At 35.1% G+C, this 72089-nt stretch overlaps 4 protein-coding genes across 4 annotated transcripts in view; 3 read left to right on the plus strand and 1 right to left on the minus strand.

Annotated features, from left to right (window-relative positions):
- Positions 1–5113: 5113 nt before the first annotated feature.
- On the minus strand, positions 5114–7986 carry LOC136068697 (uncharacterized). The gene is made up of 3 exons (XM_065776188.1): positions 7828–7986; positions 7413–7571; positions 5114–5740 (listed from the first exon to the last, which is right to left on the minus strand). Exons 1-3 carry the CDS (start codon positions 7984–7986, stop codon positions 5114–5116), a joined length of 945 nt encoding a protein of 314 aa, XP_065632260.1.
- Positions 7987–9908: 1922 nt separating this feature from the next.
- On the plus strand, positions 9909–52363 carry LOC112000093 (probable aminotransferase TAT2). The gene is made up of 10 exons (XM_065776191.1): positions 9909–10050; positions 15065–15098; positions 15738–15833; positions 40401–40740; positions 40869–41087; positions 41688–41733; positions 48271–48284; positions 51090–51245; positions 51345–51438; positions 52164–52363. The coding sequence occupies exons 1-10, from the start codon at positions 9909–9911 to the stop codon at positions 52361–52363; spliced, it is 1341 nt and encodes a 446-aa protein (XP_065632263.1).
- A 6507-nt stretch (positions 52364–58870) lies between these two features.
- Positions 58871–62319, plus strand: LOC112000092 (receptor protein kinase TMK1). Its single transcript, XM_024032196.2, has 2 exons — positions 58871–61398; positions 61595–62319. Exons 1-2 carry the CDS (start codon positions 59040–59042, stop codon positions 62122–62124), a joined length of 2889 nt encoding a protein of 962 aa, XP_023887964.2. The 5' UTR covers positions 58871–59039; the 3' UTR covers positions 62125–62319.
- Positions 62320–71461: 9142 nt separating this feature from the next.
- The window catches only part of LOC112000091 (U-box domain-containing protein 21), a 1590-nt gene continuing 962 nt past the window's right edge, over positions 71462–72089 (plus strand). Inside the window, exon 1 of the mRNA XM_024032195.2 lies at positions 71462–72089. This exon is cut by the window's right edge and continues 962 nt beyond it. Coding sequence (XP_023887963.1) covers positions 71574–72089 — 516 coding nt within the window. The 5' untranslated portion in view covers positions 71462–71573.

A 72089-nucleotide genomic window follows, 5' to 3' on the forward strand; every position in this document is an offset into this window, starting at 1 on the left:
TTCAGCGTCGAAAGTAATGTCATTTCATTTCTCTCACCTGTCTATTCACAACTTTGAAACGTTATATGTGTGCGGCTTAAGATTTGTTTGTTAGCATATTTGCAGTATTGCCTCGTGAAAAAAAGTGTTTGATAGATGCTTAGGACTTGTTTTTTTAGTCTTGTTTAAATAACAGTTTTTATTATTTAAATAATATAATATGTATTTTTATAATACTTTTTTATTCATATATATTTTTACAATACTTAAATAACATTACCAAATGGCCCCTTAAGGGTTTAGGGATTAGGAAGTTTTTTTAGAAATTTTTTATAGTAAAAAAAAATTAATTGTTTAGGGTCATGTTAATGGGTGCCCTTAGGGCAATTGTTAATAAACCACAATAGAAAAATTTTGACAACACTTTTATGAGAAATATAAAAAATTGTCAATAGCATTTATTGTTTTGTCACTTTCCCAATAAAATGATTCTAAAAATAATTTATAAACCAATGTCCTTACAGCATTAGTTAACATTTCTCATTTATATTTCCTATAAAGTGATATCAAAATTTTCCTAAATTGATTTATTAACAATTGCTAAGGGCACCTATTAACATGACTATAAGAGTAATGTAACCCAAACACCCACATTTCACCAGTGTTTTAAATAACAGTTTGAACAGCTGAAGGAAAAAAGAAAAAATTGAAGAATTAGTAGATAGCTTCAAGGGTACTTCAGTACTCTAGTGCATTAAAGCCTACACGATGTGGACACGTGGCAAAAATTCAATAATAATCATGCTATATAGAAATAGTGTTTCAGAAACACTATTTCAACTCTACATATCAGACATCCAAACCTTTAAAGTTTGGATATCTTTAAGGTAAAAATTTTAAATAGTATTCATTTGTATCGAAATCATGTCTAAAAAACACAATTTCAATTCATATAAAAGTTTGGATATCGAACATCCACCTTTAACGTACAAATTCAATATTATTCATATAATTTAGAAATTGCATCTTAGAGTTCTACTTATTGGTTTGGATATCTTTAAGGCAAAAATTTAATAGAATTCATACTATATATAAATCTATCTTAAAACCTTATTTTAGTTCTACATATCAGTTTGAATATCAAACATCCAAACCTTTAACGTTTAGGTAATTTAATAGAATTCGTGCTATATAGAAATCTCTAAGGTAAAAATTTAATAGAATTCATGCAATATAGAAATTGTGTCTTAAAAATACTATTATGTTCTACATATTAGTTAATTGGATATCAGGGTTTGGATATCAGACATCCAAACCTCTAAGGCAAAAATTCAATGGAGTTCATGTTATATAGAAAATTGTGTTTTAGAAAGAATATTTTAGTTTTAGATATCATACATCCAAACCTTTAAGGTTTGAATATCTCTAACGCAAAAATTCAATAATAATCATGCCATAAAAAAATTGTGTATTAGAAAGACTGTTTCAGTTCTACATATCAGTTTGGATATCAAGCATCCAAACCTTTAAGATTTGGATATTTCTAAATAAAAAATTCAATATAATTCATGTTATAAAGAAACCGCGTCTTAGAAACACCATTTCAATTCTACATATCAATTTGGATATCAGTGGACATCTTTAAGGAAAAAATCAAATAGTATTCATTTTATAAAGAAATTGTGTCCTTGAAGCACAATTTCATTTCACATATGAATTTGGATATCAAACATAAGGAAAAAATTCAAACTTATTCATTTTATTTAAAAATTGTATCTTAAAAATATATTTTCAGTTCTACATATCAATTTGGATATCAATCATCAAACTCTAAAGAAAAAATTCAATAGAATACTTACTATATAGAAATCGTGTTTTAAAAACACTATTTTATTTTACATATTAGTTTGGATCTCTTTGACAAAAATTTAATAGTATTCATGCTATACAAAAATCATGTCTTAGAAAGACTACTTCAGTTTTACATATCAGTTTAGATATTAGACATCCAAAATTTTAAGGTTTGAATATCTTTAAGGCAAAAATTCAATAGAATTCATGCATACGTAAGCGGTATTATTGAACCAAACAAAGCAACAAGCAATAAAACCAATAACAGCTAAAGCACCTAAACTGTAGGACAAGTAAGCCTCTCCAAACCATACAAGCACATGGCGCATCCATGCAAAAGGTTTGGTTAAGATATACCAAATTCCACCCAGTATACAAATGGAACCCAACCATATATGCCCTCCAATTATATCTTCCAAATTGTCCACACTAACAATCCATCCCTCTCCTTCTCAAAAAAAAAAAAAAAAAAAAAACCAATCCATCCCTCTTCTCCAAAAGGGAATATTGTTAATAAATAACCAAATATGACGCTTGGGCTAAGGGTTAAGTTGGTAATTTTTCTTACATCTCCCCCTCCTGGGACCCAGGTATCATATACACCTCCAAAATAAATAGTTTTGAATACTAGAAGAAAAACATCTATACCCAACAAAATTAAGTGAATACCCAAAATTGTAGTCATTTTATTTCTATCTTTCCATGCTAGAAACACTATTTCAGTTTTACATATCAATTTGGATATCAAACATCGTGTTATACATAAATCTAAATCGTGTTTTAAAAAGATTATTTCAGTTCTACTTATTAATTTGAGTATCTGGTATCCACGTCTCTAAAGCGAAAATTCATGCTATATTCACTTATGACAATTATTACTGTGCAACAGGCAACAGCTGCCATTTCAGTTAGTTTTTCTGTTTCTACTTCTTTTTGGCACCATTGCTCCTCTATTTTCTAGAATATAAAAACAAGACTTGTACAAATCTTTTCTTTAACTCACCATTCTTTCCCTGTTTTGATAAAGCTAACCAAATCTACCTTTGTTGGAATTGTCATGCCACCGCAGAAAACTTGTTGGACTGTCGGAATTGTAAAATATATGTTTGAAATTTGGCAAGGGGTGAGTCAATCGTTATTAATATACAAATTATTTGGTCTGACTTCTAGAAATCTCGCCAAGATTCAAGAGATTTTTCAATTCTAGCAAATAACATTTGATCTTGACGTATACGGTCCAATGTGGAGACGGCAAGATTAAGAAAAACTAGAGTTTATGTTTATTCAATTAAAAATTCACGAGTACCTACTCTCACTCACTTTAACTGGTTTATATTTATTTTGGCTTCTTAATTTGCCCGTCATTTCATTAAATAATGATACTTTTTCTACGATTGTGTTACGTACATTTGTTCTTTTCTTAATTCAAGCATGCATTACTTAAGCTTCTTTTTTTTATTTGTGGATTTTTTTTATTACACTAGTACGTCATAACTAAAACTAGGGGTGACAATTCATGTTCGTGTGTCTGGTTTGTGCTGTGTCAACTTATAAGTATTCGACTATATGAGTTAATCCTAACCTGACATGTTTATTAAACGTATTAAAATTCCTCAACTCTATCACAACACATTTATTAAACGGGTTAGTCGTAATGATCTATTTATCAGATTTTATCAAAACAGAAAAAAGAACAAATTTTAGTATTAACCAAATTGATATGAATTATGAAAAACCAAACAAATAAATATTTTTAATATAAAATTAAGAACTAATGAGTAATTGCATCACAAATAATCATTCAAAATTAAAGCATATCTTAATATTACAAATAATCAATCATAATATGTTAAAGAAAATAAACCACGACAACTAATTAGTTTATATACATAAGGTTTGAAGGGTATATTGGTAAAATGCCATTTAATTAAATTGGTCGTCAAATGAGTTCTATGTGATGGACACTAACCCAACCTGTTTATTAAATGAGTTAGTTGTGTAAACCCGAATATGACACAAACCCATTAAGTTTCAACCCATAACTTACTAATTTCGCGTTATGTCGTGTCGGGTTTGCAGGTCATGTCCAATTTTGTCACCTTTAACTAAAATTACATATGACAGTTAATTGTGCGGAGTTAGTGATAAACACACATGTAGCTTAAGTAAAGATAATAATTGTTGATGATACATAAAGATTATAATTGATTTCGTTTGCCTACATCCGTAATTTAATGACCTTGTAATTAATTATATTCAATCTTCCGTAGCTTTCCATGTTAGGGGAGTTCTTTGATGTCCAACCACGTGTAAACACATAGTGTGCGTTTGGATACCTCTTATTTTTCTAAAAATTGAAAACTAAAAACTGAAAACACTGTAGCAAAATAAATTTTAAATGTGTGAATAATGTCATGAGACCCATTTTTAATAAAAGTTTTGTTGAAAAAAGAGATTTGTGGATCCCGTAAATAGTGCACGAGACCCACTGCCAGACTTGAAATGCGTTTCTCCCAAAAAAAAAAAAAAAAGAAGAAGAAGCCAAATGCAAATGCGCATAAGAGAAATGCAATCCAAACGTGCCTGTAGTCATAGAGAAAAAAAGAAGATGAAGACTTATTTTTCTAATAATTTCATTTAAATACTATTGTACATTCGTAATCACTTGGTTTTTTGTGTAAAAAGTCATTCATGTATCAAAAAACATCAAAAAAACACTAAAGACAAACAACTTACCTTTCCCTTTTTTTTTTCTTTTTTTTTTTTATAGGAATACTGAGAATGATGATATTAAAACACTTGAGTTGTTACATCGTGGGTAAGGCTTGCTCTAAAAAGCAAGGCTCTCTTCAATCTATGCAATAAAATCAACAATGCCAAGAGCATGTTTTGCTAGTACGTGAGCTGGCCTGTTCCCTTGTCTTTTAAGGTGAGAAAATTCCACCCTACGGAAGCTCTTGCTGAGGTCCATAATACCTTGTACAATTGCCGAGACCACAGATGGTGGAACATATGTTCCATTTAGAGCTTGGACCATGATTAAAGAGTCACTCTCCACCACAATGTCTCGTATGTCAATATCTTGTGCAAACAGCAACCCAGCCTAAATAGCCTTAGATTCGGTCTCAATGGCACCTAAAGGGGCATTCAAATTCCTGCACATCGCAACCTCCACCCTACCTAACTCATCTCTAACAATCACACCAACACCTGCCTTCTTTTTTGCACCATCAACATTTATTTTGAACAAAGACCATGGTGTTCGGGACCATGCCATAGTTCTCTACATGATAGGCTCCGAGTTTGTTTGTGCTACAATGGCAGCACCATATTCCTCTATGTAGGTTGCCGCCCATCTCACCAACATGTTACCTGGTTTTCTTTGGGCTCCCAGTCTAACTTCATTTTTATTATGCCACATTACACATGCTAAGGTGACCACCCGAGCCACCATGTCCACATCTACTTGGTCCACCATAAGCATCTTCCATATTATATCATAAAAGGAAGTCAAAGAGAAAGCCCCACCTAGCAACACAACTTTTGAACAAGCCCACACCTCATATGCCCTTGGACAAGTGATGAAAGCATGCCCCGTTGTTTCAACTTCCATCCTACATCCATCACAGAGGCTGTCCTGCACTACCTTACACTTCAGAAGGTTTATCTTGGTGGGTAGAATGTCGCAGCAAGCTTGCCATGCAAAGTGTCTAGTCTTGTGTGGGAGGGGAAGGGCCCATAACCTGTTCCAAAATTGCCGACCTAGACCCATATTTGAGCTAGCGCCTCTATTGGGTTGTAATAAGAGTCTTGTTGCTACTGCATATGCACTGCGAATGCTGAACTTTTCATTTGGTGACTTGGCCCACACTAGCTTATCTTCCGGAAGACAGGAACTCAAGGGTATACTCTATATGATGTCAACCTCATACAGAAGAAATAAGGCAGCCAAGACATTTGATTTCCACCTGACATTTTCTTGGTCTATGAGCTCCCCCACTAGTGTGTCTGGGTGCAAAAATAAACTAGGAGAAGCCACTTTGTGAGTTGGGGCTGAAGGCAGCCACTTGTCCCCTTATATCCGAATATTTCTATCATTTCTGACCCTCCATTTGATCCCTTCCAAAACCACGGACTGAGCAGCCATGATGCTTCACCATGTATATGACGGGTTGTTTCCCATAGATGCCTCAATAAACTCACAAATGGGAAAGTATTTGACCTTGAGTACTTTATAGACCAAGGAAGTGTGATCCGTTTGTATCCTCCACCCTTGCTTGGCTAGGAGGGCCAAGTTAAATTGTTTCAGCTTCTTAAAACCTATGCCTCCATTGAATTTTGGTTTGCACATTTTCTTCTAACTTAGCCAAGCAATCTTCTTTTCATTCGCTTTTTGACCCCACCAGAAATTTCTTATCATGCTGGTTAGATCGTCACAAAGGGCATCTGGAATTTTGAAGTAGCTTATTATGTAAGTGGGGATTGGTTGTGCCACTGCTTTAATCAAGACTTCTTTGCCTGCCTTGGATATCATCTTCTCCTTCAAACCTACTAGCTTCTTACTCAGTTTTTCCTTTATGTCATTGAAAGAGCTACGCCTGTTCCTACCCACCAAAGAAGGTAAGCCTAAGTATTTCTCATGTTGTTTAATCGCTTGTGCTCCAAATCGACCTTTAATGTCTTCCTTGATAGTGGTAGGGGTGTTGCTGCTAAAAAAGAGGGAGGTTTTTGCTCTATTCAGTTGTTGACCTGAAACTTTCTCATACACTTGTAGGACCTTTTGAAGTGCATAACATTCGACCAAGGAAGCTTTACAAAATATGAGACTATCATCTGCAAAAAATAGGTGAGATAACTTGGGACCCCCTCAGCACACCGAAAGCCCTTTCATGTTGCCTCAAGCCACTGAAAATTTTATAAGAGTTGAAAGCCTCTCTGCACATAACAAGAAAATATATGGTGATAAAGGGTCTCCTTGACGGATGCCCCTTGAAGGAATAATATGGCCCCTAGGGCTACCATTGATTTTGATAGAATACGTGACAGTCCTCACACATCTCATAACCAGCCCCCTCCATCTCTCATCAAAGCCCAACTTCTCCATCATTTTCTCCAAACGCCCCCATTCTACCTTATCGTATGCCTTACTCATATCCAATTTAAGCGTCATCTCCCTTACTTTTCCTGTCTTCTTATTGCTAAGGTGATGCATAGTTTCAAAAACAACGAGTACATTGTCAGCGATTAACCTGACGTGCACGAATGCACTTTAAGTTTCACTGATGATAGAAGAGAGGATTTTTTTCAACCTGTTTGCAATAACTTTTGATACAATCTTATAAACGACATTGCATAGGCTTATAAGCCTGTAATCAGTCACTCTTTTAGGTTCCTTGACCTTAGGAATTGACACAATATGAGTTTTATTAAAGTTGGGTGGAGAGATACCTTGGTTTAAGAAATCCAGTACCGTTTTAGAGACCACACTCACAGGTAGGCCAAAAATGCTAGAAAAAAAAGGGTGGCATCCCATCCAGGCTTGGTGCTTTAAGCGGATGCATTTGCTTTAGAGTAGCCTTCACCTGTTTCTCACTGTATTCTCTGTTAAGCTGTTGATTCATGGCAGGGGTTACCTTACTTTGGATGGCAGCGAGCAGCTCTGTGAATTCCTTGGGGTTGTTTTTCTGGAAAAGGTTTTGGTAGTATCCCACTACAATTTCCTCAACCTTCCTCTCCTCTTCCTGCCACACATCCTATTCATCTAACACACCTGTAATGAGATTCTTCTTTTGCCGAGAGGAAGCCTTTGAATGAAAAAAAAAATGTATTCCTATCCCCAGCTTAGAACCAATTTAGCCTTGACTGTTGTCTCCACATTTCATCTTCCTTGTTAAGCCAATTGTTCAATTCGGACCTAATACTTCTCAGGACTTGGTTAATCTCAGTTAATGAAGGTTGAAACTCTAACCATTGTACTTTCTTTTAAAGCTCAGCCACCTTTTTACCCACATGTCCAAAAACCTTTTTATTCCAATAATCCAGACTAAACCTGCACTGATCCAGGCAATTCTGTAAAGTATTGTCTTCCGCTGAACTCAACCCATTTTGCCATGCATCATTCACCACTTGCTCACATCTTTGGTCTTTCAACCACATCGATTCAAACTGGAACAGTTTCTTCTATCTTCTACCCCTCGGATTTGGGACCACATGTAACACTAGGGGTGCATGATTTGACACCGATGATGATGAGTGGTATAACTTTGCCAATGGAAACAACCTGACCCACTCGGGGGTTGTTAGCGCTCTATCCAACCTCTCACGTATCCGCACACCATTTGCCCTCTTGTAGTTCTAGGTAAACTTAGGACCATTGTACCCTAAATCACGAAGACCATAGGAATTTATAGTTTCATTGAAATTCACCATCTGTTGTCTTTGTCTGTCGCTGCTTCCCTCCTTCTCCGATGCACCAGTAATCTCATTGAAATCTCCAATTGTCAACCAAGATAGAGCAGAAACTCCCTTGAGATATTTACTTTTTGCCCAAGACTCAGGGTGTTTAGCTGTGTCTAGGTTCCCATAGAAGCCAGTGAAGTGCCACCACTAGGGCTGTCCACGGGTCGAGTCAGCCCGGGTTTGGGCCCAACCCGCACTCGACCCGATTGGGTCGGGTCACGAAAAAACTGACCCGCAATCAACCGAAAAATGGGTTAAACCCGCCGGGTCGGATCGTCGGTTGGAACGGATCGGATTGTCGGTTTGGCGGGTTGAACCTCTTATTGGGCTTTTCCATAAATTTTATTGGATTTAATTTTTTTGGGCCTTTCTGGCCGAAATTATTGGGCTTTTCAAGGGATTAATAATTTTTGAATCTTAACAAATCAAATTGGGCCTGTTTTTTACTAAATTTAGGACCCTATAGTGACGTTTTAAGGACCTATAGTGACGTTTTGTAACTCGATTTTCATAAAGTCGAGTTACATGCAATTTTTTTTCTTTTTTTTATATATAACTCGACTTTATGAAAATCGAGTTACAAAACGTCACTATAGGTCCTTAAAACATCACTATAGGGTCCTTAAAAACGCCACTATAGGGCCTAAATCAATTTTCAGAAACTCAATTTTCAAAAGAGGGGCATTTCGCTAATTAGTTTGAGAAAGAGGGCAAAATGCTGGATTTTTTTTTCAGAAATGGGCAAAAAGCAATTTTGTCAATCTTTCTTGTCTCAAAGATCGACAAAATATTTTACTGGTCAAGAAAATTATGAAAACTAAGAATATTGAATACATAATTCAAAAACTGCATTGTTGAAATTAAGTTGACAAAGCCTAAAACTCCTCGGAAAATATTTCATAATTCATTCTAAATAGATATTCTACTCTGGATTACTTTTAGGGGGCTAATTTATTTTTTTTGTGGGCCAAACTCTTAAAAGCTTTTAATTTTGATAAAAATACACGACTCCCTTAGCCAATATATAGCTACTTCCCTACTTGCTAAAACTGATCAAGGGTTGCGTTGGACACAATTTTCTTAAGATAAATTTCATCCCTTACTCATCAATGGTGCTTTGAGACTAATAGATGTCTACCTTCTATGATACAATGATCAACAACACACAAAAAAAGTGCTACAATCTTTGTGTACAACAAATTGAACTATAACATTTTTCCTCTATTTGACTTATGCACACATATATTATGGAAAACTCTCACATTAAAAAATACCAACGTTTATGAATGAGGGACTCTTTTATTTATATTGTCATCTGAACAAACATTTTGTTTCGTAAAAAATAAAAATAGGGTTGTAACTCTTATTTATTACTTGTACATCCTACATGAACCCATAACCTCGCGAGTGTGTATGTCAATATTGGGCAAGTGACCACATGACATTACATGGCCAACTAAACACCTGCTAGCTAGAACTCATTTTTCCAACAGTATTATCTACCACTTGTTCTCAAAAATGTCAATATCCATTGCTTAGATACATTGAATAATTTGAATCACTCTTCCCATATCATACCCTAAATCCAAGTCCTAAGTCCTTACCCAAACGTATATACCATGGAAAACGAATGCAAGAAATGGGGTTTCCAGGGTAATGAGGAGCTGAACGCCGTATCAGCAATGACCATCCGAGGAGTTCTGACCAAGTTATGGGAAAACCTAGATGGAAATAATGGAAAGCCCATCATTAATATTGGACATGGTTAGGGTTGTCCACGGGTCGAGTCAGCCCGGGTTTGGGCCCAACCCACACTCGACCCGATTGGGTCGGGTCACTGAAAAACTGACCCGCAATCAACCAAAATATGGGTTAGACCCGCCGGGTCGGATCATTGGTTGGAGCAGGTCGGATTCAATGGTTTGGTGAGTTGGACCTTTTATTGGGCCTTTCCGTAAATTTTATTGTATTTAATTTTTTTGGGCCATTTTGGCCGAAATTATTGGGCTTTTCAAGGAATTAATAGTTTTTGAATCTTGACATATCAGATTGGGCCTTTTTTTTACTAAATTTCTTTTAAAATGGGCCCTCATCTCTACTTGAATTTGTCCAAAACTCCAAATTCATACTTCCCAGATATTGAGTATGAATTCAAAGTAAAACCTAGGTACTTGTTAAACATCAATAGATTGTAAAACCTAGGCATTAATCAAACAAATAAAAACACATTATAACAAATATTTTCCAAATTGCCTAAGCCTTAAGGCCTGGGCAGTACCATTTTGTTTCCACATTCATCAATCTGTCAAGGTGAACACACATACCTACCAACCATGCCATAGAGGCAGCAGAGAAGGCAGTTACTACACAAGGCAGTAAACTACCAAAGCAGTAGGCAATATTCCCAACAGTATATATAATTATTTACAATTATGAAATACTATAAGTATTTCCAAAAAAATAGCTTTCCTAAGGCAGTAAAGAACTGCTCTATTATCTATAGTTAACAAGTCCATAACTTATAGAAAGGAAAGCCTACACAGATGCTAAGTTTTCCTTCCTCTAAGCAAGACAAGAGCTCATGTATAATTAGAAAAGCTACACATCTGTCCAAAAAAGCTTCAAAATATATCCAAAAAAACTGCCTCCCATACAAAAGGCGACCTTCCATCCTCCTACAATACAAGGGGAAAAATATTTATCAATAATATATAAAAACAAAGAACAAGAGCTATAGAATAACCAAAAGGGAAGTAATCAATATGAACAAAAATTATAAGGGCAGAAACATACCCAATTAGTGATCATTCATCAATATTAATTGTGGTACGAGTACCACCTTTGTTTGAGCAAGAACTAGAACTTGCTATTGTCGTTGCTTGATTTAAAACTAGAAAAGAAAAAAATTGAGACAATAGATTAAATTTTGCTCAAGTATATGACACATTTAATAACACTTAGTAGACAAGAAGATTGGAAGTTAAACACATTACCTAATTCATGAAATTCATCCTCCAAGGCCTCCATCTCGTCCTTTGACTTGTGAAAAGAAATTGGGACATGGGCTTGCAACCAGTCAACACATCCCTAGCCATTTTGGACAACACTTGGTACCTATCTGAATTGGCTTTCCACCACCCCAAAATCTCAAATTTCACATCCCTTCTACTCTCACAATTTTCAGCCAAATATTTTTCAATCTCATTGCTACACCTTATAGACTTCTCAGCCTCTAAAAACCGATCATATCATGAATTAACCATCGCATATGGATCACTACAACCAATTCTATCACCTTCCGTGCATGTCCTCCCATTCTCACTTGGTAGTACCACATTTGGTGAATCAACCCTAGAGTAATCATCATACAACCTATCCGTGAACTTCCTCACCAAATCAACCATCTCATCAGCCACTTCATCCCCATAAATTTCAGAAAAAGAAAACTTCAAAAACCTCATTTTCTTCCTTGGATCAAGAACCATAGCCACATACAAAAGCTTGTTAATTTTATCCCCTTTCCCCCAGTACTTTTCAAATTTAGCTTCCATTTTAGTTGCCATGTTTTTCAAGAGATGATTTTGAGATTTAATTAAATGAGCAATATTCTCTTGAATCACAAACATCTCATCAAAGAAGGTATTTGAAGTCACATACAAAGAACCGGAGAACTTTTTTGTTGCATTGTAAAAAAGTTTCAAGAAACCCACAAATGTCCTACAATTTTGAAAATCAACCTCACAAGGAGATCCCATACCACCACTATTTTCCTTGTTCAAAAAGTATGAAGAATAGCTATCATCCTCAAAGTCCATTCTTATGAACACTTTCTCAAATTTTTCAGCAGTATCTAACATGAGATAGGTAGAGTTCCACCTAGTAGGTACATCAAGACTTAGTAAACACTTGGATTCAATACCTAATCTCTCCATAATACTCCTAAAAGTTTGATTTCTATTTGGTGAGGACTTCACATACCTCACCGCTTCACACACCTTAGCAATGGACGCATCAATTTCTTTCAAACCATCTCCCACAATCAAATTTAGGATATGTGCACAACACCTCATGTGCAAGAACTCACGTTCTAAAATAGTCCCCTTCCAATCTTTAGTTACTGTTTGTAAAAATTTAATGGTAGTACCATTAGAGGAAGCATTATCCATTGTCAAGGTGAATATGCTATCAACACCCCACTCACGCAAACACATCTCAATCTTTCTACCTATAGTCTCCCCCCTATGGTCTTCCACTTGACAAAAATTCAAAATTCTCTTATGTAAGTTCCAATCATCATCAATAAAATGACCTGTGAGGGACATATAATTCAAATTTTGAATATTAGTCCATGTGTCTGTAGTGAGGCACACCCTACGACCTTTCAAGGCTTCCCTTAGTTTCTCTCTCTCAACACCATAAATGTCAATCACATCCCTAGCCACAATTTGACGAGATGAGTTATCCCTAACTTGCAACTTAGGTTGTAAGGTTATTGAATATCTTTAAAACCCATACCCTTCAACAAACCTAAAAGGCAACTCGTCTACTATAATCATTTCAGCAAGCGCCTTCCTAGAAGCCTCAATAGTAAAGGCTGTTGGTACAAGCTGAAACGCTTCCTCCCCATTCATTTTGGGTTCAAATGCTAAGGTTTGTTGCCCTTTAAGTGAAGCTCTATTAGGGGTTCTTAACACAGTTTGGTGTATGATTCAATAAATTAGTAGTACCATGACCCTTACTATTAGCACGGTAAGTTTTTTTGGGAATAATGGCAAACAGCCTTAAATTGACCCTCACTAATTTTTATTTTTTCAAAATGATCCCAAGCAATAGATTTTTTCCTATTATTACCACAATTAGCAGCTATCTCACTCACCTTGGTTTTATCATTAGGTTTAGGTGGAAGTGCCTCAGCATTAGTTGGAGTGGCAACAGGTTCAGCTTGGGCAGCGGGTGTTGTTTAGGAAGGGGGGGCATCACTAGAGGGTTCTATAACCTAAAGACATCAAATTTAAGCATTAGCAAACAACCATAAAAAAACAAATCCTAAGAAAGATCATTGTAGTTGACCCCTTAAAGGGCAAAGTCACATACACTGGAGCTTTGTAGAATAAGAAATATCATTATGCATAAGAATTGACTTCACAAGTACTGATTTCATTTAACACTCAGTGTTCTGTATCAAGGTAAATTACATGGCACTTTATGATTTAAGGAAAATTACATAGCACTTCATGATTTAAGGTAAATTGCATGGCACTTCATGATTTCATTTAAATTACAAGTATGTATGTTTAAGAGTCAAGACAGAACTAAGAACTGATATAACTATAAGCATTTGAAAGAAATTGTCCTTGTTCAAAACATGGAGGCCCAAAACATTTTCCCAAACCTTTTTATTTTATTTTATTTTATAAAACCAGATTATAGACACAACTTCAGTTGAAGTAATCTCTCATTGTCTTTAGTTTGTTCTCTCTCTCTCTCCCCCTTTTTTTTTTAAAGATTGCTTAGTTACACAAAGCCAATGGTTTTTGAACAAACTTCCTCAACATCACAATGTTCTTACAAGGAAAGGAGGTGCTTGAGCTCAAATTCACTGCCTATTTGTTGTAATGTCTCACTTTTCACAAATGTTGATGCAGATATACAATAAAAGTAACAGTGCACTAATCACAATCCGTCACCTCAAATATTTTTTTACTTCAAAAAGTTACAAACTTTGTTTGGTGTCTGTATTATTCGTTAAATCCTCACCACTCTTTATACAATAAGGCAATCAAATAATCTTAAAAGCATAAAAAAATGATCAGAAGAATCTAAATAACTAATAAAAAAGTGAAAGAACAGATTTTTAAGGTTGTTGGTACGACTCGAACTAGTTAGCGAGGAAAGCGAAACCATGATTGTCGAGCTTGAAGGTAGAGAGGTGGTGGACGGTGCCCTTAGTGTGACAGACCAGCGATAACACTTCGATCCTCTACTCAATAGGGATACGTGTGAAGATGAGAACCAGCAAGGTTTGGTGTTTGGTCCGTTGGAGACGTGAAAGTCTTAGAGACTTGGAGTGAAGTCAAGTGTTTCAAAATATAAAAGAGATTTTGAATCAGCCCTTGAGACTAGAGAGTAGAGAAAAGTAGAACAAAGAGAAGAATCAGATTGATTTATAAGAGAGAGAGAGATGAGGGTTAAGGGCCTCTTGAAGCTGAGGGAGGGTAACTGGCCATGGCTTGGGGGAGTGGAAAATTGATTATGATTTGAGGGTTAGTCCTTCTGAACCTCTGAAGAGAGATTTTATGTGATTTTCTTTGATTTTCTTTTGTGTGTAACTATGTAGGAACGATTTTGTTGATCTTCAGAAGGATTAAGACCGTTAATCATGCTCAAATCGCACAGCCATGGTTCATCCCACCATTGTAACTGTGTAGATATAGTGTTTAGTCCAATCACTCTTAGGCTTTGCGTGTCTTAGCAACAGGCTGTTGATTTGAGACTTTGCATGTAAAACTAAAAAAACTCAATGCTTTAAGTCCATTCAGTCTTCTCTTTTTAGTCTTCACGGGTTCCTGAATCCTTGAATTACCTTCTTTTTTTTTTTTTTAATACTCGGTGATATTATTTTTCCTTAAACTACTACCCAACCGAATAATTAGGTTTTGAAAGAAGCAGACCCAAATCTAACTCACTTATAGGTTTCGGTGGATCGACTTGTTGTGATCGGTCAATTGACCCAGTCAGTTTGGGCGGGTCAGAGAACTGTTGGACAGCCTTAGACATGGTGATCCATCTAAATTTCCATGCTTTAGGACAGGGACGGAGGCATTAATGACCAGGAGGCAATGGCTACGCCCTAATTTTTTTTATTTTAAATATTAATATACATATATATATATATATATTTATACATATGCATTAATTTTAGGAATTTTTGTTCTATAAATTACATTCTTGCCCTTAACAATATCATTGATTCTTTTAGAGTAACTTACATTACAAACTTATCTACAATATTTTATAAACGGTTGAGGTACAAATTCTTATTGGTTCGCATCTGGTCTTATCACTTACATCACTTTTTACTTACCAATAATCACGTACTATATCTGCAATATACCTCTAGCACTTTCCTCATTTTAAAGCCATTAAAAAAAATTTATAGATCTAGAACCTAAAACAACATATACTAGCCGAAAAACATTTGTGCAACAACAAAAATCACCAATAGCAAAGCTAAAAAAAATTAAGTCCAATTAACCAATTTTACTCAAACAGACAATTGACCCTTTGAAATGTTTTAAACAGAATAATTTTGTCTTTACCCAGCAAATGCACACATCAAAAACTCAAAAAAAAAAAAAAAAAAACCCCTGCGTCTAGGAAGCCGCAGAATTAGAGGTCAGAGTCGCCCCCCTTAACTCAAAGTCCTAGCTCTGTTCCTGCTTCATGATTACTCCTATAGTCGAAAATGCCATTGTCAATGCCATACGATCTGCTGAATTCAGCTGTTATTTTACCACTGCAGTTGGCCTGCTACCGGCAAGAAGGTACGTATGAATTGTGACACTACTACACTTTTCTAGCTATAGTCTTGACCGGTACCTTCTGTTAAGATAGGACTATAAAGATGGAAGGGCTAGATTTAACAACACTCTCCTGTAAATGAGGAAGAATATTGGGTTTAGACTTAGTTCTTGTTGTTGTTGTTGTTGTTGTTGTTGTTTTTTATTTTTTATTTTTTTTATTTAAAAAAAATGCTTTGTTCATTACATTTTCATAATACTTTCATAACAAATATTATATGATTGTTATTGGTTATTACTGATGGGTAAAATTGTAATTTCAATGGTAGATTTAAATTAAAATCAATAACAACTTATCATCTATGATTTGTTGTAAAAGTATTTTAAGAATACTGTGGACATAATTTCTTTTTTCTTTTTTCTTTTTTCCCTATATATCTTCCTAGTTTTACGAAGGAATTCATTAGAAATCTTAGATATCCGCCAGTCATAGATAAGCATTATATTTGTTCTTAATTTGATCATTTCTAGTTTAAAGTTTCATTATTCTTTCTATTTTCTTAAAAATTAAAGGGTAAAAAGTTATTTTGTTCTCTAAACTTTACTAAGGGTCCGTTTGGTTGGAGGGTGGAAAAGTGAAAAGATAAAAAATTGTGGGAGGATGGAAAGTGGAAGGATAGAAAATATTTTAATTTCCCCGCTTTTTGTTTGGTTGGGAGTGAAAAAGTAGAGGGATGAAAAAAGTGAGTTTTTATAAATTTACTCATATACCTTTATTAAAAATGATGCCCAATTAAAACCAAAAAAGTGACCCAAAAAAAAAAAAACACAAAAGAAAGCAAAAGAAAAAAAAAAAAAGAGCAACGTACACTNTTTTAATACTCGGTCGGTAATACGGGTTTTTTTCCTTAAACTCTACCCAACCGAATAATTAGGTTTTGAAAGAAGCAGACCCAAATCTAACTCACTATAGTTTCGGGTCGACTTGTTGTGATTCGGTCAAGGACCCAGTCAGTTTGGGCGGGTCAGAGAACTTTGGACATCCTTAGACATGGTGATCCATCTAAATTTCCATGCTTCAGGACAGGACGGAGGCATTAATGACCAGGGAGGCAATGGCTCGACCCTAATTTTTTTTTTTTAAATAATTAATATATATATATATATATATATTTATACATATGCATTAATTTTAGGAATTTTTGTTCTATAAATTACATTCCCCTAAACAAATCATTGATTCTTTTAGAGTAACTTACATTACAAACTTATCTACAATATTTTATAAACGGTTGAGGTACAAATTCTTATTGGTTCGCATCTGGTCTTATCACTTACATCACTTTTTACTTACCAATAATCACTACTATATCTGCAATATACCTCTAGCACTTTCCTCATTTTAAAGCCATTAAAAAAAATTTATAGATCTAGAACCTAAAACAACATATACTAGCCGAAAAACATTTGTGCAACAACAAAAATCACCAATAGCAAAGCTAAAAAAAATTAAGTCCAATTAACCAATTTTACTCAAACAGACAATTGACCCTTTGAAATGTTTTAAACAGAATAATTTTGTCTTTACCAGCAAATGCACACATCAAAAACTCAAAAAAAAAAAAAAAAAAAAAAAAAAACCCCTGCGTCTAGGAAGCCGCAGAATTAGAGGTCAGAGTCGCCCCCTTAACTCAAAGTCCTAGCTCTGTTCCTGCTTCATGATTACTCCTATAGCGAAAATGCCATTGTCATGCCATACGATCTGCTGAATTCAGCTGTTATTTTACCACTGCAGTTGGCCTGCTACCGGCAAGAAGGTACGTATGAATTGTGACACTACTACACTTTTCTAGCTATAGTCTTGACCGGTACCTTCTGTTAAGATAGGACTATAAAGATGGAAGGGCTAGATTTAACAACACTCTCCTGTAAATGAGGAAGAATATTGGGTTTAGACTTAGTTCTTGTTGTTTGTTGTTGTTGTTGTGTTTTTTATTTTTTATTTTTTTTATTTAAAAAAAAATGCTTTTTCATTACATTTTCATAATACTTTCATAACAAATTATATGATTGTTATGTTATTAAATTAAGTCCAATTAACCAATTTTACTCAAACAAAACAATTACCCTTGAATTTTTTAAACAGAATAATTTTGCTGTACCTAGCAAATGCACACATTCAAAAACTCAAAAAAAAAAAAAAAAAAAAAAAACCCTGTCTAGAAGCCGCAGAATTAGATTCAGAGTCCCCCCTAACTCAAAGTCCTATTCTTTCCTGCTTCATTGATACTCCTATAGCCGAAAATGCCAATTGTCTAATGCCATATATCTGCCTGAATTCAGCTTTATTTTTACCACTGCATTGGCTGCTACCGCAAGAAGTATGTAAAAATTTGACATTACTACACTTTTTACTATAGTCTTGACCTAACCTCTTTTTAATTAAATATACTATAAAGATGAAGGCTAATTAACAACCTCTCCTAAATGAGGAAAATATGTATAAAAAAAAAAAGAGCTGCGTACACTTAAATAAAATTTAAAAAAAAAAAAAAAAGGAAAGAAGAGGCAACGAGGGAAGAAAAAAAGAAGAAGAAGAGGCAATGTCTAGGAGGAAAAAAAAATGGTGTGGCTTGTGTCCAGTGGAAGTTTCCACTGGACACGTTGGATGGTGGACATGTGTCCGATGGTGGACACGTGTCCACTCTTGGACACGTGTCCAGTGGAAATTTCCACTGGACAGAAGCCTTGCCTCCCAAAAAAAAAGGCAACATCCAGGAGGAGGGGGGAAAAAGGTGAAGAAGAGCAATGTACGGACAAAGCCCATGTGCACTTGCACAAGGGCATTTTTGTCCATTAAGTAGCCTCATTTTCTTCCTTCAATTTTCTCTCCATTTTAGAGAGAAAACTTTTTGGTGGGCTTGGGAAGAAAACACCTGGGCCTCACAATTTAATTTCCTTTCTTCCTACCCAACCAAACACACTTCAGAAAAGTTTTACTTCTCAATTTTTCTACGAAGTTTTCAATCCACCCTATTTCACCTCCAAACAAGCACACCCTAAGTATTTGTTTAAGAACAGTTTATCTAACTTTTTGCTGAAAGTGTGCTAAAGTATACTTATACTGTAAAAAAATTTAAAAAAGTGAGAAAAAAAAGGGAAAAAGTGATGTTTTAAAAAACTGTACATAAAAATTAAAAGATAAAAGCTAAAGCTTAAAATTGATGCCAAACTCACCCTAAAAGTTTGTTTTTTGTCCCTAAATTTGAAAGAAAAAAAAAATTCATTTTTAAACTTTATAAAGATTTTTTTTAATAGTTTAGAGACAAAAATAGGGATAAAAAAGAACTTTTTTCAATAGTTTATGGATGAAAAACAAATTTTTGGTAAAACTTAAGTAAAACATTTTTAATAGTTTAGGAACAAAAAAAATGAAATTTTCAATAGTTTAAGGACGAAAAACGAGTTTTTTAAAGTTTAGGGATGAAAAACAAATCATTAATAAAGTTTAGGAACCAAAATAATATTTTATTCAAAATTAAATATAAATTTCTACCTTGAGACTTTGAGTTTCCATAATAATAATAGTTAAGGCACTAAGAGATGGCTCAATGCCATAATCTCCTATCCTATATTAGAAGAAAGATTTCCTTTTTTTTCCCTTTTTTTTAATATCTTTTGCAGAGGAAAAAAAGTTTTACTAATTCCTTCTAATTTTTCATTTCATCTTTATAGTCATATAGTTCTTTAAAAAAATTGTACTACAAATAATGCGTTACACACAAGATATTTGTAGTACAATGAATATTGTTAAATTATATTCGGGTTACACACAAAATATTTCAGTATTGGTTAATACATGAATATTGTTTTGGTATTACTAATATATGTGTGTATAACCCAAATATAATTTAAAATCCATATATTTTATAATCCCAAATATCATCCTAAGTGTAGGGTCAAATTTGTAGCCCAAGCTCAAAAGATATGAGATGTGAGCCCAATAAGCCCAATACAATGAATTTGTAGAAGTGGGTGAAAGAACTGGGCTGTTTGTGAATTAAACAACAGTTACTCAAGATTTTAAAAAGAAACAAGTACAAAAACACACTTGAAATTTGAATAAACTGATGTCCGAGGAGATAAATTATTGTTTGAAAGGCTAATACAATTCTTAGAGCTACAGTAAATTTTCCTTCTTCTTCTCTTCCTCGATTCCCCCCCCCCCTTTTTCATGATAAGTCTATTACATTTATATAGTTTTCTCTCAGACTATCTTGATCGTACACTTGTTCTTCATCTAAACATTCACTTGAGTATATGTCACATCAGGTATCTTTTTTGGTCCTCCATGAGTTGTGGCAGTTGAGGCTGCACTGTTCAAGAGTCTTCTCCACATAAATGCTGCCAGAAAAGTTGCTGCAGTGCATTTAATGCGGTGGTAACAGTTTTTCCCTTAGATATTTCTCTATTCTTATCATCTTTATACGTGCCTAGAGTTCATCCTTATCGTTGAAACTTCCTGGAAGGTCACCCAAACCGCCCAGGTATTTGCTTGACCAGTACTCCTCATATCCGAGAAGGATACGCTCCTCGGACTATATTCCTTTATCATCTCCTTACGTGATTTTCCACTCCGGGGTCTTTTCCAATCATTTACTCCTTCTCGGACATACCCACATCCTCAAATAAGGCCCAAGACCCAATATATGAATTTGGGCTTTTATCCCCACACTAAGTATAATAACCCATTGTATTAGTTTTTTTCTTTCTTTTTTTGAGAAGGCATTTATTAGCTTAAATAACATATTCCTACATAATAATAATAATAATAACAACATGTTTTATAATATTTTTCTTCATTTTTAACATTTTAAAATTTAATTTTATTCCATGGACCGAAATATCAACACCGGCCAAACACCAAAAAATATCCTCACTATTTTTTGTGGTATAGCTCAATATCTTATGTGGTATATTTTAAAGAAGTACCTATTTCGATTTAATAACCAGTACATATATACGGTTGGTACTGTATTGACTACTAGCTTAAAGGGTATATAAAAAGAGTAATAATTTTACTGCGAATTAATGATTGATAATTCCAGAAAAACATAGTTTTTTATACATCCATTTATCTTATGATTGACACTGGATTTTTTTGTCCTATTCGGTTTAAATATAATAAAGTACCTGCATTTGGGTCTTAAGTCTTAACCGCAGGCTTCCTTAAAGAAAAAAAAAAAAAAAAGTCTTAACCACAGGCCAGAGCCAGGGGCGCTGTTTATGGACTCGAGATGAAATTTTTTCTGAAATCTGAATTCAAGAAAATAGAAAAGACATCACGCAACCTTATAAACTTATATTCTGCTTATTAACAGCAGGATAATAAACGACCAAAACAAGTTAAGTATTGAGAGTTTGTGAGGTGGAGTAGTTTGAAGTTAGAATTCATTATGAAACTAGATTATATGTTCAAATGTTTTATTTATTTATTTATTTATATTTATTATTATTATCAAACTAGCTTGGATTTATTCACAAGCTGTAAGGAGTGGAACAGTCATCTCTCAGGTTTAAAGCCTAAGAAGCAATTGGGCTACAGGAAAGAATTGGGCCTAACCTGTGTTTTGAAAGGAAAGCTTAGTGGATAATGAACCATGAAAGGAGAATAGCTGGATCAACCCAAGTATCACTGAAAAAAATGAGTGACACAAAATATTAGTTCTCGTGGAGATGGTAAGGTGCCACCTTACCCAAGGTATGGTGTGCAGGTGATCCACGTTTGATTACGACCAGGAGATTCTTGAAACCATGAGAAGGTTCTGGAACATGCAAGAAGGTTGAAGATCTTTACCTCCGCATCAATGATGAGGTTCTTATCTCACCTCTGCCACATTAAATGCAAGTAAGACAACCTGAATAGTACTAATAACCCCCAAAAGTCAGAGTTCCAGGATAAGGGAGGAGAGGAATCCGATAAAGTTGAGAAAATATCCTTGAGGCTCTGGCAGGCAACATGACAGTTGTAGTGATCAGAGTAAGGATTAAAGCTATAAAAGGTAGAGGAGAGGTAAAGGAATGGGGAATCTAAAAAAAGGAGACAAAAAGGGAACAAAAAGAAGAAAAATCAACCAGAGAAAGGGAGAGAGTAAAGATAACACCATGGGAACGTGAGAGTTATCTATTGTAATATCTAACTTGAAGTTGTAATGCGTGAGTTTAGAGAAATCAATTGCTTGAGTTTCCCATTGTGAACTGTTTTTCCCTAGTTGTTTTCTTATACATATGCTGTTTAAATAGTTTGAGTGAGAATATGTGCAGAACTCATCGGGGAATAGATTTTACGACCCCACAATTGGTGCCATCTGTGGGAAGGCTCTACTAAGTAGAAGACTCAAGAGGGTGTTTGATTTAGACTATGGCGAACCGATCATGGAATGGTCCCGTTCATTTGAAGCGACCTAGCCTTTTAGAAGAATCTGTTCATGTAGATTGATGTGTGAGATCTAAGGTTCATAAGGAGACTCAACGACAACCTAGCCCACCTCCGCAAGAAGAAGGTGTACGTATTTAGACCCTTAACACAAGTTGTTTAACCTAGTTATTTAGTTAAGTGATTACTTAGATAAATTATTTAGTTCTAGGTTAACACAATAAAACCATATCATAAAAATAATGCGGAAATATAAAGAACACAACGATATGCCTAGGGAGGATTTAACCTAACTATCCTCAAGGTAAAACAAATCCACTATGAAAGAATTGAAATTTTTTTACAATAGAACTTGGAACACTAACATCCTATTACTACCTCGAGTAGAAAACTTACTACCATAACCACGTGACAGCTCTAAGTCCACGGAAAACTTCTTTCCTTGATCTACTGCAACCACAAGTTCTCTTACTTGTGACTTTGAGACTTCACTCAAAAGTTTTAGATCTTCTTTAAAGTTCTTTATGCAGCAACTGAAGAGATCATCAAGTTCTTGACATGAATCTTGTTCTTGACAACTCTATAGGTGTGTATAAAGGTAAACACCTCTAGATCTCACAAAAGATTCAATACACAACTCTCAAAAAACCCTTTGAAATGTAGCTAGGGTTTTTCCTTTTATACTTGAAGTAAAACACAAAATCCTACACGTCAAACGGGCTTAGGCTGAATTGGAAATTCTACAGAAAAATAAATCTGCACATGTTTCGATCGATCGAGTCTAATTTTTGATCGATCGAGCCTTGTAAATTTTGTTCAATAAATCCTGCAATCACTCGATTCCAATTTTACATTAAATTACACTATGAGCAACCTAAACCTAGACTTTATGTTTTGATCATGGTTTGCCAACATATTACAAATTGAAGTTCTAATATATTAGTTCCTAAAGTCTTAGAACCTAACAGAAGGGATTGCTACTAATACAAAAGGTCCGTCCTACTATAATAGGGATGGAGAGGTGGAAATGTTGAGGAAGTAAGTGGCCTTGTTGTAGAGGAATGCCGACAAAGAGCTTCATCATCGGTGATGACCAAGCCCGACATACAGTCACTCCCGAGCCGATGAACACATGCTAGACGATAGGAATAAGAAGCGAGATAGGAGATCACCCCTTCCCCATAGAGAGCAAGAGCAGTCTCCACACAGGGAGAGGACAATCTCTCCACCTCACCACAAGAGTAAACGGGGTGAGCAAGACAAGGAGAAACGTAAAGGACCAGTTCCTCAGCGCTCGTTAGCACCTCAATCTCAAGTCCCCGAGGTGCTAAAGGTTTATAGTAATGATGCTAGCTTTCATTATTTATGATAGCAAAACGGATCTCGTGGAGCATGTCAGTCATTATAACCAAAGTATGGCCGTATATTCTAAAAACAAGGCTCTGATGTGTAAAATTTTTCCTTCAAGCTTGGGGCCAATAGCTATGAGATGGTTCGATGGGATAGAAAAAGAGGCTATCTGAGGATATGATGACTTAATCAGAGCGTTTGTAGTGTGATTTGTGACGTGTAGTAGGACCCCGAAGCCTTTCGCCTTACTCCTTTCATTGGTAATGAAGGAAGCGAAACCTTTAGGGCTTATTCAGATCATTACTAGGAATTATACAACAAGATCGAGGGAGATAACGGTGTAATTGTTGCAAGTACCTTCAAGGTAGGGCTCCCTATTAATTCCAACTTGAGAGCTTTGCTGGCTTCGAAACTATTCACAGATATGAATAAATTAATAGAGCGAGTGGAGGAATATAAGAGGTTAGAAGATGACCAGTTGCGAGATAAGGCTAAAGCAAAAGCACCCATCGTAGAGAAGAAAGAGGTTAAGGTAGATCAAGCTGTCTGACATCGAAGGGATTTCTTCTCTCAGGCTCAAAAGTTGAGGCCTGAAATGGTTAGTTCGTTGTACAAAGAGCCTGTATACCGAATTGTGGAAAAAATAAGGAACAAGTCATACTTTTGCTAGCCGAACAATATGAGTGGGGATGTAACAAGAAGAAACTAAAGCCTTTACTGCTTATATCATCGTGACTAGGGGCATACAAATGAGGATTACCAAACCCTAAGGGACCACTTGCACCAGCTTGAAAAGGTAGGTTATTTGGGAGAATTTTTAGTGCGGGAAGATTCTCGTTCGTAAGACCTGAAAAGGGCAACCACTTCTAGAACTTCGACCAGCTCGAGGGCTCATAAGGGTAATACACGCGATTAGGAAGTAGGTGGAGACTATTAGAACTCCACTGAGGATATTGACCATGAACTCAGCTTCTGATTCAAAATTGGAAGGCCCTACACCTAAAAAGAGATGTATGGAAGATGAATGCATTGGTTTTTGGAAAAGACCTTTTGGATACTGTCCAGCCCCATGAAGAGGCACTCGTAGTTACATTGCGGATTGGGGGTTTCGATGTAAAAAGCGTTACGATAGATCAAGGAAGTGGGGCAAAAATAATTTACCCTGACCTATAATGAAGGGTTACGACTTACCCCCGAAGATTTGACAGAGTATAACAGCCTATTGATAGCCTTTGACGGAAGTATCGTTCTACTAGCCAGGCAGGTGACCCTTCCCGTGGAAGTCGAAGGAAGAAAAGAAATGGTCCATTTTATAGTAGTGCACTCCTACTCCCTCTATACAGTAATTCTTGGACGTTTTTGGATTCATCCATGGGTGCAGTTCCTTCTTATTTACATCATAAGGTAAAATTCCCCACCAAGAAAGGTATTGTAGAAATACATGGAAACCAGAGTGTGGCACGGAAATGCCAGATAGTCGCTATAGGACATAGAAATCAAGAAGAGCCTAGACTGAAAAATCCCTTGTAGCAGCTACAGCCTCCACCCGAGGACATATGTGAGTGATTTGAAAAAAATACACATTGACCTTGAGGATAAGTATTTCCAGGTAGAAGCTAACCTTTCTATCTTGGAAAAAGTAGAATTAATCTTGTTTCTAGTTAGAAATTTGGACGTATCTGTCATTGGCTTAATGTTGACCCCTGATGTCTACCGAAGAAGTAGAAACCTCGTAGGTCCTCGGATGTACACGTCGGGGCAGTAAAGGAGGAGGTAGATAGACTTAAAAAAGCTGGGGTAATTAAGGAGGTCTTTTATCCCGAGTGGTTAGCTAATACGGTAGTAGTGAAAAAGAAAAATGAAAAGCAGCGAGTATGTGTGGATTTCACGGATCTAAACAAGGCATGTCTAAAAGATCCTTTTCCTGTGCCCAAGATTAATCAACTTGTTGATGCGACTTTTGGGCACCCTAGGATGGGTTTTCTTAATGCTTTCTAAGGGTACCATCAAATAGCTTTAGCCCCCAAAGACCAGGAGAAAACCCCTTTTATTACCCCCATTGGTAATTTTCATTACAAAGTCATGCCATTCGGTTTAAAGAATGTGGGGTCTACTTATCAAAGAATGGTTATCAAGATGTTCAAAGAGCAATTAGGAAGGAATATGGTGGCTTATATAGATGACATGGTGGTAAAGAGTAAGGCCGTGGAAGATCACCTTAAAAATCTCACAGAAACCTTTGAGACATTGTGCAAGCATCGTCTGAAATTGAATGCTTCTAAGTGCGCCTTTAGGGTTAGCTTGGGAAAGTTTTTGGGTTATCTAGTGACTCACTGAGGTATAGAGGTTAATCCAAATCAAATTGTAGTTTTGTAAAGTTTGAAGTCTCCTAGGAACCCTAAAGAGGTCCAGTGACTTACTGGGATGATTGCGGCTCTTAATCGATTCATTTTGCGGTCTGCGGATAGATGTCGACATTTCTTCCAACTGCCGAAAAAGTGGAAAGGCTTTCAGTGGATGGATGAATGCTAGCAAGCATTTGACGAATTGAAGCTATATTTATCTTGAGCTCCCGTCTTGTCAAGGCCAGTACCTAGAGAAACGTTGTACATGTATTTAGTTGTTATTGATCATGCGGTGAGTGCTATCTTGTTAAAGCTAGACCAACGAGTTCAAAAGCCAATCTTTTATGTTAGCAAGACTATTGTGGAAGCAGAAACACGTTATCTCCCTTTGGAGAAAGCTGCGCTTGCAATAATTCATGCCATATGGAGATTACCCTACTATTTTCAAGCCCATGTGGTAGTTGTGCTAACCGAGTACCCCTGCAGGCGTTACATAGGAGGTCGAATTTCACTAGAAGGGTAGCCAAGTTGGGGGCCTCTTTGGGAGCTTTTGATATTCAATATAGGCCTCAGACTTCCATCAAAGGGTAGGTTTTAGTAGATTTCGTTGCCGAATTCTTTTTCAAGAAAACAAAAGTTTTGCTAATAGAAGGAAGCAAGGCAATGGAACCTCGGGAACAAATATAGCAGGTGTATGTGGATAGAGCGTCAAACTACCGAGGGGTAGAGGTTGGAATTATTCTCATCTCTTTAGAAGGAGTCAGAGTGGAAAAATCATTTAGGCTGGGTTTTCCTGCCTCAAATAATGAAGTAGAGTATGAAGCTCTCCTCGTGGGGCTCAGAATGTCTAGATAAGTTGGGGCAAATAGAGTGCAGTTACACTGTGATTCACGGCTAGTTGTTAGTCAGGTTACAAGCGAGTTCAAAGCTAAGGAGCAAAGAATGATGATCTATTTAAAGGAGGTTGGGATACTAAAGTATCAATTCAAGATGGTAGAGATCACGCATATCTCAAGGGGAGGTAACAGTCATGCCAATTATTTAGCTACTCTAGCTTCTTCAGTGGAAGATCCCCTTTCGAGAATTGTGATAGTTGAACTTTTTCCTTTTTCCAACCTAACTCCTTCCAACAAGTACTTAGTTCTGAGCATACATCAATCCGTAAGCTGGATGGATCCAATTGTAGCTTATCTCTGAAATGGGATTTTGTCCGAGGATAAGAAAGAGTCTGAGCGGATCAGATGTAGGTCTCCATGGTATTGGGTTTCTGAAGAAGGGAAATTATATAAGAGGACATATTCAGGGCCCTACCTGCTATGTGTGCATCCTGAGTCAATTGAAATACTTCTGGAAGAGTTGCATGAAGGGATATATGAAAGTCACACGGGAGGCAGATAATTGGTGCACCAAGCTTTTACTCAGGATTATTAGTGGCCAAACATGCAGAAACCATCATTGGAGTACTTTAGAAAATACGATCAATGCAAAAAGTTTGCTCCAAGATTCATCAACCCAAGGGTCCTCTCAACCCTTATATCTAGTCCATGGCTTTTTGCCCAGTAGGGGCTAGATATAGTAGGCCCTTTTCCGAAGGCTATGGGAAGTAGAAGATGGCTCCTAGTAGGGACAGATTATTTCATCGAGTGGGTGGAAGCAGAGCCCTTTGCCAATATTGAAGACACGAATGTGAAGAGGTTCATTTGGAAGAATCTTACGATGCAGTTTGGTGTGCTAAGGGTCCTTATATTAGAGAATGGATTACAATTTGATAGTAAGGCTTTTCGACGATATTGTTTGGAATTAGGAATTGTCAACAGATATTCTATCCCGTCTTATCCACAAAGCAACGGTCAGGTAGAAGCGACCAACAAGTCCATTGTGAATGGCCTGAAGAAGAGGCTAGATGACTCAAAGGGTCGATGGGTGGAAAAGCTTCCGAGCATGCTCTGGGCATATCAGACCACTCCACAGCGCTCCACGGGAGAGACTCCTTTCTTGATGATATACAGTGCAGAAGCAGTAATACCCAATGTTATGAATACCGTTTCGGAGCCCCTTTCGATTTGTCTATTGGAATGAAATATTTCGATACCAGTCTATTTCGGCGTACTGTTTTAGACCGTTTCGGATTACCACAAATAAATAAATATAAATATATATATATATATAAATAATATAATGGATTTAATATATTTACTTTTTTAAAAAAATTATCAAATAAAGTTAGCATTTGGTTATTAAAAAATATTTGTTGCATTTTTGTAAATAAAGTGAACATGTTGACTAATTAATAGCTAAGAACATTCTTGAAATTTAACTTTTCCCATTTCCCAAACCCACCCACGTGAACCTCTCCATGTCTTTATCACCTACTCCATTTATTTCCTTTGTCTCACACACTTCTCAATGTTCTTATTCAAGAGTTTCAACTTTCAAAAGTCTGGAGCCTCACCACTCACCAGTGCTCTGTCTCAGTCTCTCCTCTTTGTTCTATTTTTTGTTTCCATTCGGATTACCACAAATAAATAAATATAAATATATATATAAAAAATAATAATATAATGGATTTAATATATTTACTTTTTTAAAAAAATTATCAAATAAAGTTAGCATTTGGTTATTAAAAAATATTTGTTGCATTTTTGTAAATAAAGTGAACATGTTGACTAATTAATAGCTAAGAACATTCTTGAAATTTAACTTTTCCCATTTCCCAAACCCACCCACGTGAACCTCTCCATGTCTTTATCACCTACTCCATTTATTTCCTTTGTCTCACACACTTCTCAATGTTCTTATTCAAGAGTTTCAACTTTCAAAAGTCTGGAGCCTCACCACTCACCAGTGCTCTGTCTCAGTCTCTCCTCTTTGTTCTATTTTTTGTTTCCCCTAATTCTTTCTTTCTCTGCTGTGTTTGTTTCATTTTGTTTTTTGTCGGACCGTGTGCCTTACTGATCCATCCAACGACCAATTGGTGAAGGATAAGGGGGCACAAATCTTTTATAGCATTCGATCGCAAACCAAGCCCATTGGTATTGGAGCAAATTGTGAAAATCCCTCACTATCCCTCCCTCACAATACGGCTCCAACGACTCAAACCTATGACCTTGGCTCTGATACCACTTGTCGGACTGTGTGTCTTACCGATTCATCCAACTACCAATTGGTGAAGGATGAGGGGGCACAAATCTTTTATAGCATTCGATCGCAGACCAAGCCCATTGGTATTGGAGCAAATTGTGAAAATCCCTCACATTCTTTATTATTGTTTTTCATTCTTGTGTTTTTTCTTCTTCATTTTAAACAGAGACAGAGGCAGTGGAGCCTTTATATATATATATATATATATTTCTTTTTCTGGTAAGGCAGTGGGTCGGACATCAAATTCAGGGGAAAAGGCCAAAGATTCATACGGCCGAATCTTTAATCTCGGCCGGTATTGACTGAAACGGACTAAAACTCCCGGAATAGCCCAAAATGGGCTAAAATTCCACCCAAGGTGGAACATGGGTGGTTGCTGTTCCAGTTTACTCACCGGTATGAGATATTTCAGTCATTCTGGCCGAAACGGAACGGTATTAATAACAATGGTAATACCTATGGAAACTGGGCTCCCTACTTCTCGAACTGACGTGTTTTAGGTGAGAGAAAATGATCAATTACTCTGCAAGCTTCTGGATTTGATAGAAGAAAGCTGAGATGTGGCATCGATAAGGCTGGCTAACTATCAATAGAAAATTTGCCAAGGATACAACAAGGGAATCAAAAATAGGGAGTTTATTCCAAGAGATTTGGTACTAAGGAAAGTTTTGGGAAATACCTAAGATCCAGCTATGGGAAAGCTAAGCCCAACTTGGGAGGGGCCTTATAGGATCACATTTATTGGGAGGGGCCTTATAGCAACGCCGTGGAATGTTTTTAATTTAAAGAAATATTACTTTTGATAATTATGTAAGAAGATGTGAATTAATCATGTTACTATTTTGTCTATAGTAGTGAGTTTTGTGATGGCCTGACTAGGAACATTAAGATTGCATAGAGAAAGTAAACCCTGTGGTACTAGACCCTATCTTTACCTTGAGTGAGTTTTAAACTAAATTCTCTGCCTTAGTCTGACTTTTGGGTCACTAACAGAAAAATAATTAAAACTTTATTGAAAGTAAACCTCATGGTACTAGACCCTATCTTTGCCTCGGGTGGGTTTTAAATTGAGTTCTCTGCCTTAGTCTGACTTCCAAGTCACTAATAGAAATTCCAAGAGATTTGGTACTAAGGAAAGTTTTGGGAAATACCTAAGATCCAGCTATGGGAAAGCTAAGCCCAACTTGGGAGGGGCCTTATAGGATCACATTTATTGGGAGGGGCCTTATAGCAACGCCGTGGAATGTTTTTAATTTAAAGAAATATTACTTTTGATAATTATGTAAGAAGATGTGAATTAATCATGTTACTATTTTGTCTATAGTAGTGAGTTTTGTGATGGCCTGACTAGGAACATTAAGATTGCATAGAGAAAGTAAACCCTGTGGTACTAGACCCTATCTTTACCTTGAGTGAGTTTTAAACTAAATTCTCTGCCTTAGTCTGACTTTTGGGTCACTAACAGAAAAATAATTAAAACTTTATTGAAAGTAAACCTCATGGTACTAGACCCTATCTTTGCCTCGGGTGGGTTTTAAATTGAGTTCTCTGCCTTAGTCTGACTTCCAAGTCACTAATAGAGAACGAAATTAAAACTTTATTGAAAGTAAACCCCATGGTACTAGACCTTGTCTTTGCCTCAGGGGGGTTTTAAATTTAGTTCTCTGCCTGAGTCTGACTTCAAGGTCACTAATAGAAAACGAATTTAAAACTTTATTGAAATTAAATCCTGCAGTACTAGACCTGGTCTTTGCCTCGGATGAGTTGTGAATTGAGTTTTCTATCTTGGTATGACTCCATGGACACTAACAAGAAGCGAACTAAAAACTTTACAAAAAAGAAAAACAAGCTCCAAGGTAATGGACTTCATCTTTGCTACGAATGGATCTCAAACTATTGTCTTACTTAGTTTGCTCACATGGACATTAGCCAGAAGCATCAATAAGACTTGCTAGCACATAAGGTATGAGTTTCACGAAGCTAGAATCCTGGGTAAGTGATTAGCCAAGGTTATTACTTTAAGTTTGATCAAGTTGTTTAACTATCAGACATTGTTAAAACTTAGTAAATTATTAATCCAATAGAAAGCTAGTGGTATTTTCCTGTGGGAAAAAATATGTCTGAACAAAGTAAAAGATATGAGTATGAGGCATAGATTGATAAGAAGAAAATACTTAAAAGATACTTTCATAAATAAAAGTTCCAAACATATAAAGTAATTAAGTACAAAATAAAAGCCCCCAAAATTGGGCAAACCATAGAATTGTTTTTAGAGAAATGAAAATTCAAAGTAAGTTAAACATGACGCTCTTTGGTTAAAGATAATGCAGCATAAGTGGTCGCCTCTCCTCCACATGTTGTGGTAGGCCCAGCCCTCTCAACCTTTTTGATAGGAGATTTGTCATTGATGATGGCTTGGATCTCGGGGTTTGGTATGATGACTAGCTTTGTGAGGATAGGAACATTACGCTCTTGCCTCAAGGAAGATGCAGCCTCCACTTCTAACTTGTCCAAAACTACAATCCACCCTTTGGTAAAATAGACTTGAAAGTTCTGCTGCACCTCGGGCTTTACAGTGGCGGTGCAGTCATACTGACCTTGGCAGTAGGCCTCTTGAATTTTAGCATCATCAGTTGTCACTTAGCTTTTCAGCTTAGCATCCTTCCTCACAAGAGCAGTCCTGGCCTCTTGCAATTCCTTCTCTAAAGCATCTGCCTTGTCCATGATGGACTTGGTGTTCTCTTCAACCTTGGACCGCAACCTCTTAGATTCTGAGACCTTATTCATGACATCTGAAATCTTCTTAAGAAGATCCTCATTGTCGTTGCTTAACTCCTTGGCCCTAGCCTTGGCCGCTTGATACCTCTCCTCGATCACCACAGAGCATTAATACCCCTACCATTTAGTGAAGATAATGGTTTCATAAAAAATGAGGGAGATAGAAAAATGAAGGCAGTAATAAGAAAGGGAAGAATTTATTACCATGATAGCCTCTCTCTTCATGTTGAGTAGGAGGGATTCATCATCCCACTTGGCCCAGTGCTTTATGTCTTTAGGCAAGAGGAGGGCTTCACCCACGCTTTTAGCTACCTTGCCCCCACGACCTTCCCTCCACGGCCTGACCCTGTTGGTCGCAAGAAGGGGAACCCCATCCATGGTAAAAGAATGCGTGTAGGCAGGAGGCCTCCACGACATTAACATGGGAATCCCCTAGGTCAGGAGGGGAATTTTCAGAGCTAGGGGCAGCGAAAGTTTGGCTCGCCTCCTTTGGACGCTTTCGTCTGGCCCTAGTTTCACAGGTAGGAATTGCTACTATCGTAGTAGTTGAAGCAGCTTGGGTGACTGTGAGGGTATTAGTAGTTAGGATTGAAGGAGTTTGAGTTTTGGGCATGGTAGGAGTGGCCAAAAGTTGTGCAAGGGTCACCCCACTTCATTGAAACGTCATCTCGACTGGAGATTCTTCTAAAAGTTTGGCTTCTTGAACGTCAGATTCTTTTCGAGGAGGGGAAGGACTGTGGGGAGGGGCATTGCTCATTTTCTTCTTCTTCCTTTGGTGTCACGGGCTGTCAGTTAGAGTTGGCTTTATGATAGTAACCTCAAGGTCCTCGAGGGTGAAAGGAGGAGAAGAGTTGCTTCGATACCTTCCTTCTTCTCGGCAGGCTTGCTCAGAAGGGGATAAAATGTATCCCTTGTTGTGAACATCAATATAAGGGAGTAGAGGATGCTTCGCAGTTATACCCTTTCCTATAGCCTAGAAGCTTTGATACATAGGAGAGTAGCCGCGTATTAGGTAGGTTGCACAGAGTTAATTATTGCTGTGCGGGTAAATTGGAGACCTTAGCAACTTGTTCAAGTTTGTGGAGTTGATTAACTGCCTCTTCTTCTTAAAGGCGTGTTTCTCTAAAAAAGAAACAAGTAAATGTTAGTTATGTAGAATATGAAATACAACTCAGAAAAAAGATTAAAATAATAAGCTAGTTAAAAGAAAATCCTATTAATTCTACCCTCCTGCTTTACCTGCACTAGTGGGGCAATAGATTCCGCCAGGGTACCAGTTCCCCAAGATGATTAAATAATCTCCCTCTATTTCCTTGTCAAAATCCAAAAGGCTTGAGATAAGGCTTACCTCCACATGCTAGATCTTAAAGTAACTCAGAGGTTTTACTATCTTGAAAGTTATAAACATAGTTGACGTCGTGCTCAGTAAGCTTCAATCCGAGCCTCTTATTAAGGGTGTCTATACTACTAACAATCCTAAAGACATTAGGAGTACATTGGTCGAGACAGACCTTAAAGTGACGTAGGAAGTTGGTAAGAAGGTCACTCATGGGAATCCCCACTCCCCTCTCTACAATGGCAACGAGTGGGATTATCGCTCTGCCTTCCCCCCTTGAAAGTATTGCCTTGGATTCCAGGCAATAAATTACTTCTACATCATTAGGAAAATTATATTTCCTCCTAAACTCAGCTAATCTCTTAGGACTATCAACCATAGATTTAAATTTCCCCATTGTAAACAAAAACAAACTAGGAAGAAAAATATAAAGACAAGACTAATCTAGAGGAAGAAAAGTTGAGGGACTTACAAACAGGAAAAAGAAGCAGAGGAAAGGGGGGTCGCTAATCGTCGGAGAAGGAAGTGGTTGAGAAAAAAAAGAGAATTTTAGAGTATTGATAAAGTAATAATGGAGGAGCTTGAAGAAGGGTATGGAATCTCCCTTATATAGGAAAAGCAAGGGAGAGGAAGGGATAGGTGAGACCCTTCCTTTCCTGTCCTTTTTCCATTTTCCAAAGGGTTCATCTGGCCGTCCATTCAGCAACACGCGCTGATGATCGTGGGGCATGGAGCATGGGCGTGTTCGTGGCATTTATTGCCTAACGCCGCAACTGATCATAAATGCTAGTTAATGATTGCTTCGTCTCTCTCGAACCATAATCCCTACGTCAGTTATGATGACCTAGAGATCGTAGGGGGCTATTGTGGGGAGTTGAATAGTCACCTCTTGGGCCTAAAGCCCAATAAGCAATTGGGCCATGGGAAAGAATTGGGCTTGGCCTGTGTTTTGAAATGAATGCTCAGTGGATAATGAACCACAAAAGGAGAATAGCGGGATCATCCCAAGTATCATGGAAAAAATGAGTGACACAAAAGATTAGTTCCTGTGAAGATGGTAAGGTGCCACCTTAGCCGAGGTATGGTGCACGGGTGATCCACGTGTGATTACCAAGAGATTCCAAGAACCACAGGAAGGTTCTAGAACATGCAAGAAGGTTGAAGATTTTTACCTTCGCATTAGTGATGATGTTCTTACCTCACCTCTACCACATTAAATGCAAGTGAGATAGCCTGAACAATACCAACAACCCCTAAAAGTCAGAGTTCCAGGATAAAGGAGGGGAGGAATCCAATAAAGTTGAGAAAAATATCCCTAAGGCTTTAGCAAGTAATAGGATAGCTATAGTGATAAGAGCAAAGATTAAAGCTATAAAATGTGGAGGAGAGGTAAAGGAAGGGGGGATCTATAAAAAAATAAAAAAAATAAAAATAAAAAAAAATAAAAAAAAGAAGAAGAAAAATCAACCAGAGAGAGGGAGAGAGTAAAGATAACACCACGGGAATGTGAGAGTTATCTATTGTAATATCTAACTTGAAGTTGTAATACATGAGTTTAGAGAAATCAATTGCTTGAGTTTCCCATTGTGGAGTGTTTTTCCCTTTTTGTTTTCTTATACATATGCTGTTTAAATAGTTCAAGTGAGAATCTGTGCAAAACTCCTCGGGGAACAGATTTTACGACCCCACACAAGCTAATTGATTAATTTATGTTTTTCTCATATATATATATATAATAAACATCATGATTAAAATATTTCACCACTTCATAAATATGCTAATTAAAATTGAATCATTGTTATATTATTTTAGTTAATTAAATAAAGTTATTTTCGTGTATGAATTTATAAAAATTAGATTCATCAACATTGTATTGTTAAAATTTATGTATCATTTTTGTCACTAAATGGACTATTTATATTATCAATAAGTTATAAATAATAATTTGATAATGTTATAAATAATTTACAAGTTTAAATAATATCATAATCTCATGTCCATATAAGTATACCTTTATACATACTAGTATTATGCCCGTACAATGCATGACTTTACTCAAAATTATATGTAATTAAATCAAGATTATATTAATAATTAGTAAGCCACACTTGACACCTTGATAGACTTTTACTAAAGTAAATTAAATATCTTAATAATTAATGAGTCATATGACAAAACCATATTAATTTTAATATGTGTAATACATTCACATATTAAGACATTTGGTGCAAACATGCTGTGTAGTGTGTAAATTTTAATATATTAAAACAAAAAAAAAATGATAAAATTATGATATATAATTAAAATATTTAAAATAAATACCAAATTTTATTCTAATTGCTTGAAACTTTTGGTAATAGAATTTCAATTGAAGTACAATTATAGATTTCTGAATTGGACTAAATGCACCGAAGTGAAGCGAATTGCACTGAAATAGACTAAATGGACCTAAGTTGACTGAACTAGACTAAAGTGGACCAATGGATCTAAGTCGACTGAAATGGATTGAAGTTTTAGGATAAACTCTCTTAACAATAAATAAAAAAGTTTACTTTAATAATTAATGAGAGTGTCAGCAGTTGCCATAGAGAGCTATTTCCCACTTGGTGCAACCATAGTTTTTAGGACTCAACTTTTATTATATAATAATATAATAAAAATAAATATAAAATTTTACATTACATTTCTTGAAAGTTGACAATTTTGGTAATAGAATTTTATTTGAAATAGAACTTTTGAAACTTGGATAATAAAGTTCTATGTAGAGTAAACTACTGATATTTTAGTTTGATATACTATCTTAAGTCTAAACATTATCAACCATAGTCGCACCACTCAGTATTGTACCCAATGTTTAAAAATTAAACTGTTCAAAGATCTAGAAAAGAAGGAGGTTCAAGGTCTTGATGTTGGACTGGGATTCGATTGGACATCAAATAGGGATGCTGTCATAATTAATTTTATAATTAATTAAATACAAATAAGAGTATTAAATTTGTAAAAGTTAGAAAATTTTACTAAAAATATCTAAAGAAATTTACACAACTTTCAAATTAATTTTCAATATTTTTATATAACATCAAATAAAAATAATAAAGCATAAGAAAAAAGTATAAAAAGAAATATTGTGTTTAATAATCCATCAAGTAGAAAACATTTTAATCTAAAATCAGACAATTTTGAAAATAAATTCATGAATATAATATTCACATGCAAAACAATTAATCTCTTTGTAGAGAAGGAAAATTCCCGACCTATCACAAGCTGACACATCACACTACCAAGTCCACAAAATGCAGCCAATTACAAAGCGCCACATGCTACTGCTAGGTTTTACTATTGCTATTCAGAAGCCAACAGAAATTCGCCAAGTGTCATACAAGAACCAATCACACATCATCGCACGTGTAAGCAATGACATAATCAGCCTCGCACGTGTAAGCGATGACACAATCAGTCTCGCACGTGCAGGCGATGACATAAGCGGACCAATCAAGCTCTGCCACGTGTCACCAATCAGACTCCGCCACGTGTCGCTTACCTACCCCAAAACTCCCATAAATAGAAGCCTTCCTAAGCCATTAGGGAGACACCAAGAGCCATTTGAAGCACAAGCAGCATCAGAGAAGATTCAGAAGTCCAGAAGCTCTGTCGGAACAAAGCTCTAAAGCCTCCAAGAACTTCAAGAACTTCAACTTCGAATACGAAGAACGTTCGAAGAGAAATCATCCAAATCATCCGCCTAGATCCAAAAGTTTGCGGGAATCAAGCCTAAAGTGTCCGAAAACACCAACAAAGCACAAATCAGTGAAGCTCTACGGATTCAAGCGTCTAAAGCCCCGAAGAACTTCCACCACAAATCCAAGAACACGAAGAACACACGAAGAACACGAAGAACATGAAGAACAAAGAATTTCTAACAAGCTCATAGCCAGAGATTCATTGTAATTCTGTTTTAGCAATCTTCAATCCATCCTTCAACCAAATTGAAGGATATTTTGTGTTCAAGTCACAATCACAATAATCTCATGTCCATATAAGTATACCTGTATACATACTAGTATTATGCTCGTACAATGCATGACTTTACTCAAAATTATATGTAATTAAATCAAGATTATATTAATAATTAGTAAGCCACACTTGACACCTTGATAGACTTTTACTAAAGTAAATTAAATATCTTAATAATTAATGAGTCATATGACAAAACCACATTAATTTTAATATGTGTAACACATTCACATATTAAGACATTTGGTGCAAACATGCTGTGTAGTGTGTAAATTTTAATATATTAAAACAAAAAAAAAATGATAAAATTATGATATATAATTAAAATATTTAAAATAAATACCAAATTTTATTCTAATTGCTTGAAACTTTTGGTAATAGAATTTCAATTGAAGTACAATTATAGATTTTTGAATTGGACTAAATGCACCGAAGTGAAGCGAATTGCACCGAAATAGACTGAATGGACCTAAGTTGACTGAACTAGACTAAAGTGGACCAATGGATCTAAGTCGACTGAAATGGATTGAAGTTTTAGGATAAACTCTCTTAACAATAAATAAAAAAATTTACTTTAATAATTAATGAGAGTGTCAACAGTTGCCATAGAGAGCTATTTCCCACTTGGTGCAACCATAGTTTTTAGGACTCAACTTTTATTATATAATATAATAAAAATAAATATAAAATTTTACATTACATTTCTTGAAAGTTGACAATTTTGGTAATAGAATTTTATTTGAAATAGAACTTTTGAAAGTTGGATAATAAAGTTCTATGTAGAGTAAACTACTGATATTTTAGTTTGATATACTATCTTAAGTCTAAACATTATCAACCATAGTCGCACCACTCAGTATTGTACCCAATGTTTAAAAATTAAACTGTTCAAAGATTTAGAAAAGAAGGAGGTTCAAGGTCTTGATGTTGGACTGGGATTCGATTGGACATCAAATAGAGATGCTGTCATAATTAATTTTATAATTAATTAAATACAAATAAGAGGATTAAATTTGTAAAAGTTAGAAAATTTTACTAAAAATATCTAAAGAAATTTACACAACTTTCAAATTAATTTTCAATATTTTTATATAACATCAAATAAAGATAATAAAGCATAAGAAAAAGTATAAAAAGAAATATTGTGTTTAATAATCCATCAAGTAGAAAACATTTTAATCTAAAATCAGACAATTTTGAAAATAAATTCATGAATATAATATTCACATGCAAAACAATTAATCTCTTGAAATCACTTCTAAAAAAATCCTCTAAAAAAAATCTCTTAAAACCAAAATAAACTTAGCAAATGATCCAAATTCAAAGTAATACTAATTATAAAAAAATAAAAAATAAATAAAAATCTCTTATATTTACATCATCCATTAAAATTTGGTTATATATTATTCTTTAAATTGTAGAATAGATATTTTCTATACAAATACAATAATAATACTCTTCTCTAAAAAAAAAAAAAAAAAATTATAATAAATTCTTATCATCGCCTCATCTTTTTCCAAATCGATACTTCTTATTGCTGCCTCCTCTTTTTCCTTGCTTCACTTCATAAGTTTGTTTTGTGGGATATTGTGTTTTGATTGAAATAATTGCTTTAAGAGACCCCATCAATTTATAATAAGTAAGCATCGACAAGTCTTCAGATTTTTCCATTACTTTGCCTGTACAACTTGGTCATACTTTTGAGGTGACCTTTGAGAATTTATTTAAACTAAATTCTTTTCTTAAATGATATCTCATGATGTTTCCATGTGAGGTATCTAGGTTCAAATCCCTCCCTTACTCCCCTTGTAATTATTTATTATCAAAACAATTTTTTTATTTATTTACATCATCCATTAAATTTGAAGAGAATTTCAATATACAAATACAACTAAAATACTCTTCTCTAAAAGAAAAGTTACAATTTATATAATGCTTATTTCATCGCTTCCTCCTTTTCCTATTATAATAAAAAAATATGCTTATACCGCCTCCTCTTTTCCTTGTTTCACTTCGTATGTTTCGTTTGTGGGATATTGAGTTTTGATTGAAATACTTGTTTCAGAGACCCCATCAATTCATATAAAGTGAGCATCGATAGGTCTTTAGATTCTTCTATTGCTTTGCTAGTACAACTGGTCAAATTAGGTGAACTTTGAGAATTTATTTTAACCAGCTTCTTTTCTCGAATGGTATCTCAATAGCTCCAAATCTGAGCAACTCTGAATTGAAATCTTTGACAATTTTAGTTGCTTTTCATTGTCAAAATATCAAACATAAATGACAAGTTTGCAAAGCAAGGACAATAGTTTTCTGATTTGATACAAAGGATTGAATGTTTGGTTTCACAAGTGACAAGAAAATGACATTTTACATTGTTCCTGTTATGCATGAATCTCTGATTTTTTTTTTTTTTTATTTAGAAAACTGATTCTAGAATTGAACGAGGTTTGTTATTTTGTAGAAGACACTTGCTATCATATACACTTGCTCATCATATCAGACCCTGCCTATTGTGACATTTCTACTTGATAAGGAAGAATTTTCACATACGGCTAGCTAGCTCTTGAGAATACCAACAGCCTTTTACAATTAATTACTTTTTGTTTAGAAAATTGCAAATTATTTCTCTCTAAACAATAGAATTACCAAACAAAAATTATTTTAAAATTTTAAATATATTTCTATTTTAAAAAAATAACCTTTGATTCAAGTTTTTTTTTTTAATCACCTTGGATTCAAGTTTAAAATATCAAGAGTTGTGCTAAATATGACATTTTGAGCTAAGCTAAGGAAATTTTGTAACATTAGAAAAGGGAAAGAAAAAAACTATCAATGTGGGCTTATTCTTTCCTCACAAAGAAGCATAACCAACTAAAATAAGATTGGGTGAGTTCTAGTTAGTTCAACTGATAAAGTCTTTATGATTGAATAAGAGATTTATGATTCAATCTTTACCTCGCCTACACCAAATTACGATTAATGTCTTGGTCTGATGATAAAGAGTACAATCATTAGAAGCGGACCCCATAAGTTAAAACTCTATAAAAATAAAAATAAAATAAAAAACAAACTAAAATAAGGTTGTAGATCAATTAAAGTTCCAACATAGGAGTATAACAAAAAGCACATGAAAATTTCGAACTACTGTCATTCTAATTGATGCTCATCACACTTCCATTCCTTAACAGGGCAATTGCTGAATATCTCTCTCGTGATCTTATGTACCAATTATCGGCAGATGATGTTTATCTCATTGTTCGTTGCTCACAAGCAATAGAAATCATTTTATCTGTCCTTGCTCGCCCTGGTGCAAACATCTTGCTTCCTAAACCAGGCTATCCATTCTATGATGTTCGTGCTGCTTTCAGCCATCTCCAAGTCCGCCATTCTGGTCTTCTTTCCGACCAAAGTTGGGAGATTGATCTTGAATCTGTTGAAGCTCTAGCTGATGAGAACACTGTTGCTATAGTTATCATTAGTCCTGGCAATCCTTGTGGAAATGTCTTCACGTACCAGCATTTGGAAAAGGTGTGTCAAACTACACCTTAAAACTTGAAATTTCGGTTGTTTTGAATTTTGTTGTCACAATGTGAGATTAGGACCAGTGCCAATGATATATTTCTTGAAATTAAAGTTCTTGTTTTCACGTTTTTTAGGTTGCCGAGACTGCAAAAAAACTTGGCATTCTTGTGATTGCTGATGAAGTTTACCACCGTATTGTTTTTGGGAGTGATCCATTTGTGCCAATGGGAGAGTTTGGATCAATTGTACCTGTTGTTACACTTGGGTCTATATCAAAAACGTGGATTGTTCCTGGCTGGAGGATTGGTTGGATTGTGACAAATGACCCCAGTGGTATCCTTGAAAATTTTGGGGTGAGTGGTCTATCTCTATATTTTTACTCTCTCTCTCTCTCCTTCCTAAGTGAGTTTTGACTATAAGGGCAATCTCTCTGTCACAAGATTTCTCTCATATGGTATTCTTTCTTTGATTTGTGGGTGAAAATAATAATTCTTGATATATCTGTCATTGATCAAATTCATCTAATAATTCTTTCGCTCACCCAATGTATGTGGAATGTGAGGGATTGCACATTTCTGGATTAGTTAGCAAGTGATGAATGAAAGTCAATTTCATACAGTTAGCAGAAATGTCTATTTCATGCAGTTAGCAGAAGTGTCAATAAAACTGTAGAAATCTTTGCCGACTTTAAAAGGCCATGTACAAGCTAAACAATAAGGCTTGCTTCTGTGCTAGTAAAGAGAGGGGACATTTGTATCTGCACTCTGCAGTCACCAGAAGTGCTAGCCTATGCTATTTCGCGTTGAACTGAAGAACATAATTCATTTTCACATCCTTTGTCAAGTTCACATATTAATTAAGAAGTCCTACTTTTTGAATGTTTCAGTTCCTTAGAAGTCGTTGAGCTGAGCATTGACATTGTCAGATTTGTATGTTTGCTTTCATATTCCCAGGTTTTGCAGAGCCTTGAAAGCTATCTCAACATATGCCCCAACCCGCAACATTCATACAGGTATTTACGTGATTTAAGAAGCCTCCTTTTGGGTATCATATAATGTTTTATGTACATTTAACAGTGTACTAACATTTAATCATATTCTCACTTGTTCAAATATTAGTAAGTCCTCATTTTCAAGTATTGCATGCACATAAGCAGATAAAAACGCCAATTGACAGGGCTTCTAGGCCCTAATATCTGGAAGAATACCTGACCNTTATACCTGGGTACTAGACAGAACCAAGGTATTGCATGGTCCTCGGACTCAAACCTATGGGGAAACTAGATACTTACAGAAAAATAGAAGTGGTAGATAGAACCAAGGCATTGCATGGTCCTCGGACCCAAACCTGTGGTAAAACTATTCACACCGTTATACTTGGGTACTAGACAGAACCAAGGTATTGCATGGTCCTCGGACTCAAACCTATGGGGAAACTAGATACTTACAGAAAAATAGAAGTGGTAGACAGAACCAAGGCATTGCATGGTCCTCGGACCCAAGCTTATGGTAAAACTATTCACACCGTTATACCTGGGTACTAGACAGAACCAAGGTATTGCATGGCCTTCGGACTCAAACCTATGGGGAAACTAGATACTTACAGAAAAATAGAAGTGGTAGACAGAACCAAGGCATTGCATGGTCCTCGGACCCAAACCTATGGTAAAACTATTCACACCGTTATACCTGGGTACTAGACAGAACCAAGGTATTGCATGGTCCTCCTACTTAAACCTATGGGGAAACTAGATACTTACAGAAAAATAGAAGTGGTAGACAGAACCAAGGCATTGCATGGTCCTCGGACCCAAGCCTATGGTAAAATTATTCACACCGTTATACCTGGGTACTAGACAGAACCAAGGTATTGCATGGTCCTCGGACTCAAACCTATGGAGAAAATAACTATCTGTAGAAAAACCAGAGTGTTACCTAGATTCAAGTTATAGTACGGTCCTTAGATTTATATTTGAAGGATAGCAGGTGATCTCATAAGACTAACTCCAGAATAGAATACAAATATTGAGCAGAATAATAGAGTAAAGCAAGTAAAAGAAAATATCCATAGTTGGAAGCAAGGTATTGAGCATTCAGTTCAAACAGAAAATATACAGTCTCCTTACAACGCCACCGAGGTAAGAAATAAAATGAAATAAAAGAGAAAATAAACAGAATTGTCCTATGTCATACACCAGTCTCCCCAACTCAGTAGGCAAATTAATTCGACAAGCAGATCAAAAGGCTTTAACCAAGGCCTAAAGGCTTTGTCTTGAAGGGTCCGCAGGAGGCCTCGCCATGTCTTGTGGTATTTCTTGACCCTCGGTTCTAACTCCCCCCAACGTTCTCTGGGGTTCAACCTCCTCGGAGGGTTGGTCAGCCGAGGATATATCCTCGGCGGTCTTATTGTGGCTCTCAGTCGCTGGTAATGCAGACCCCTCCTCGGGAGCAGCAGGGGCAGTCTCGCGAATTGCAATAGGGTAATATACCCTGTCTTCCCTGCTAAGGTCAGATGAGGCATCAACCCCTGCTTGGTTGAGGGCTTCATGCCAGGTCTGAGAACAGTAATGCCTGCACACTGCAGGAACTTGAGCCTGAAGGGTGGCTTCAGTCTTAGCCACCCCATCTGCGAAAGCCACCTCCTCCGCCTGTTCTACAGAGCGCTCAGCGTCTATTTTTGCAAATACCGCCTCATCTTTGGCTCTCACAGCCTCGTCCCTAGCATACTCGGCAATACCTTTCTTATGGATTACCTCGGTCAACTTTTCCTTCAGGTAGGTAATGTCCCCTTTGGCAATCTGTAGTTGGCCCTCAACGTCTTGCAAGCGATTGGTTTGATCCTCAGCTTGCTTCCTAGCCACGGCTAGGTCGGAGGCAGCAGTATCCCTGGCCTTTGTCATCTCCTCCAGATCCTCGGTCGCCTTTTTTAGGTTGGCCTCAGATCTCTTGAGGGTACTAGCAGCTTTCAAGAACTTGTCACGCTCTTGCGCTAAGGCACTGCTCTGGCCATCGACCTCATCGTCTAACCTGAAAAGAGCTTGGATAGCCTGCCAATAAAAACAAGTAACTCTGTAAAGAGAAAGGAGAGTACTAAGCGACAAAATTCGAATAAAGTAAATAGGTACCAAAGGACCCACCATGCCTAGATATTTCTTAAGGTCAAGGACAACCTCTGACCCACTCATATTTCTTAGCTCGGCCATGTCAGTGGGAAGAAGAAGAGATTTCTCCAGGGCATCGGCTACAAGAGCCCCCTCGGCTCATTGAGATTCCCGTATTGATGCGTTATCCATCAAGGGCTGATCATGGAGCATGGCAGCAGGCAGCCAGGCTTGAGCCTCGAACTGCTGGATGGTCTTCCTACCTTTCCGTTGACCACCGAGCTTCAGTCGCTTTGGAGGTCTGCGAAATCCACCCTCCTCGGGCGGGGAATCGGATTTGGTCCCATCCATTGGCTCCTTACCCTTGGAAAGTCTCTTCCTTTTTGGGTCATGAGACTCTGTCTGAGGGTCTGATACTGTGGGGACAGAGGTTGACCTGGTTTGCACAGTTAAAATCTGGGGCGGAGGTGTTGGGGGCTGGGGCTGCGACTCTTCCGGTGCACCCTTCTTGGCACCGCCTTCAAGCAGGTCAAGAAGACTGGTTTGGGGCTGTCTTTTTAAAACCATCTCAGCCTGAGTACCAACTCTTAGGGACCGAAGATCGGCTTCGGACAGATGAGGGTCTCCCAGGTCACCAGAGGGATCCTCGGACTGATCAGCTAAGTTGAACACACTATATTCGTCCTCAGAAGAGCTCAGTTCAACCACCTCCCTTGCCTTCTTAGATAGTCCTTCCTCGGCCACCGTTACTTGTTGGGATGAGGAGGGATCTGCTAGCGGAATGCCTTCAGGTATGTGAGACCCCTCAGAAAATGCAAAACCGTCCTCCACCATGGTAATCTACGTAAGCCGAGGGTCACGAGCTCTAATTATGTACTTCGGGACTGGGAATGATTTCTGAGCTGGGTCGCATCTGAGGATTTTGTGAGCAGCTCTGACCTGGTTATCAGTTTCGTTTAGGAAAAGTTCTGACCTAAGAACGGTTTCCAAATCCGCTTTGTTAACCAGGTGGAAATGACGTGCAAAGGCGTGCGGATCTGCGAAAAGAAAAGTGAAACTCCTGTGGTTAATCAACCAAAGTGGATATGCAGTTATAAAAATAAAAATACTGAAACCTAGATTGTTTCCTACTTTGGATACCCTACCTGGCTCCCCCTCTACTGTTGGGCAGTGAAAACCGTCGTGCCACTCCCCCGACGCTATGAGGAAATCTTGAGTCAACCCCTTATTAGAATCAGGAAGACACTGGATGAGTTGGACCCTATCGTCCCTCGTCTTCATATAATACGTCTTACCCCTCAGGTGATGAAGGTTATAGCACCAGTTCACATCGTGGTGAGTCAATCTCAGCCCCATTTTCTCATTCAAGGTATCTACACACCCTAATATCCTAAATACATTCACGGCGCACTGGGTAGGAGCCAGGCGGAAATGCCTAAGGTAATTGAGAGTCACTGGCCTCATAGGGATTCTCATCCCTCCTTCTACAAAAGCAACTATCGGGATCACGACTTCACCCTCTCTCCTTTTAATGTACCACTCCCCTTCTTTACAGTACTTCAAACTCACATTATTGGGTATCCCATAGTCAACAATGAATTTGTTTATCATCTCGTCAGACTCAACCAACTTCTTAAACTTACCCATTCCCCAAGGACGACTAAAGATTCCAGAAGAAGAAAAGAAGGAATAGAATCAAGGAAAATTTGGGGCCACCAGAAAAAGAAGACTTACAGAAATATGACGATTTTCTTTAGGTAGTGTGCAAGTTGAACCAGATTCAAATCATACGCATCAATGGTTGTAAGCGCGAAAACGAGGAAACCAGGCGGTTCAAACAGGTACTTATACTCCTCCCTAGGTTCCCCAAATGTAACCACCTGCCCATAAAAGCAGGGGATCCCCACCGAACAATTACCATCACACCGTTGAAAGTGGGAAACGTGGTGCCGCCAAAATTTAATGTGGGCACACACTGAGTCTTGAAACTCCAAAACGTACATCGGGCAGTCGAAAAGTCACCAGCATTAGCACGAACCGAAGTGGGGCGATTCGTCTAGAAGGCCCGTGGATATCAAAACCTTCCTCCCCGTCCGAGGGAACGTGCAGCAGGGTTTTGAGGGGCTATTGTGGGGCCCGTGGGCCTGATAGCCTCAGCCCATTGTGTAGTAGGCCCAAGGCCCGCGCCGAGGAAGGATGACCATCCAAGGCTAAATTAGGGAGAGATTCTTTTTTGGACCCACACCGAGGACCTCTTCGTCCTCGGCATACTAAGGATAATTTTGGGAAGGGACAAGCCCAGAACAAGCTGTCACCTCCACACTTAATGCATTCACCTAACCCCTCTGGCCGCATTAATGGGGATGCAACCCCTTAGCAGGGCGACGTTGATCAGTGTGAACCACTTGAGTGTTGATAAGGCCTCTGATATGACGGACGGTCAGAAGAAAGGTGAATGGATGATCAACAGATGGAAGAACGAGATAGGATAATGAAGACTATATAAAGAGGAGTGAGTAAAGTTAGAGGAGGGGGAAAAAGAAAGAATAAAATGGGCTTCTCGGCCATGGGCCGAGGAGCACCCCCCAGCTGTAAATAGTTCTAAGTATTTCTTTTATAAAAGAAGAGAGTTCATGCTTGGTGAACGACGGTCAGCGCCTAAACCTTCAATCCATTCTCTACAAATTTATTGTCTGGGGCTTGTTGGGCTGAAAATCCAAATTGGGTCCCTACAATTAGAAAAGGGAAAGGGGCTTATTCTTTCCTCACAAAGAAGCATAACCAACTAAAATAAGATCGGGTGGGTTCCAGTTAGTTCAACTGATAAAGTCTTTGATGGTTGAATAAGAGATTTATGATTCAATCTTTACCTCGCCTACACCAAATTACGATTAATGTCTTGGTCTGATGATAAAGAGTACAATCATTAGAAGCGGACCCCATAAGTTAAAACTCTATAAAAATAAAAATAAAATAAAAAAACAAACTAAAATAAGGTTGTAGATCAATTAAAGTTCCAACATAGGAGTATAACAAAAAGCACATGAAAATTTCGAACTACTGTCATTCTAATTGATGCTCATCACACTTCCGTTCCTTAACAGGGCAATTGCTGAATATCTCTCTCGTGATCTTATGTACCAATTATCGGCAGATGATGTTTATCTCATTGTTGGTTGCTCACAAGCAATAGAAATCATTTTATCTGTCCTTGCTCGCCCTGGTGCAAACATCTTGCTTCCTAAACCAGGCTATCCATTCTATGATGTTCGTGCTGCTTTCAGCCATCTCCAAGTCCGCCATTCTGGTCTTCTTTCCGACCAAAGTTGGGAGATTGATCTTGAATCTGTTGAAGCTCTAGCTGATGAGAACACTGTTGCTATAGTTATCATTAGTCCTGGCAATCCTTGTGGAAATGTCTTCACGTACCAGCATTTGGAAAAGGTGTGTCAAACTACACCTTAAAACTTGAAATTTCGGTTGTTTTGAATTTTGTTGTCACAATGTGAGATTAGGACTAGTGCCAATGATATATTTCTTGAAATTAAAGTTCTTGTTTTCACGTTTTTTAGGTTGCCGAGCCTGCAAAAAAACTTGGCATTCTTGTGATTGCTGATGAAGTTTACCACCGTATTGTTTTTGGGAGTGATCCATTTGTGCCAATGGGAGAGTTTGGATCAATTGTACCTGTTGTTACACTTGGGTCTATATCAAAAACGTGGATTGTTCCTGGCTGGAGGATTGGTTGGATTGTGACAAATGAACCCAGTGGTATCCTTGAAAATTTTGGGGTGAGTGGTCTATCTCTATATTTTTACTCTCTCTCTCTCTCCTTCCTAAGTGAGTTTTGACTATAAGGGCAATCTCTCTGTCACAAGATTTCTCTCATATGGTATTCTTTCTTTGATTTGTGGGTGAAAATAATAATTCTTGATATATCTGTCATTGATCAAATTCATCTAATAATTCTTTCGCTCACCCAATGTATGTGGAATGTGAGGGATTGCACATTTCTGGATTAGTTAGCAAGTGATGAATGAAAGTCAATTTCATACAGTTAGCAGAAATGTCTATTTCATGCAGTTAGCAGAAGTGTCAATAAAACTGTAGAAATCTTTGCCGACTTTAAAAGGCCATGTACAAGCTAAACAATAAGGCTTGCTTCTGTGCTAGTAAAGAGAGGGGACATTTGTATCTGCACTCTGCAGTCACCAGAAGTGCTAGCCTATGCTATTTCGCGTTGAACTGAAGAACATAATTCATTTTCACATCCTTTGTCAAGTTCACATATTAATTAAGAAGTCCTACTTTTTGAATGTTTCAGTTCCTTAGAAGTCGTTGAGCTGAGCATTGACATTGTCAGATTTGTATGTTTGCTTTCATATTCCCAGGTTTTGCAGAGCCTTGAAAGCTATCTCAACATATGCCCCAACCCGCAACATTCATACAGGTATATACGTGATTTAAGAAGCCTCCTTTTGGGTATCATATAATGTTTTATGTACATTTAACAGTGTACTAACATTTAATCATATTCTCACTTGTTCAAATATTAGTAAGTCCTCATTTTCAAGTATTGCATGCACATAAGCAGATAAAAACGCCAATTGACAGGGCTTCTAGGCCCTAATATCTGGAAGAATACCTGACCACCTATATCAGAAGCCACGTACGAACATATAGACAACAATTTTTATCATTTCCTATTTAAATATCTTAGTATTTTATATATCAATTTCTGTGTTACCCTTAATTGCATCAATTATTCAATTTACTCTTACCTCATTGAATTAGAATTTATGTTTGTTTCAATTTATCATTTTTTTTTTCATTACATCCTTTTGTCTGTCTTTTTTTTCTGCAACCATAGAAAAACTTTAGTCTTTAGCACTGTATTAGTTTATTTAATTGTTAACACTTGATATCTTTCACTCAAATCAGTTTCACTTCTATTTCCTAACAAACCCCTGCCCCGCTGTTGGAGCCATAATAAGCCCATAATTGCAAAAGAAAGTTCAGCAGAACTTGTGTATGATAAACAATTTTATGAATTATGACAACTAGCTGATGTCCCATGCGATGCACGGGTACTGTATCAATTTACTTTAAAATATTTTATTAAAAAGTAAAAACTATATTTATTTTATATAAAATTATCTTTATGACTATGCCTAATACGTTTTCTTAATATTGTTGCCTCTACCAGTGCTCCTAGTCATGAATTATCTCTCTCCTTGGATTGAAACTTTTCAATAACATATGCTAAATCTCCCTCTAAGATGATATATCTTACACATATCTCAATTTCAAAATTAATAGCCTAGACAATCGTTGTTAGTTTTGCTTTCTTCAAATTCAAATTGCTCTCCCTTTACAACTCAATGCTACAATGAATGACTTGTTATCCTCAAATGTCACATTAGAGATAAGAACTAATTCAAATTTAAAAGATAAGAACTCTTTATTTCGTAAGGTTCATAATTTTAAGACTTCTTCAAGTGCCACATTAGAGATAAGAACTATTCAAAATAGAGCATGTGTCTCAAACATGTGTATTATTTATATGCTTCCATGCCATACGCTTTTGATGCATACTGCCCTTCATTTTGGTTCAAGAACATATGCTAGTAGAAACAAACAGATCAGTGAGGAAGAAAGCTGAGGTGCTACTTTCTATGTAAATATTTGGGCAAATGAATGCTTGAAATCAATATCTTCTTATATAAATTTCACAGGTTTCTCATTATTCTATATGAGAATGTAGGGGGACGTGAAAGAAAATATAGATTTAAAACCTAATAAATTTTAATTGTTTACAATTATATGTCCAATTTGGTTGATCAATACCCTAAAGAATACACAATAGAAAAAGTTAAAAGTTTCAATTCTTATTCCTCAAACTTCCTCATCAGCCAAGCAAAGGATTTTTTTCTTCTATAGTCAAATCATAAAATCTATTACAATTGAAGGTACATATAAAAACATATTTTAACCTTGTGAAGTTAAGATCAAATGATAAAACAACAAAAAATTATGTCTAAAAAAGTGAAGAATTTGAATTATATGAGCAAAAAAAAATTACCTAGCTTCAATGATCTTGACGTTGGTTTTCATCCACTATTCCACTAAGCAATAGACATAGCCCTTTTCTCAAGTTGCTAAAGAAGCATTTAAGGACAAAATTGGGGCTTCTAATATGTAAAAGGAGTTTGCTTTCATGTCAAACATTTGAATTAGTGATTTTTTTCTGGATTTTTGTTTGACACCCAAAAACATATAAAACCAAAAATAAATTTTTAGTATAAAAACATTAATAAGAATTGGAGAGTCAAAGATCACTGCACAAATAAAGCCAAAGAGGCAAAGACACACACTTAAACAACAATAATATAATTTTTATATAATTCTAGAGCTCCATCTATGCTTCTCACGATTTGGCATACCATCAGATTAAATATATTAAAATTAAAGCAAAAATAGGCATGAATGAAGCACTTACTGTATCCAAAAAGAGAAGAAATTAACAAAGCTTAAGAGTGAAAGATAAGTTTTTCTAAGCATGGAGAGAATGTCAATGGCGGATTCGAGGGCTTTTCATCTTCGGCACTCATTCCTTAAGGTTAAGACAAAACCACATGCATAACATGACCAAATGTACGGGAAAAAGAAGAGACAGAAGTAAGAGAATAGCAAGAGGTGAAAAGAGACATTGGTTTGTGTTACTGCGTAATTGCACCAAGTATGCTAAAAGGCATGAAGGGAAAACATAAGCCTTAATAATAGAGTATTTTTTTTTTTTGGCTGAATGCACTTATTGATAGAGTTTAATATAGAAGATAGAGAGACTATGCCAAAGGAAGGTGCCACTTGGCAGAACCTTATGCTTTTCCGCATAAAATCTCTACTTTTATATGTGTATTGATGGTAATTGGAGTTTCCTTCTTACATTAATTTTTTCTAAAACTAATTCTCTTGTATGCGTGTCCAATGCATATGAATTTATAATTGCTTTGTATTTGTTCTACATGGTCGGACATGATCATAGAGGTAATAGAGCTGCCAAAGACTCATATTAGAATGAAATCTGGCTTGTCCTTTTAAATATGCCATTTGCTTCCCCCACCTGCATGTACATTTATCAAGATAAATCATCATCTTTGATAACTTTTCCAAAGTACAATGAGACATGTATGAAAATCCATCCTCTTATATTTCTTAGCCCTTACCAAGAACAATGACTTATTCTTTGTTTCAGGGAGCAGTTGCTCAGATCCTTGAGAATACAAAAGATGATTTCTTCTCAAAAATTATTAACATAATCAAAGAAGCTGCAAATATTTGTTATGATAGAATTAAAGAGATTCCTTGCCTTACGTGTCCACACAAACCCGCAGGATCTATGTCTGTAATGGTAAAGACATTTAAAATTACAGATTTGTAGTGCTTCAACATTAACATTGTCAACATTATTGAATGAAAATTTCTTTGCAAAAGTAAAATAAAATCACAGGCGAACTTAAACCTGTCACTTCTTGAAGACATCAGTGATGATATGGACTTTTGCTTCAAGCTTGCCAAGGAGGAATCTGTGATTGTTCTATCAGGTAAGAATTATACTTGTTGCCATTGCTTTAAATCATTCTCATTCTTTTTGCATGCATACTTTTTTTTTTTAAAGTGCATTCTCAACTAGGCTATGTATTGCATCAAAGATCTAGCATATGAAATTTCTAATTCTACTCGTTTTTTAATAGGGATGTTTGGTAAGAACTTAGCATACCTAATGCCTAAATTAGGGTTGTTGAATATCAGTTTGAAAAATTCTTAGTTTACATTGTACTAGCATTAATATAAGATTTACATTGATAGTACAATGTAAACCTATAATTAACCTATCAATTAATCTGTCCCATCTGAAGTCCAATTGTATTCGAAAATTTTCTTATAACACAAATTCTAGTGTGTCACTAACCTTTTCAAGAAGACTCTGATCATATATATATAAGAAATTCTTGAAACATTTGGATGTCGATCATGACTATTACAACTAATTAAATTGATATCCTTTACCAATTGATGGACAAAAGAGAGGAAGAAAATGAGCTGCTACCCTGGCCGACAAACAGAAAAACTAACAAATCTTGGACAATGATGTCAATATAAAAACTTAAAAACCTAGTGTTTAGATCCTTGTAAATATGTATACATGTATGAAATTGTTTGTACGTCTTCGTAGATGTAGCTGCTACTCTAATCAGAATTTTTTGTATTATTTTTTTTTTCTTTTTAAAATGCTATCTTATTAATCATAGACACTTGCGTTTTGCAGGGTGTGTTGTTGGAATGAAAAATTGGATCCGCTTAACTTTTGCTATTGATCCCGCTTCTCTTGAAGAAGGCCTTAGTAGCTATAAATTTTTCAGGAGGCAAATAGGCAATAACTATAAATTTTTCATTCAAGTTATGGAGGTTCTTCTCCTATCTAAGCTATTCAAACATCTTTGCTCGTTATCTGAAATCTCTCCATAAAACCTTGGAACTTTATTAGACTTTAGTTCAATTCAAATTTCTGCTTTAGAATAAAGATTTAAGGTTTGCTTACGATGATTAATGACTGAGATAGAGATTAGACTCTGTTGGGTTTATTTTTACCCCTATTAATTTTAATCAATTATCCAAATTGATTAAATTATTAAATTATGCAAATATTCAATTATAATGCATTGGGCACAACCATATCACTTATCTAGAGTTCAAAGCAGTGAAAAATAAAATTGACATAGATGATACAGTCATGATAGGAAAACCTAAATAGAAAAACCCATAGTGGGCATGGGATTATATATAGGTCACCTATCCTTGAAGACTTCACTAACTAAGATTGAGGTTAAAAGTACAATGAAAATATCTGATCCCGCATCACCTACCTACAATAAAACCTAGTAAGCTAAGTGCAACTCCAACTCGATTGGATTACTCTTCTTAGCGACCTTCTTCAATGTGTGCTGATCTTCAATCCGTGACCGACTTCACAACAGCAAGTCTATGCTAGGTCCTTTAAATAATACAACAAATAGGGCTCGAATTGGGAATGGTAAAGTTGATAGAAACTTGGTTACACAAACCCTAACAGCATAGACAGAGCTCTCTCTCTCTCTCTCTCTCTCTCTCTCTCTCTCTCTCTCTTCCTTTAAGGATGGCTTATAACGTCCTTTAAATAACACAACAAATGGGGCTCAGATTGGGTTTGAAACAAACAAATTATAGGCTTTTCATGTTGCTGATTCCCACATCTCGATAAATCAACTAGAAGTCGAGATTCGATAGATCGAGGAAGATTCAAATAAGAGTGAGGGAAACAAATACTTTTATTTTTTAAGTAGATTCTTTAATATAGAACTTTAACACTATAAATTAAGAATCAAATGCATCAAAAAGTGTCTTTTGACACGAATTTAGCAATACATTAAAGTTTGGCCCTAGCTCTGTGTTATTTCTTAAATCATAATTTGCATATCCTTTGTTCTCCCTATTCCACCCCGCCCACCCCCCCCCCTCTTTTAAGTCTAAGAACGGGATTCTCCAAAAAAAAAAATAATAATAATAATAATAATAAAAAAAAAAAAAAAGAAAGAAAAGTCTAAACACGGAGATTGTCAATGTGAAATTATCCTTTATTCTTCTTCTTTGTGAAATTATTGTCCATTTAGATTTCCAAATATCATTCAAACGAACGCGAAGAACATTTGATTTTAGGTTAAAAAAAAAATCAAATTGGTCTTAATGTCAAAGATCAAAATGTGGACTCGAGATCAAGACAAAATAGTAGTCCAAAAAATATCAAATTGGTCTTAATGTCAAGACTAAAACGTAGTCTCAAAGATCGAGACCAAATAGTAGTCATGACTTTTAGATGTTATAAAATCAAATTTAATTATTTTAATAAGAGATTTTTTTTTTCCTTTCTTTCAAATATAAAACTTTCAACCTTAAGGAAGCTGTGCGGTAAATAAATGTCCCGCAACAATATAGAATAATAAAGAAATACTTGAATGTTATACAACTAATAACAATTAATATAATTGCATAATACAACTAGCGACACCCATTAATATTATTCAATTCAGCGTCATGATTATTGATTAGCATACTCCCAACAAATAGGCCATGTGCACAGTGCCTGTCCTTGCTATGCGCTAAACATGTAAACATATCAACACGTGTGATGCCTAGCAAAACAAATTTCCATGTGCGAGGAAACACACGCTAGTTATAAGCTTAACATAAAACTAAGTGTTTTTTTTTTTTTTTAAATGAAAAAAGGCCTCACACGTGTGATTATTGATCAGTCCACTTGAATCCACAGTATGCATTGTGTGGGGCACCCCTGAGTGTGTTAGGGTTATTTTATATGGTGACACTACATTTTTTAGAAGCACGTGACTTGAAGTAGACAACTCATGAATTCATAGGTGTGATCCAGTTCAAAACTCCTACCAATATACCACACCCAAGGAGCCCTTAAAACTAAAGTTATACTAGTTCATTTTAGATGCTATTACATACATAGGTTGTCAATGATTTTAATTATGTGGCTACATTAATTAATGCAATACATCATTTTATAAATAAAAAAAAAATTAATTCAATTATGTTATTTATGGTCAACCAGGGATGGAGCCACTATTTTTTAAAAACTGTTTTGATAGCAAATTTTTATTGATTCGCATTTAGGCCAACTACTTACATCATTTTTTTACTTACTAATAACCACTCATCACATCATCAATTTATAAAAAAGTTTATAACTTTATCATTTTCTTCATTTTAGAGACTATAAAAAAAATCTATATGTCTAAAATCTAAAACTAAATATACAAGCCCAAAAAAAATTAGCTTAACAATAAAAATTACCAATAATAAAACTGAAAAAAAATAAAAAAAATAAACTCAATCAACCAATTTTTTCCAAAATAAACAACTCTTCCATTTAAAAAATTTTAAACAAAAATAATTTTGATCTTACTCAAAAAAAAAAAAAAAAAAAAAAAAAAAAAAAAAAAAAAATATGAAATTAAAAATATTTATATTTGAAACTTGCACTTCAAGTTGATGATTAATGTTATTAGTTTTTAAACTCATTTTAAAAAAACTAGTCAATAAAAAAACCTAAGATTTAAATATAATAATTGAGGCGTGATGAATGGGTCAAGTTAGGTCCAGATTCGACTTAATCAGGAATGGTCAAAATTGCCTCTGAGCTCAGAATCTTATTAGACTAAAACAATTGCTATTTCTATTCCCATACCCTTTATATATATATATATATATATTGGGAACCTATACCCTTTCTTTTCGTGAGGATTCAGGCAAGTTAATAGCTCCAAGTCCAATTTTGCTGATTCAAAAAAAAAAAAAAAAAAGTCCAATTTTGCTAGTTCTAATAATTATAGGTCAGTGGCGGAGCCAAGATTTTAATTTAGAGGGGACAAAATTAAAAAAATAATATTAAAAGTAAAATTAATCTAAAAAATATTAATCAATAATAATAACAAAATAAATAACTAATTACAAGAAAATATGAATATATTTTATAGTATTAAAATAAATAAACAAAAATAACCAATTCATAGTCATAGCTACTACAAATTTTACTAACTGATATGGTAAAAATGTGATTAGTGTTACTTAAACAATATAATAAATATATGTTTGAAATTATTTTTTTGTGGTTGGTGAGATGCCAATTTGTAAAATATAAGTAATAAAATTTGTAATATATTTAACATCACTCAATAATGAAATATTGAAACATATCATAAAAATTGTGAAAATAATGATATTAAATAAAAAAATGAGTTGGGTTCAAGTTACACCTAGTGTAACTTTAAGTAATGTTACATCACTCAATAATTTATTATTAGATTAATATTTGAAAATCCAACCGTCGTATTACATGTTTTATATGTTTTTAACATGCATGCCAATTTTCATATCAATCTTCTACTATTTACCATTTGATCCATAAACTCATCTTTTATGCATTATTTTAAACTATAAAAATTTGAATTTTAACAATTGATTGATGACATGGTTATTAATTTTTGATCTCCTTGAGATTTTGCAAGCATGAAGAATATACGAAGATAATGTAATCTAACGGTGGATTTATATCAATTCGCATCTAATTAAAAAATATTGAGTAGTGTAACATTACTTAGAGTTACACCAGGTGTAACTTGAACTCAACCCAAAAAAAATAGTGAAATAGGTGCAACACTGGGACAGACAAAAGCTGCTTATAACTTATACGAATAGTTAAATTGGTGAAAATGTACATGGTTTGGTCTTTGAGAGTAATTTCCCTTTCCTTTCTTTTTCCTGTCACTTTCAAGTGGGAGTTCTTTTTTTCTCTATGTCAGGGAGTAACTAGTGTAGACTTCAAATGCAAGGATATTTTAGGAGTCAAGGGGGCAGGTGCCCCCCTCGGCCCGCTCTGGCTCGCCCCTGTTATAGGTATAGGAGTTTTCTCTCCAAAAAAAAAAAAAAGGGTATAGGAGTTGGGTTAAGTGTCAAACACACGAGTGAACTTGACTAAAAAATGCAAACTGCCACCTCTAAGTTGCAATTATTTTAATTTGNACAAAATTAAAAAAATAATATTAAAAGTAAAATTAATCTAAAAAATATTAATCAATAATAATAACAAAATAAATAACTAATTACAAGAAAATATGAATATATTTTATAGTATTAAAATAAATAAACAAAAATAACCAATTCATAGTCATAGCTACTACAAATTTTACTAACTGATATGGTAAAAATGTGATTAGTGTTACTTAAACAATATAATAAATATATGTTTGAAATTATTTTTTTGTGGTTGGTGAGATGCCAATTTGTAAAATATAAGTAATAAAATTTGTAATATATTTAACATCACTCAATAAGAAATATTGAAACATATCATAAAAATTGTGAAAATAATGATATTAAATAAAAAAAATGAGTTGGGTTCAAGTTACACCTAGTGTAACTTTAAGTAATGTTACATCACTCAATAATTTATTATTAGATTAATATTTGAAAATCCAACCGTCGTATTACATGTTTTATATGTTTTTAACATGCATGCCAATTTTCATATCAATCTTCTACTATTTACCATTTGATCCATAAACTCATCTTTTATGCATTATTTTAAACTATAAAAATTTGAATTTTAACAATTGATTGATGACATGGTTATTAATTTTTGATCTCCTTGAGATTTTGCAAGCATGAAGAATATACGAAGATAATGTAATCTAACGGTGGATTTATCAATATTCGCATCTAATTAAAAAATATTGAGTAGTGTAACATTACTTAGAGTTACACCAGGTGTAACTTGAACTCAACCCAAAAAAAATAGTGAAATAGGTGCAACACTGGGACAGACAAAAGCTGCTTATAACTTATACGAATAGTTAAATTGGTGAAAATGTACATGGTTTGGTCTTTGAGAGTAATTTCCCTTTTCTCTTTTTCCTGTCACTTTCAAGTGGGAGTTCTTTTTTTCTCTATGTCAGGGAGTAACTAGTGTAGACTTCAAATGCAAGGATATTTTAGGAGTCAAGGGGGCAGGTGCCCCCCTCGGCCGCTCTGGCTCCGCCCCTGTTATAGGTATAGGAGTTTTTTCTCCCAAAAAAAAAAAAGGGGTATAGGAGTTGGGTTAAGTGTCAAACACACGAGTGAACTTGACTAAAAAATGCAAACTGCCACCTCTAAGTTGCAATTATTTTAATTTGGTTTCTTTATAGTTCAATTTTGGAATATTTATTTGTAATGTGATAATATCATACAACATTTGGAATCTCATTTTCATCTATATTTAAGCAAAAAAAAAAAAACTAACTGTTAAACACATATACTGAATTACACTCTCACTAAGTTCAAACACATTATTTAACCCAAAATACCACTAAAAAAAAAGACATAATTTTAATATATTAAAATTATGTCATTTAACAACTTTAGGGCCTAAATTTAAATAATTTGACCTAAATTTTGTTGTGTTGACTATAGGGATGGAACCAAAACTTAGAGTTAGGGAGACAATTTTACTGTTGACTGTATGTGGTGATTTTAACCTTCGACTTTGTAGCTACTTTGCCCCAAAGGTTTTGGTCTACTACTAATTAACACTGGGAAGCTTTTTTTTTTTTTAATTGATTATATATTTTATTCTTAATTATTTACTGTCTTTCCCTAACATGTTATATGTTAATCTTAAAACCTTATATATTGTATGATTTTGGATTGATTTTTTCTTTTAATTTTTCAGCTGATTTGCTTAATACAACCTTTTAAGAGCATCAATTGTTTTTTAGTAACACCATAGTTTGTCAACATTCTACAAATAATCCTTCAATAGAAAGCTAATATAAATAATATAATTTTTTTATTAGAGATATAAATAATATAATAATTAGTTATGTGTCTAGATGATTTAATTTTTAATTTATGTTTTTTGTATAACACGTATACACTTTTTTTTTTCTTTTGTATAATTATTTGACTAGTAAAATATTAGAATTAAATACCATACTATAAATTTAGTAATTTATATATTATTTAACTTTATTTTTTATTTGATTTACCACATTTTCCTTTAAAAGTATGTTAAAAATCGGCTAAGGATAATAGGAATAATAATTCTACATTTTTACTCCAATAAGCTTTAAGAATAAATAATAATAATAAAAATCAACTTTTACTATCCAATTCATAAATAAAAAAACTATTGTTATTAACTTTAAATAATAATAAAAAAAGTTAACTTTTTGATTATCTCAAATCTTTGACAACCATTATTAACCAATATCCAGAGCCGAAGTGCCAATGACAACTAGGTCTCGTGCCCAGGAATCAGAACCCTACTCACAAGTCACATCCAGCCTTTCACCACTGTCACGACAGCCATAGCTTTCAGACCTTTGGACCCCACAACCCCATGTGCAATTTCTCTCAAATCCTCGAAACCAACACTAACTTCTTTCTCTCTCTTTGCTACTTTCAGTTTCCAAGTTCCAACCTCTGTGTTTTCTTGTTTTTTAACTCAACCCAACTCATCCAATGCACCATTGCACCTAATACAACCTTGAAAAACCCTCTTAACAAACTCTCCTAAACACCCATCTCTCTGCTTCCCTCTCTAAACATGAAGAAGAAAACTCACTCTGAGCACAACAACAAGCTCCTGCTTTTAGCCATTTTTGTTTCTGGGTTCTCTTCAATCTTCCACGGTGTTAGCTCTCAAGCAAACCCGCCGGCGAGTTCAGATGACACTTCAGTAATGTTAGCTCTCAAGAAGACCCTCAATGCACCCGACTCTCTCGGTTGGTCTGACCCGGACCCTTGCCGCTGGAACCATGTGGGCTGCTCAGATAACAAACGGGTCACCCGGATCCAAATCGGCCATCAAAGCCTCAAAGGTACACTCCCTCCAACCCTGCAAAACCTGACCCAACTGGAACGCTTAGAGCTTCAATTCAACGAACTCTCAGGTCCACTTCCTAGCTTAAATGGCTTAGCTTCATTACAAGTACTTTTACTAAGTAGCAACCAGTTTAGTTTCATTCCTAGTGATTTCTTTGCTGGTATGTCTTCGCTTCAGTCTCTTGAGATTGATAATAACCCATTTGCCGGTTGGGAAATCCCTGAAACTCTGAAAGACGCTTCCACACTTCAGAACTTTTCGGCCAACTCGGCCAATATTACTGGAACCATACCCGAGTTTTTCAGTGCTGATGTGTTTCCTGGTCTGACTAATTTGCACTTGGCTTTCAATAGCTTACAAGGTGGCTTGCCTTTGACATTTGCTCACTCACAAATTGAGTCCTTGTGGGTTAATGGGCAAACAAGTGATGGTAAGCTTAGTGGCCCTATTGATGTTATGCAAAACATGACTTCCTTGCAAGAGGTTTGGTTGCACAGTAATGCCTTTTCGGGTCCCTTACCCGATTTTACAAGCTTGAAAGAGTTGGAGAGCTTGAGTTTGAGGGATAACAAGTTTACAGGCCCTGTGCCGGTGTCATTGTTGAATCTTAAATCTTTGAAGGTTGTGAATTTGACAAACAATTTGCTTCAAGGACAAATGCCTGAGTTCTCAAGTGGGGTGGTAGTGGATATGTCCAATGGCTCAAATAGCTTTTGTTTGCCCACTCCTCGTGAGTGTGATTCTAGAGTGAATACATTGCTTTCGATTGTGAAATTAATGGGTTATCCGCTAAAGTTTGCGAATGGTTGGACTGGAAATGATCCGTGTGTGAATTGGATTGGGATCACTTGTAGCAATGGGAATATAACTATTGTGAATTTTCAGAATCTGGGTCTTACAGGTTCGATTTCTACTGAGTTTTCATCTCTCAAATCGTTGCAAAAACTCATACTTGCTGGTAACAATCTTACGGGTTTAATTCCCGTGGAACTTACTACTCTGCCTGCGCTTGCTGAGCTAGATGTTTCAAACAATCAGCTGTATGGGAAAATTCCAGCTTTTAAGAGTAATGTGATGGTGAAGACTAATGGTAACCCTGATATAGGAAAGGAGAAAAGTAGTTCTTCAACTTCAGGTGCACCATCTCAGAATCCAGTGAGTCCATCTACTGGTACAGTTTCTCAAAATAGCGGTGGTTCTGGAAAAGGTGGCAAGAAATCTTCAACAATTATAGGATTAATTGTGTTTTCCGTCGTTGGAGGTGTGTTTCTGATTTTCTTGATTGGTTTGTTGGTTTTCTGTCTGAACAAGATGAAGCAAAAGCGATTTAGCAGAGTACAGAGCCCAAATGCAATGGTGATTCATCCTCGCCATTCTGCATCTGATAGTGAGAGTGTGAAGATTACAGTTGCAGGTTCAAGTGTTAGTGTTGGTGCAGTCAGTGAGGCGCAAAATCTTCCTAGCAGTGAGCCTGGTGACATACAAATAGTTGAAGCAGGTAACATGGTGATATCAATCCAAGTCCTCAGGAACGTGACTAACAATTTCAGTCAACAAAATATATTAGGACAAGGAGGTTTTGGGACTGTCTACAAAGGGGAGTTGCATGATGGTACTAAGATTGCAGTAAAGAGAATGGAGTCCGGGGTAATTGCCGGCAAGGGATTGGCTGAATTTAAGTCTGAGATTGCCGTTTTGACTAAGGTCCGGCACCGGCATCTTGTTGCCCTTCTTGGTTACTGCTTGGATGGGAATGAGAGGCTTCTTGTATATGAGTACATGCCTCAGGGCACACTCAGCAGACATATATTCAACTGGGCAGAAGAAGGATTGAAACCACTGGAATGGACCAAAAGGTTGACCCTTGCCTTAGACGTGGCAAGGGGTGTTGAGTATCTCCATGGGTTGGCCCATCAAAGCTTTATACATAGGGACTTAAAGCCTTCAAACATTCTTCTTGGAGATGATATGAGAGCTAAGGTTGCGGATTTTGGCCTTGTCCGTCTTGCTCCAGAAGGGAAAGGCTCAATTGAGACAAGAATTGCTGGAACTTTTGGATACTTGGCGCCAGAATATGCAGGTACTTCATGTTCTATTTCTGTACAGTTCAATAATTGTGAACATTCTTTTAGGCCTAGATGGATAACAAATCTATTTTTCTTGATATAGCAATGCATTAAATCTGGCATTAAACTTGCTCTAGAATGCATTTCATTTTCGTGGATGTTCCTTGGTTTACACCAACTTAAAATTATTTGTTTTACTTATGATTACAGTTACTGGTCGAGTGACAACCAAGGTTGACATATTTAGTTTTGGGGTGATTTTGATGGAGCTAATCACTGGGAGAAAAGCACTCGATGAGACCCAGCCTGAGGAGAGCATGCACCTTGTAACATGGTTCAAAAGAATGTACATCAACAAGGATTCGTTCTGCAAGGCAATTGACCCCACAATTGACCTCAATGAGGAAACAATTGCGAGTATAAGCAAAGTTGCCGAGTTGGCGGGATATTGTTGTGCAAGGGAACCATTTCAAAGACCTGACATGGGTCATGCCGTCAACGTGCTGTCATCTCTGGTTGAGCTTTGGAAACCCAGTGATCAAAATCCAGAAGACTTGTATGGCATTGACCTCGAAATGTCCTTGCCTCAAGCACTTAAGAAGTGGCAGGCTTATGAAGGTGGAAGCAACATGGAATCTTCTTCCTCTTCACTTCTTCCAAGTTTAGACAATACTCAGACCAGCATACCAACACGCCCATACGGATTTGCTGAGTCTTTTACATCTGCAGATGGCAGATGAGAAGCGGTTGTAAATGATGTTGATGCTGGTTTTGCATGTTCATTCTAATGCTTCTTCCTTGCTGTTCTCTGTGTAGACTTGGTTGCTATCTTGATGTGTTATAGTCTCATCCCACTGTCTGATATTTTTCTTGGTAATGCAGTTTTAATATTCATCACTTGTTTTTGGAAATGAAATGAGTTAGATTCTCAAAGACACCATTTTTGTTGATAGCTTTGCATCTTCAATTGTCATCCCTCATTATTTTGGGGGCCCTAAAGGAGTAATTTGAGAAATTAGTGCTTCTCATGTGCATTAAAAACCAAGATTGCAAGAGACATGACATGATGACATTGTTTTGAACATTATCTTATGACATGATTTGTAATAATAGCTTCAGTTTCTTCAGTGACTCCATATAATCGAAATGACTTGAAATTTGGAAGGACTAAATGTAATTTCCTGATCCGCCCTTAATGTTTTCTATAAGACATTGTGGTCCACTGGACAACCAAAACTTTGATACAATGAGTAATTATGTCAATGGGGCTGTTGGGGCAGGTTGAGTGACCAACTATTATGCTGAATCAACTTTATATAAACAAATCTATATAAAATTAGTATGGTCCTAAGTTTAATCAAAGAGATTAAATTGGGTCAGGAGCTGTGTGATTTACGCCAGCCAATAGCAAATAATAAAAAAACATTTTTTCTCTCTCCTCTTCCCATTTCCCTCAGTTTTCCAGAAACATTGAAGGCTAGAAACAACGTTGAAGGAAAATCACAGACATGGTACCAGCTATGGTTTTCACAGTGGCAGGACATTTCCCAGTCTTCAGCTGATCCAAACTCTTTATCACAAGCTCTCTCAAAGGCCCAATCTTGACCAATAGAAGAAATGCCAAAACACCCTTAGCAAACAAAACCAAGAAGAACAACTGAATCATTTCTCTACTTCAACAAAGCAAGCCTTGATTTTTCTCTCTCTCCAATGCCAATTAATATTCACAAAAATTTATGAAAACCCACTTCACCAAAACAAGTTTTAAGCTTTAAAAAATGAGGTTTTTTCAAATCCATAGATCCACAGACCCATCCATTAACAAAGAGCAAGAAACTTTCTTGCAGAGACCCGTTTGCTCTTTCTGATTGGAATAAGAAAAACACACACTAGAACCATATCAGCAGTAAACAAATGCAAAAGCCTTAATTTTCCTAAAATGGGTTGAGGAAATAAAGGAAACCCACTTCAAAAAACCTGGTTTCAAGATCTGTGCATTTAGTCATATGTAGATAGAAAGAAAGGAATAAAGAGCAGAGTCCCATTTGTTCTTTTAATGGATTTTTTGTGAAAATTGATTTGTTAATTTTGGCTTGGGGATTAACGGGGTTGTAAATAAGTAATTGGTTTTTTCTCATTTGCTTTTTTTAGGCCAAAAGGTATTAAAGGGGCCAAATGAAAAGAATGTAGAAACTGCTGGGTTGATTTTTTTTTTTTGGGTGGATCTGAGTTTGTGGCATGGGTTTCTCACTGTATTTTTTTGTGAGTTCCATTGATGGATGGCTTGGGTGCGTGAACAGCTCCTTTGCTGGGATTTTTTTATAAAATTTGCAGGCTTTCAGAGGATTTTGCAGAAGAGAGGGAGATATGAAGAAAAGAGATGCTGTGGCTCCTTCAACGTTGTTTCAAGCCTTCAATGTTTCTAAAAAAGTGAGGGACATGGGAAGAGAAGAGGAGAGAAGGGGAAAAAAAAAATTATTATTTGCTGACGTGTGAGGTCAGGATTGGCCGCGTAAAGTACACCTTTTACGCCAGCTCTGACCCAATTTAATCTCTTAATGAAATCGTCAAGAGCCTTATTATCAATAAATAAATAAATTGTCACGAGCCTCTGTTATCTTGCGACTGCCTGTCTCACTGTCGGAATCGAATCCTTGATAAAGGTACCTTCATCTTACTGTGGTAAAAAAATAAATAAAATAAATAAAAATTCTTATCATAATATGTAACAGTAAATTTTATATATTTAGAAGTAAATCATTAAAAATAATAATAATAATAATAATAAAAGAAGAAGTAAATCATTTTCAAATGACCTTTAGACTAGTGGCACATCCTCACCTAGAAGAAAAATGAGAAAATAGTTTCAACTCCATGGACCAATGGATCTCCTTTTTCATATAAGAATCTACTTTGTTTTCTTTGATAAGATTCTACCTCTTTTATTAGTTGGTTTTGACTTTCAAGAATACATAAAGCAAGAATGTCGGAAAGTGGTAAGAAAAAGTCCATTCAACTATCACTCGGGACAAGAATAGTGTCCAGCTTTTGACGAAATTATTTAGATCCAAGGAAATCTGTATTGTTATAGAGGGTGTATATTCTTAAACTTTTTATGGGAAATTCATTGCAAGTTATAACTAGTAAATTAACCCACGTTAAATGGTGAAGATAGATGGAGAGGTAAAAATTATGTGTATGTAAAAAAGGGAAAAATTAACCCACTTTTCTCTCATACTTGACTGGCTCCACAGTCCACAAAAATGTGGGAGTCAAAATTGTAATGCTTGTGTGTGTATTTTTTTTTCTTTTTTAAAGATTTATGAGAGTCTGTAAGTATGGTTTGTGAGATTTGGATTAGTGTGTTTGTAGTATATATCATTGATTGTAAGTTTTGATTGGTGGTATCTATAGATATAGGCAAAGAGTTGGTCGAGCTTATGCCATCACCACAGATCAAGGGTCCATATGGTAACGTTGTTCTAGTAACGTTATTTGTATTTTTTAAAAATACGTGTGAGTGAAAAATTATATAAAAATATGTGTAATGTTGTTTAAAAATCGAAAATTGTTGCTTAAAATACCATACCAAACGGCCCCCAAATGTCACAAGAATACTTTTTTTTTTAATAAAAAAAATAGAATGCCAAAAGAAATATTATTGAAAAAACAAGTCTAAATTGTAAATTGCAAACTTTAAATTTATGGTCATTTTGATATTATTCCTTATGCTTAAAATTTCGAATTTACGTACTTAACATTTGCATTCATTTTTATTCTTGTGCTTTTGTTCATTCCTATTAATGACACAATTATTCAATGTCATATAAACCAGTAATATGTGTTAATTAGTCCAATTCAGATATGTCACCTAAATTAAATTGGACGAAAAATTATAGAAATTAAAACAATATAGTAACTCAATGTATTTATTTTGTTAGCATTTAAACAAGAGCTACCCACTCCACCATCGCCTCACTACCCACACTACCATCATCCCCGCTACAACATGAGGTGGTATCTCAAGGAATGGTTTCATGAGACTTTTCTCTCATAGGATGTTAGAACCCAGAAATATATGGCTTCCATATGAGATAATTTTCTTTGCAATACATTTTTACCACACTAAAATCAAAACTCGTTCAGCCAATCTACATCTATATTTATATATATATTTAAAAGCTGAAGCGTAACATTTATTATTGTTATGCTCATATTGCACCACCTCATCCGCCATGTCATTGACTACATAATCATTCTTTTTCTTATTTAATTTTTATTCCTAAATTTGGTTTTATATATATATATGTAGATTGACTTTACAGATTCATTTTAAGCTGTTTTAACTTTATATATAACTTTGCCTTTACACATTCATCTACTTTAATTTAGATGTTATAACTAAGCAATAAAATCAATAAAGAATCTAAAACCAAAAACAATGTCTATACATATCTATCTATACTATTATATAATAATGGAAGCTTTAAAATAAATTTTACAAAAGCTCTCTTTGTGCCATGTCATTAGCATCCTTTTTTTTTTTTTTTTTTTTTTGCAATTTTTACTTTGTTTAACCTTTCATCTTTTTCAACAATTGTTTTCTTAGTTCAATTTTTCATCTTCTCCAATCAATGGCTTCTTAAAGTTTTCATTTGCTTTCTTTTATAAATTTTTAAATTTTCTCCTTTATATCTTCATAAATTCTACAATTTCACTTTTTTGAACCTTTCATCTACTTCCACCCTTCCAAACTTTTATCTTCATAAATTTTACAATTTTACTTTTTTGAACCTTTCATCTGCTTTCACTCTTCCTCTTCCAACTTGATTTTCTTACAAATTTCTTGTACTTCATCTCCACATTTCCCCTATTCCTTCCAAGTTGTTCACTGCAAAAAAAGGTCAATTCTTCTCTCTCTCGCTCTCTCTCTCTCCAATTTTGTCTCTTGATACTTTTTTTTTTAATTATTGTTTCAACCACTTCCCCCCCCCCCCCCCTAATGGTTCTTTTTGTTATTGTTGATTTAATTGTCACTTCAATTTGTTTTGTCTTTTTGGCAAATTTATATTGACTTTTATGCATATTTAGGTATTTTGGTATTCCAATTCCCAATAAAAAAAAAATCGTTTTTTTTAGTGATTCAATTAGATGTTAAACTATGAGAATTTACTAAGTTTTGTTTATTTTTAAATCATTTTGAGTGAACAAAACTGTAGTTTTTGTAGAGAAAGTACTCTCAATAATTGTATTAGAAATACTCTATAGTGCCACTTATTTAGATAAAAGCAAAGGTTAATCAAATGTAAATAATTGAATGAGTGACATATTTTAGCTTTCACAGTTGTATTTTCATTATTATTAATTTGTTGTTGTTGTTGTTGTTATTATTAATTATTATAATGATGCACATAGAAACTTAATTTTGAGATTTTGCTAATAATTGTTTATTCTATAATCTTTTTGAGTGGACAAATTTGTCGTTTCTGTAGAGAAAATCTTAATATATTATAAATAAAAAATAAAAAATTACTTTCCTAATCGATCAAATTAATCATTGTTAAGCGATGATTGATATGACATTTTGCAAAACGATGATTGATGAGACATTTTCTTTTTTTCCAAAGCATCTTCATATGGGTATATTTTGATTTAATGTATTTTTATGGATGTATTGAGATAAGTAATGTATTCAAAAAGAGAGATCATGATTATACTTTGTATACTTTAAAAGAGATAGATTGGTTTGGAATTAAAGAAAACATTAAAATAGGATGCTGCAAGTTGAAATTTATTAATGGTGGGAAAAAAGCTATTTTTCTCATTCTTTTCTAAATGTCATAATTGGAAAGTTTTAATCCACACTATATTCTATCAATAGTAAATTGTATAATTTTTTATTTATAGGGAACACAAAATTCATTACTTAAAAAAAAAAAAAAAAAAAAAAAAAAAAAAAAAAGACCCTTTCCCTTTGTTGGTTTTGTAAATAGTTATATAAAAAAGGAAATTTCTTAGTTAATAGTTTAATACATTTAAAATGAAATTCTCTTATGAGAAAACACTATGTTAGTCCTAATATATAATTTTATGAATATTAAAAAAATAAATTATATATTTTATTTTATTTTAAAATAATTAAATATTCTTGTGTATGGCGCGGGGTTGCGACTAGTATAGAATAAAATACACAAGCACAACACCAAGCAAACCCAGGCATGCACCATAAACATAGATTAAACCAATTCAGATCCACACCCAACTAAAATTTTTATGTGCTTAATTGCTTAATTAGGCTTTAACGGAATAAGTCTTTTTCCCCCTCTATTAATGAGTACTTAAATTTAATGCTACTTGTATGGAAAGTATTAAAAAAAAAACGGTTAAAAAAAGGGGTTTGACATTTTGACTTACTTCTAGTATTTTTTTTAAATAAATCTTTTTTTTTTTAAAATAAGAGACTGTCACATTACCTACTAACTAAATAAAGTATGAGAATTAAAAACTCGCTATCACTTGCCATTATATATTTAAAATAAAAGGACATGTCTAGTTAAAAAAATACTGAAGATAAGCCAACTCTTAAAATAGTTAGTTACTTTAACAAGTGTTAGTGCTCTTAGAACAATTATTAATAAACTATTTTAGAAAAATTTTACTATTATTTTTTATGAAAAATATAAAAAAGGTCAAAACAATTATTTTTTTTTCTCGTAAAATTTTTCTTAAAATAGCTACTAAACTAAAATATTGTCTTCCGTTAACATTTATAAATATGCCTAGGAATCTTCCCAATTTACGTTCTGATGAGAGCACCCACATCCGAGCTTGTTCTAGATAGCGTGTGGATATTGTTTATTACGCGGATGCGGGTGAGAGTAGCTAGCTGTCGCCCACATGGGTTCACATTTCCAACAGGCAAAGGTATCTTTTTACCTGTCAATGACTTTGTTTACTTCATTCTTTTATTTATAGATCAGATCTCTCATCTCTATCTCTGCTTTGGGCATTTGCCTGTTGTATTTATCATACATTTTTTTGATCAGTGAAAATGATGGCCATACCAACTGGCCTCGACAGATTCCCCAAGTTTTCATATATGGGATAAAATAAATATAAATAAAAATTAACAAATCTCTATCTGCCAAATATGAAATATCTGTTTGGATACTGTTTTTTGGATTTAACATCTAGTTAGGTATAGTGCAACTTTTGTCAATATCACATCTTGATAAAATAATGTGTTTTGCCTTATGATTTTGGACAAAATTTATATTTAGATTACATCCTCTCCTTATATTCTAGATGATTGAAATATATTTTAAGATAATCATAGATAGATTGTAAATAAACCAAGCCGATCATAAACAACTCGGACTCAGCTTGATAAAAAACTCGTTCATATTTGTTTATTTATAAATAAACCAAGCTTGAGCCTTAATTTTAAGCTCATTTAATAAACAAGCCGAGCTCGAGCAAAAAAAAAAAAAAAATTGTTCGCAAACAAGCTTGTGAGCTATAAAGTTTGATACAAAACAATTCAAGCATAGACTCATTTATAAGTTTGTATGTGTTAGCTAAATATACTCATTATACATATCTTAATAATGACATGGCTAACATGGGACCACTAAACTCACCAAGAACTACTTTAGACTTTAGTTGCATTTAAAAATAAATTAATTAATTAAGTGTTCCACATATGATCTTTCCCCATCAATTAGCTAATGTAAAGTCATGAAACATGTTAGTAATTTCCCATTCATAGTAGTTACAATCAAGTATTTTTCTAATTCTTCACCATCTAATGTGAATGTAAAAATGGTATTTTGAATCATTGTTAAAGTTGTAGACAAGAAAGGATGAATGAATGAATTTAATTATATAAAATTTTAATTTGAATAATAGTTAATCATAAGTAGGATTAGACGCATGATAAAATGAGTATACTATTTTTTTTCTTAATTTTAGAGATTTAAGTATTTGATAATATAATTTTCTTAGGTCTTAAGCTCAAAAGCTTGTCCTGAGCTCAAGTTTGAAAACCATTTAATAATTTTTTATTAAATTAATATTTTGAAAATCTCATCATGAAATTAAATGTTCTTAAAACACATACCAAATTTCATAATAATTGAATATTATTTACTATTAAATCCATAAACTCATCACTTATGCACAATTTTAAAATACAAAAAGTTAAAAGTTAAACATTTTATTGATGAGATAGCATGTATTTTGTGGGTACTTCAACTATTTTGGAGATTTTAAGATATTTTGGTCATTTGGAGGTTTCAAGAGTATTTTGGTAATTTTGGATAAAATTGAGGTTATTTTGGAGTTTCTAATGGGAATCTTGGTTAGTTTGGAGGATTTATTTTTGGAGATTTTGAGGATGATTTCGTAGTTGAAGATAACAAAAACATACGAAGGATAAATTTGAAATTATGTTTTATTTATTTATTTATTTATTTTTACTTAAGTAATTTAGTTATTTAGGATCAGTTTGAAGTTCGCTTATTTTACTGAAATTAAAAACTTTTTGCTAAAAGTACTATAGATAAAAGTAAAAGTTAGTTGAAAAAGTACAGTGTGACCTATGAATAGTACAAAAAAGTGTTGTAGGGCTCATAAATAGTAACAAAAATAAACTGAATAGTAAAATAAGTTGACAAAAATAAGTGTTATCAAACGCATACTTAACATAAAATTTCATACCGCCATATATCAAATTATCATCTTTTTATAATTACCTTTGTTTGGTTCGTTTTTCAAAAGGGCCAATAAATTGAACCTATCAACCCGGGTTCAAAACAAGGGAGAATTAAGCCCACAACTCACTGTAATAATTACATAGAACCTGATAGTGCATAGCATAAAAGAACATGTTAAGACACAAGCTCATAATGAAGACAAAGAGGATGTTTATAGTGTTCAACAAACGATACAAATAATTTTCTTCAATTTTACATAAAAAAGTGTGGATATTAAGGGAGGTGACGAAGGAGAGAGAAAGGACCCATCACACGCATAAACACAATTCTTTTGAGCTGCTCTATTTACCCCAAGTCAGAGTAGCAATGCGTTTGAGAATTGTATAGAATTGATGGTGAGAAGTTGATTCATTCTTACCTCACTCATTAGGATTTATAATAGATTAAGAAAACTCCTATTATCGATCTCAACATAAGAACTAAGACTTTTGATTGTTGGATTTAGAAAAATGACAACCTTTTGTGTGTGTGATACTGTTACTAGAGAACTAGTGGACTATCACTCTTGGACCATCTCTAATCTTTAAATTCAGTTTTTATTTTTATTTTTTGAAGGTACCTGTCAATCTTAAACTCTGATAATGTGTCACTAGAATAATAATTTCTTTTGAGAATTAAAAAAAATAAATAATGTTACCCATATACCTAACTAGTCGTGATTAAATCTAAAAAGTAGATGTAATTTTAATATTTCCGATTACGGTGTAATGTTTATTACATAATAAGTGAGGTTTTATTTTTTTGTTTGGGAGTCAAACAAAAATTGTGGATTGGCTTAAAAAAAAAAGGGGGTGATACATTAGTTTGATGCAACTTTAGCTGAAAACAGGGAAAATAATCAGATGCACATAAAATCATACGGTCGAGAATATCATACATGTGTGATCAAGTCACTGCACTCGTGTGAAATTTGAAGGAAAATGATAAGACTAACACGCACACACCGCACACGCACACGCACTGACTTGTCATAGACGGGCCAGTGTGAGTGCTTGACCCAGACCCAGACCCAGACCCAGAGAGGCAGGACCCAGTCAGCAGGTCAAATTGCCTCGGCCGACCTAATACATCTCTCAGTCACTGTCACAGACACTGTAATCCCAACGACCGACTTAAATACTTGTTCAACGGTCAACATTCAAACTCATCCAACGTACCAATCTCGCTTTCCTTTGAATTTTTGAACGTTTTATTTTCTTCCTACTACTTTCTTTTCCCCTACCTTACCTTAGTTTGACCCGCGTTAAGAAACAAAACAATAATAGTCTCATACACGCATATTTATAAATACCCCTCCACTTCCTTTGCATTCTTCACAACTTGCAAAACCACATATATAGAACTACAACAAACAAAACTACAAAGTACCCCCCCATTCATTCATAGATACATATATTTCATCACAAACTAACACAATGATTCTATCTTGGAGAAGAAGGAGATCGAGCAACAACAAGAGCAGCGAGCCTGCTTTGAATGACAGCAGTTTGGACACGGAGGTTATGATTCCAACCCACTTTCGGTGTCCGATTTCTCTTGATTTGTTGAAAGATCCTGTCACGTTGTCTACTGGGATCACGTACGATCGAGAGAGCATCGAGAGGTGGATTGAGTCTGGCAACCAAACTTGTCCGGTGACAAACCAAGTCTTGAACAGCTTCGATCAAATCCCGAACCATGCATTGCGCAAGATGATTCAAGACTGGTGTGTCAAGAATCGATCTTATGGGATTGAGAGGATTCCCACGCCTCGAGTTCCCGTGAGCCCGTATGAGGTTTCGGGGATTTGTTCGAGAATTGAGGTCGCAACTCGATGTGGGGATGACAGAAAGTGCGTAGATTTGGTGAGGAAGATAAAGGCCTGGGGGAACGAAAGCGAGCGAAACAGGCGGTGCGTTGTGAACAATGGAGCTGGGTGTGTGTTATCTAAT

Source organism: Quercus suber, unplaced genomic scaffold (assembly GCF_002906115.3).
Source record: "Quercus suber isolate HL8 unplaced genomic scaffold, Cork oak 2.0 scaffold_8, whole genome shotgun sequence".
Lineage (NCBI taxonomy): Eukaryota > Viridiplantae > Streptophyta > Magnoliopsida > Fagales > Fagaceae > Quercus > Quercus suber.

What these genes read in the sequence shown, in the direction of transcription:
- LOC136068697 (XM_065776188.1), bottom strand. Translation starts at nt 7,986, where the DNA reads ATGTGGTTGAAAGACCAAAGATGTGAGCAAGTGGTGAATGATGCATGG. An exon ending in TTGGACATGTGGGTAAAAAG is followed by an intron (nt 7,572 to 7,827) that starts GTGGCTGAGCTT and finishes GATGTGTGGCAG; the next exon opens with GAAGAGGAGAGGAAGGTTGA. An exon ending in GAGAATACAGTGAGAAACAG is followed by an intron (nt 5,741 to 7,412) that starts GTGAAGGCTACT and finishes GACATCATATAG; the next exon opens with AGTATACCCTTGAGTTCCTG.
- LOC112000093 (XM_065776191.1), top strand. Translation starts at nt 9,909, where the DNA reads ATGGAAAACGAATGCAAGAAATGGGGTTTCCAGGGTAATGAGGAGCTG. An exon ending in AAATTTCCATGCTTTAGGAC is followed by an intron (nt 15,099 to 15,737) that starts AGGGACGGAGGC and finishes CTGCTTCATGAT; the next exon opens with TACTCCTATAGTCGAAAATG. An exon ending in CAGGATCTATGTCTGTAATG is followed by an intron (nt 51,246 to 51,344) that starts GTAAAGACATTT and finishes ATAAAATCACAG; the next exon opens with GCGAACTTAAACCTGTCACT.
- LOC112000092 (XM_024032196.2), top strand. Translation starts at nt 59,040, where the DNA reads ATGAAGAAGAAAACTCACTCTGAGCACAACAACAAGCTCCTGCTTTTA. An exon ending in CTTGGCGCCAGAATATGCAG is followed by an intron (nt 61,399 to 61,594) that starts GTACTTCATGTT and finishes TTATGATTACAG; the next exon opens with TTACTGGTCGAGTGACAACC.